The following is a 72,089-nucleotide window of genomic DNA, read 5'->3' on the forward strand; positions in this document are numbered from 1 at the left end:
AATGCCTTTGGGTTGAGCCTATGGGTTAAGTGCACTTATGTGATGGTGTTCTATGCTTGAAAGCCTTGCGAAGGCTCAGTGAATTGGGACTGCGTGCTTAGTTGCAGGGAGGGTCTCCCAGATGCAACTTGTAATCATTTCACTGTGAAAAAAAAAGAAATACTCAAAGGGGCACCACGGTGTTTGGGGCCAATCGGGTGCACTTGTCTATGTTTGTTGAGCAGGGGCATTCCAGCCTCCATCCCGTTTTCAGTGGTTTTGTTTGTGAACAAACGGGTAAGTACCAAATGGTGATCATGCAATGGTTAATGGTTGTGATATAAGCTTTGTGAGCTGTAAATAAGTGCTGAAGTGATTAAAGGTTTAGTTCCACTACCCTCTGAGTGATTAGAGGCCGGTTTCAGTAACTAAGGAGGGTGGCACTCCCCGTGTTGATGATTGTGATATGCAGAGATTGCTCTCAGAGTTTACAGATGTGTTTGCTGATTTGCCATCACAGTTGCCTCCGAGAAGAGATGTAGATCATGCCATAGTCTTGGAACCTGGCAGTAAGCCAATCAATAAGGCCCCATACCGACTCTCTAAGGTAGAACGAGAGGAAGTGGCAACTCAAGTGAGGGACTTACTTTAGAAGAGTTTCATCACTCATAGCACTTCTCCTTTTGCATCCCCTATGCTCCTAGTGAAGGACGGTTTTTACCGTATGTGCATTGACTATGTGCATTGACTGTAGAGACTTGAATAAGGTCACCGTCAAGAACAGGTTTCCAATTCCCAGGATAGATGACCTGTTGGATGAACTCAAGGGTGCTCAGTTTTTCACTAAGATTGATTTGAGGTCCGGCTATCATCAGATTAGAACGAAAGCTGAGGATGAGCACAAGACAACCTTTCGCACAGAGAGGGGACTGTATGAGTTCAAGGTGATGCCTTTTGGATTGACCAATGCACCAACTACCTTCCAGGCACTCATGAACAAGATTTTGCAGCCTCTCCTTTTTAAATATGTGCTGGTATTTTTTTATGACATCCTCATTTACAACAAGGATAAGCAGGAGCACATCAGACATGTCAAGCAAGTTCTTGAAATTTCGAGGTTGAATCAGCTTTATGCTAAAGCCAGCAAATGCATTTTTATGGCAAAAGAGGTTGAGTATCTTGGTCACATTGTGAGCAAGGATGGCATTCGAGTGGATCCTGCAAAGGTGAAATGCATTGAGGATTGGCCGCAGCCACGCAACCCTACTCAGTTGAGGGGATTTCTACGTCTTGCTTCCTTCTACCGGTGCTTTATTCGCAAGTTTGACAAGGAGGCAGCCCCTCTGATAGACTTTTTAAAGAAGGATGCTTTTATGTGGTCTACAGATGCACAACGCAGCTTTGAAGACCTAAAATTCACCCTCACTCATGCTCCTGTGTTGGTATGCCCTGATTTTTCATGTACTTTAATTGTGGAGGTAGATGCCAGTGGCAAAGGATTAGGGGCTGTGCTAAGGCAGGAACACGGGGTAATTGCTTTTGAAAGCAGGAAATTGGATGCCAAGGAACTGGATTATCATGTGTATGATAAGGAGATGTTGGCTATCCTCCGTGCTTTCGAAAAATGGCACCACTACCTGTACGGTAGCAAAATCAAGGTTAAGACAGATCATAGGACACTCAGGTATTTCCTTACACAGCCCAACTTGTCAATGAAGTAGAAGAGGTGGCTGGCTAAGGTTCATTCTTATGATTTCGACATTGAGTACAAGAAAGGGAAAGAAAACGTGGTTGCAGATGCCTTATCCCGTATGTGAGCTTGCAGTTTGTCTGCGATTTCTACCATCTACCAGGAGTGGATTCATGGTATTCAAGAAGAATACATGCAGGATTCTAAGGCAGCTCCCATATTTGTGGAGTTACAGAGGCCATCGAGCCAGGGGCATGCTGAATTTAAGCTGCATAATGGGCTGTTGTGGTGCAAGGACAGAAATTATTTGGTACCAGATTCAAAGTATCGACTGCTGGTCTTATAGGAAATGCACTCATCTCCTATGGTAGGACATGCGGGCATTACTAAAACATATGAAAAGGTCAAACAGAGCTTTATCTGGGATGGCTTGTGGCAGGATGTCGTTAAATATGTCACTGAATGTTTGCCCTGCTAGTAGAATAAAGTGGACAGCTGGTTACCAGTAGGTCTCTTGGAGCCATTACCTATTCCAGAAGGCAAATGGACTCACATTGCTATGGATTTCATCACAGGATTGCCTTCCACAGAGCGGGGATGGGATAGCATTTTTGTGGTGGTTGACAGAATGACAAAGCAGGCCCATTTTGTTAGAAATGACCCAACAGAGGGTACACACAGCGGAAGACTTATAGTAATGCCCACGAGCTCACACAGTGTGGTGTGGGTGTGGAATCACAAACTTCTTTACTTAATGTGCATAAAATAGGTGTGTAGACTCATCAATAGACAATGAACCAGCCAGATAGAGAAACCACCAAAATATATATTTCCGTCCAAAACTATGGACACAATACAAAAGAGAGAGATCCAGAGTCCCACCAATGGTGTGGTCCTCTGATCTTACCACAAGGTCCTTCTCCTATCTGCTGGCTATCTCTAGACTCGAGCCCGCGTGCTCCACCTCAAACGTAAGTAGACTTTCTGTCCAAAGATCTCAGCACCTTGCTGTCCTAGTAGGCAGCCTAGGCTTCAGCCCCAAGTGAGCGCAGTCTACAGCAACTCTGGCCCTGCTTTGCCTCCTGGATGTAGGCCCAAAGATCAGCCTTCTGCTGCTCCTATGTTTGCTGCCTTGCTGGATGTGAAATGAGGCCTGTGGCCTCAGCTTTTATAGGCCCCAAGGGCCCCTTGAAGTAACCAACCAGCCAGCCCTAAATGGGGCTACTAGCTGGTCTGTTTGGGCCGACCAGTCTGCCCCAAAACCAGCCCTTAAAGGGCTCCAAAAACTAGGGCCCTTTGGCCACACACTTCTAGGGCTTTTGGCCCTTCAATCTAGGCAAGGGCCCAGCCTATATAAGGCATGCCTCTGCCCACTGGCAGTCCCATTTGCTGCTCCCCCAGGCCCCAGCCATGTCAGCGCCTATTCACCCTGCTGCTGCTGGTTCTGCCCTCTGCCAGGCTCTTCTCCAGCCACGTGTGCAGCGCTGTACTGAATCGTACTGCTGCTGATGTCATCGCGCCGTGCCAGGTCAGATCTAGGGCTTGCTGTCCCCGCCTTCTGCTCCTTCCACAGGTTCCGTCCTTTGCAGCCTTCTTCTCTTGTGAGGTGCTGCCCATGTGGCAGCCCCCTCTCTCTTCTCTGGGCATCTTCTGCCCTAGGTCTCCCTCCCCCACGCTCTCCTCATTTGGGGGCTTGCAGATGGGGAGGTGACCTTTCCAACACCCCCTCTCACCGACACATCTCGGCCCAATGCCAACACGTCGATGACGATGCTCCAGTAACTCCCTGGTCGTAGCCCTTTGGAACTCTTCGATGTTGAAATCTTTTCCTGGCTTCATCTAGTGGCTCCTGCTCCACCAGGTCTGGTTCCGCTTCCGCACACCATCCTAGTACACAGGTCCATCTCTGGTAGCACCTCCAGACACCACCTCCTTCAGTCATGTTCCCGCCTCTGAACTCGAGCAATCCAGCCGTCACAATCTTCCAGTTGTCCCCCTCATAATGAGTGAACAACTTGGAGTCTTCCAGGCACCATGCTCTAAGGGTCTGTTTCAACCCATCCTTCCTTTGGCAAGGTCTGCAACCAATGAATATTTCCAAATAACCTGGACCATGAACTCTCACTGAGTTCTCAAGCAGGTACTCTTCTGGCTTCAATACTCTTTGTCCATCACCTTCTAGCAATCTGCGTCCGAGACTTGAAGAAGCACCAATACTTTCCCTTCTGCCTTCGAAGAAGGCCAATTCCTTCCAATCTCGTATCTCCTGAGACAAATGAAGAGCAGATTCTCTCCACAGCATGCTATAAAGGCTCAAATGCAAAATATCAAATACATACCAGACTATTGTACTGCCTGTGTGTTTGCCCGGAAAGCAAACCCTATACCTCAATGAGGCACCCACCAAGAGCCTGTGTAATCCTGTATTGTCCCCTTCTGAACTCCAGCATCCATGTGACTATGAGACCCCAGGGCCCTCCAGGGAATCCGCCCTCGTGTAAGTGTCGACAGCCACACACCTGGAAGGTACCAAGCGCTCCATGCTATCCTTCACCTTCACAAAGGCATCTGACTCCTCGTCGACCCACATCTCTATGTCAGACATCCTTGTCAGACATCCTTACTGTAATTTCTGGATCAACATATCTGACCTCGGTAACACTCTGTGATGTCAGACTCCTGTGATGCTTTGGCCTCTCCCTCTGAATCCGAGTCAGACTCCTGGTGATGCTTTGGCCTCTCCCTCTGAATCTGAGTCAGAGACTCCTTTTTGTTTTTCTGATCCGCCTTTTTCTTTCTACAGTCCTTTGCAAAATGTCCTGGCATATCACAGTAGAAGCACTTCTTCGTCTGCTTCCTCTTAGAAGTCTCCTCGTCATCAGAGTCGTCTTTCTTGGACTTGCCACCGATAGGCTTGCCTTTTCCTTTGCCAGCGGAATCCTTCGCCAGCATCGCCTTGTCGTCTTTGTCCTCATTGTATAGCTTCTCCCGAGCTTCCTCCTGTAGCAGTAATGGACCCAACTCCTCAAATGTTAGAGGTTTGGTCCTCTGTCCTATTGTCACAGTCGTAACAAAGCTCTCGAAACTCCGAGGTAGTCTCCTCAGTACCATCAAGGCCAAATGGCATGAGTCTGTCTTCTGACCAACTGCAGCCAGCTGATCCCTCACAACCTTAACCTTCGTCAAGTGGCTATGTACCGTATCTCCTTCTTCCATATCAAGATTGTAGAGTTGATGCTGAAGAAGCAAAATCCGGGAGGTGTTGTCCGTCTCGTACAAATCCTTCAGAGTGACCCACGCGTCTACTGACAGTTATTCAGCATCACAGGTTGCTTGACAGTTCATCGAGCATGTTTTTAAGCATCATGGCCTCTGTCGGGAGATTGTCAGCGACAGAGATGCAAAATTTATGGGTCACTTTTAGCAAGAGTTATTTACAACAGTGGGTACTTCTCTTACACCTAGCATTGCTTACCACCCTGAGACAGATGGATAGTCAAAAAGGGTGAACAAATGGTTGGAGGAGTATTTGAGGCATTTCTGTCATGACACACAGAAGTCTTGGGATAAGTGGTTAGCACTTGCTGAATTTTGTTACAACAGGACCAAGCACATCTCTATTGGCATGAGCCCGTTCGAGGCTATGTATGGATGCACAGTGGGTATGCCATCTTTAGTTGCAGACACTGTGAAAAATCAGCAAGCAAGAAATGACTTGGAGAGTATGGATGCCCTTCTACAATTGGCTAAAAAGAATATGCAGGATGCCCAAGCCAAGCAGAAGAAGTATGCGGATGAACACAGGAGGTATCTGTCTTGTGAAGAAGGGGATTATGTGCACTTACGCCTCCATAAGAACCGTTAAGCCTCATTGAAAGGTAACACCAACACGAAGCTTGCTCACAGGTATTACGGTCCCTACAAGATCATCCGCAAAGTTGGCGAGGTGGCATATGAGTTGGAGCTACCCAGGACCTCCAAAATTCATAATGTTTTTCATGTTTCCTTGCTGAAGCCACATGTCGGACAGCATGTCCAAGTCCTTCTTGAGCTACCACTCATGGATGAGGAGGGCCACATACTCTATGTTCCGGAGCGCATCATGGGTTTCAGGGATCACGTACTCCGAAACAAAGTCTACACCGAGTATCTTATCAAGTGGTAGGGACTTCTTCAGGATGAGAACTCATGGCAACCACAGAGCATTGTCCAGGACAACCCCTATCTCCTACCGGGCTGATTATTATTTGCTGTTTGCTGCACCTATTTAACAGCCCGCATATAAAAAATTGAGGTCAAAATTCCTTGGGGAGGGATGGCTGTAATGAAGGTGGGAAATAGCAGGGAATTAGGTGTGAAATAGGTGTGGAAAAAGAAGGGAAATTGGTGGTAAGATAGGAGAAAGAAGGGGGGACTATATAAGTCATCCCCTAATGATTTGTATGGTACTTTTTGATGTGACATCTAATCCTATCTACTCTCCTTCCTGCTACCTGCTGCCTACGCTCACTCTCTCTCTCTCTCTCTCCTCCCTCTCTCTCTATATCCCCTTATCCTTCTCTCTCTTCCTCTCTCTTTCCCCTTCTCCCCTCTTCTCCTCCCTTCCCTCTGCTAATCTCTCCCCATCTCCAAATCTGCCCCTTCCCCTTCTCTACAGGGCATATAAAGACAAATTGGTTCTTACTATTTTTGCAAAAAGCTTGCTGGTCAAAGCATTCCTTTGAGCACACACTAATAAATTTATGTTAAACTCGATGACCAGAAATTCTTATGGCCATAATGAAGTCCTCCTCTCAATGTGTTTAAGGCCTGACGTAGAATTTGTCCCCTCAATGGTACTCTATAAAATGGATCAGTTGGAAGATCCGAACCTATCACACTTAGATTCATACAACCATTTTGATTGGGCTGAGGCATCAGCTTTACAAGAAGCATGCTAATGTTGGATATTGAAGCCTTGGTGTGAGAAATCCTAAAGTGAGTGTCCCTCTCACTCGATATGGGTCAAAGGTTTAGAACCACATGTCACGTGATAGTGGTTGTGATTGAGTAGGGGTTTAAGGCAAAGGTCCATATGACCTCACCTATGATGTCGAAGAGAAGGCTACTCATGCCTATAAAATGAGGACCTGTACTTGCATCTATTACCATCAACAAATATTGCGCTTGCATGTACGGGTGTGCCCAACTGACTCTTCACTCTTGCTTCTCTCTCTCTCTCTCTCTCTCTCTCTCTCTCTCTCTCTCTCTCCGTCTGGTCGCCCGCTGCTGTCTGCCCGCCTGTCACCCGTCGCTCCTGTCCGTCACTCCCGTAGCCTGCTCGCCTGCTATTTAGCCTTAGCTGCAGCTAGCAACATAGCTAGCTAACTAGCTAGCTGCACCGCTAGCAGCCAGCCAACAGCGCCGCCAGCAGCAAAACTGCCAACAACAGTTCCTTCACTTCACATCTCCGAAAGTCCCTCGTTGATCACTTTTTCTCCGCTCCCCACTCACCTCGCAGCAAGCTCCTAGGTTCTCTAACCCCGAGTTGGGCTGAACCCCCAGCCCAACCCGAGGGTTAGGTTCAGCTAGGGGGTTTTACAGAAATAGCCAATATGGAATGGCCTACCCTCTCCTCCAAATCCCCCTCAAATCCATCAGCTTCAAATATCAGGACTTGGTACTCTACAGTTGCAGCCATGACACCCTCTCCGTATGCATGCAATTACCAACAATAAGGGTCCAAACGACCCATCATTGGGCAACATGAACATATTTATTATTTGCAGCAAGCACTCAGAGAGTTAAGGCTTGAGCTGGCATAAGTAAAAGCCCGACTTCAAGTTCTAGAGGGACCTAGCAAGAAGGTAGTAATTGCTGAGGTTGTGAATTCATGTAAGAATTCTCCTCCTACTCCTCAACTAGTCTCTACAGTCAAAGATATGGTTCCTACTGAAGTACAATCAATCAAGAAAGAAGTGATTGAGGAGTTCGACACGAAGGCAAATAAGACTGATATCCAAGAAGAGATCAAAGAACACGAAGCCAGACGCGATAATGCATTGAAGATTAAAGTTGGGGAGCTCCCTAGAGGATGATTCAAAGATGATGACTCTTTCAGTGAGACTTTAGCACATGTCAAAGCAGCCATGCCTAATATTGAATGGAAGGTTGATGATGATGATGATGATAACGGAGTAACTAATATCCGGCACTCCAGAGGACATGCTATCCTTACACTTAAGTCGCGAGATATACAGACCAAGCTTCTTCGACAATCTTACAAGTTGAAAGGGACCAAAATATGGATCGCTGAGGAACTTACACGAGCTCCATTGAAGAATAAGGCAACGGAATTAGCTAAAGTCAGGGCTGTTAGGAAGGATGGAAAATGGGCTGTTTAGCGTTAAGGCATAGCACTAATCAAAGAGTTTGAATCCAAACCAAAAGACTCTCAATCTTAAACTGATGTATGGCTGATTACTCTTTCAGACTATTATGTGGGTACTCTAAATAATTGGGGTTGCTTTTGCACTCCCTGGGGAGCTGCCATGTGCCCTTCCTAAAGCAGATGTACTAGATGGTTTTTTGCTATCCCATAGACATGTTGGTCTCTCGTGGACATTGATAGACTTTCTTTCTTCCTTTCTTTCTTTCTCTTCTTCCACCATGTTTAACAACATGGTATGAGAGCTTCACCACGGCTAAACCACCTTCCTGCTATCCATGCTCTTTCCTCATTGTCGCTATCTTCAGCCAGCTCTCATCCCCATTCATTCTACCTCTTCCCGTCTCTTGTCATGGAATAGACGACCTATTCTAGTGGCCGTTTTTGTAACGAGCGATTGAATTAGTCGACTTTTTCCCGATCTCAATTCTCTGCGCAAGACAGAGCAAACTGAATTTTCTCAGTTCCCCAGCAACAATGAAATCTGCCAAGTTTTTGATATTTTATCTTGGCCTTGAAGCCTAGCATGAGACTCATAGCCTCAGTGACTCGCAAGCTCTTCAACATCTGATGTTGTGGCAAAGCTTCCTACAGCTGGTTGGATGAAATCATTGGGGGAGTTCTATGCTCAAACATTGGCAAATTTTCTTTTGGGATCCGAGTGTCCTAGATACGTCTCTGCATACGACTTCTATCACAGTGCCCTAACTAATCCATTCCTTGCCTGGTCATTCGACATATGACATCTATTGTTGTTGCCCCTTCATCAGTCCGTCCTCATGCTCTCTGTCATAACTTCACGTCGCACAGGCCTGTCAAGCTTCCATAACAATCTGTCACATGTTCATTCGCCTCTTGGAAGTTTCTAGTTCTCGGAAAAAAGGTTTGTCTCCTATTCATGACACTCCGGCTGATCATGTTTGATATGCATCGCGCAATGCAATTCATGGTTCTTTGATTTCTATGGCTAAGGTTCAGACGTTGGTTGAGACCTTGCAAATATTTGTGACCACCAACTTTTGGCTAAGTCCCAAGGTCTCTTATGACAGGTCAACCACAGCGTTGACTGGTCATTTTTAAAGGTCTAAGGCCTTTTTTGACAAGTCAACCACAGCGTTGACTGATCATTTTAAAGGTCTTATCTATTGGTAGGCACCTCCTTGGAGCTGTTCTATTTCACACATTAGCAGCATCTTATGTACTATTGCGCGGGGAAAAATTCAAGCACATTTGTTGATCTTCTATGAGCAAAATTTCATCTATTGAAGGTAATGACCAACTGTATCTACTATAAGAGACTTGGCCATACAACCAATCGATACGTCAGACGACTTAAAAAGCTTGAAGAAGAAGCAGCAAATCTCGTGGAGGTAGAGTCCGACCCAGAAGCCCACAACCCACAGGCAATGCTCTCATTGTCACGCTGGAGAAGATAGCCTTGACTTTTGGGCTTTCTAGTTTTACTTTGTTGTGTCAATAAAGGGTCCTCTGCCCTTGCATTAGCATAAAATGAATGTTGTGTGTCACTCATGGTACTCTGCCATGGGTAGCCCCCAAAAATGATTGTAAAGCAGGGTTTGTCCACAGGGGGGTGTTATGGACTAGAGTAGAGGTGTGAAGACTAAGCCTCTTATCAGGTGTTGGCTCATTAAGAAGCAGTAATAGGCTGATATCTTCAGCTTGGTTGAGGTCTGTCTGTAAGAAAATACCCAACAGAGGGTACACGCAGCGGAAGACTTATAGTAATGCCCAGGAGCTCACACAGTGTGCAGTGGGTGTGAAATCACAAACTTCTTCACTTATGTGCATTCAATAGGTGTGCAGACTCATCAATAGACAATGAACCAAACCAGATAGAGAAACCACCAAAATATATATTTCCGTCCACAAATATGGACACAATACAAAAGAGACAAATCCAGAGTCCCACCAATGATGTGGTCCTCTGATCTTACCACAAGGTCCTTCTCCTATCTGCTGGCTATCTCTAGACTCAAGCCCACGTGCTCCACCTGGAGCTTCTATAGACTTTCCGCCCTTTGACCTCAGCTCCTTGCTGCCCTAGAACACAGCCAAGGTCTCAACCTCATACTTGAGCTAAGTCTGCAGCAAAATTGGTACTCCTTCAGCTTCTGGATGTAGGCCCTAAGGGTTGTGCTCTGCTGCTCCTTTCTGCTCTGCTGGAAGCTGCACTGCTGGATGTTGAAATGAGGCCTGAGGCCTCTCCTTTTATAGGGCTCAAGGCCCCCTTGAACCAACCGACCAGCCAGCCCTAAATGGGCCGACTGGCTGGTCTGTAGCAGCCCTAACCAACCGACCAGTTGGTTGGCTGGTTGGCTGCCTATCCAGCCCTATTTAGGGCCCTTTGCTGGCCCTTTGTTCCATGCAGGGTCCAGCCCCTTTGCTGCTGCTGTCCTGCCACCTGCCAGCCCTGCTTGCAGGCCATAGACCTGCCCATATACTTTGCCAAGGACCCCGTTATCCAAGCGCCTCTGCCAGGCCCTTCCAGCCACGTCTCCTACGCCGTACTGCCCCGTACATCCTGTTGTCCTGACCCACCTGTACCGCACCATCATCAGGGTCTGTTGCAGGCCCTTCACCTGCCCACTACCCTCGCCATGCTGACCTCATCTGCAGGTCGCAATCCTGTGAGGTGCTGCCCATGTGGCAGCCCCTCTCTGTCTTCTCTCTTGGGCATATCCTGCCCTAGGTCTCCCTCCCCCACGCACTCCTCATTTGGGGGCTTACAGATGGGGAGGTGACCTTTCCAACACCCCCTCTCACCGACACATCTCGGCCCAATGCCAACACGTCAATGACGATGCTCCAGTAACTCCCTGCTCGTTGTCCTCTGGAACCTTTCGGTGTCGAAATCTTTTCCTGGCTTTTCTTCCAGTGGCTCCTCCTCCACCAGGTCCGCTTCCGCTTCCGCACACCATCCTGGTACACAGGTCCATCTTTGGTAGCACCTCCTGGCACCACCTCCTTTAGTCACATTCCCGCCTTCGAACTCGAGCAATCCAGCCATCACGATCTTCCAGTTGTCCCCCTCATAATGAGCGAACAACCTGGAGTCTTCCAGGCACCATGCTCTGAGGGTCTATTTCAACCCGTCCTTCCTTTGGCAAGGTCTGTAACAAAAGTACATCTCCTGATAACCTGGACCGCGAACTTTAAACGCACCTGATTGAACCTGAGTCCACCTCCTTCTCGCAAGGGCACAATCCTCCAGTCGTGGAAGTCAATTCCCAAGAGTTTCTGAATCAGGGTCGTCCTTCAGCAAGGTCCCTGCCTTCAGGCTCCCACACCTGTGAGCCTTCTATTTGGGCTCTGATACCATGTTAGAAAAAACCCAACAGAGGGTACACGCAGCGGAAGACTTATAGTAATGCCCAGGAGCTCACACAGTGTGCAGTGTGGGTGTGGAATCACAAACTTCTTTACTTATGTGCATTCAATAGGTGTGCATACTCATCAATAGACAATGAACCAAACCAGATAGAGAAACCACCAAAATATATATTTCCGTCCACAACTATGGACACAATACAAAAGAGACAGATCCAGAGTCCCACCACCAGTTGGTTGGCTGGTTGGCTGCCTATCCAGCCCTATTTAGGGCCCTTTGCTGGCCTTTGTTCCATGCAGGGTCCAGCCCCTTTGCTGCTGCTGTCCTGCCACCTGCCAGCCCTGCTTGCAGGCCATAGACCTGCCCATATACTTTGCCAAGGACCCCGTTATGCAAGCACCTCTGCCAGGCCCTTCCAGCAACGTGTCCTGCGCCGTACTGCCCCGTACATCCTGCTGTCCTGACCCACCTGTACCGCGCCATCATCAGGGTCTGTTGCAGGCCCTTCACCTGCCCACTACCCTCGCCATGCTGACGTCATCTGCAGGTCGCAATCATGTGAGGTGCTGCTCATGTGGCAGCCCCCTCTCTTTCTTCTCTCTTGGGCATATCCTGCCCTAGGTCTCCCTCCCCCACGCACTCCTCATTTGGGGGCTTACAGATGGGGAGGTGACCTTTCCAACACCCCCTCTCACCGACACATCTCGGCCCCCAATGCCAACACGTCGATGACGATGCTCCAGTAACTCCCTGGTCGTAGTCCTCTGGAACCTTTCAGTGTCGAAATCTTTTCCTGGCTTTTCTTCCAGTGGCTCCTGCTCCACCAGGTCCGCTTCCGCTTCTGCACACCATCCTGGTACACAGGTCCATCTTTGGTAGCACCTCCTGGCACCACCTCCTTCAGTCACGTTCCAGTTGTCCCCCTCATAATGAGCGAACAACCTGGAGTCTTCCAGGCACTATGCTCTGAGGGTCTATTTCAACCCGTCCTTCCTTTGGCAAGGTCTGTAACAAAAGTACATCTCCAGATAACCTGGACCGCGAACTTTAAACGCACCTGACTGAACCTGAGTCCACCTCCTTCTCGCAAGGGCACAATCCTCCAGTCGTGGAAGTCAATTCCCAAGAGTTTCTGAATCAGGGTCGTCCTTCAGCAAGGTCCCTACCTTCAGGGTCCCACACCTGTGAGCCTCCTACTTGGGCTCTGATACCATGTTAGAAAAAACCCAACAGAGGGTACACGCAGCGGAAGACTTATAGTAATGCCCATGAGCTCACACACTGTGCAGTGTGGGTGTGGAATCACAAACTTCTTTACTTATGTGCATTCAATAGGTGTGCATACTCATCAATAAACAATGAACCAAACCAGATAGAGACACCACCAAAATATATATTTCCGTCCACAACTATGGACACAATACAAAAGAGACAGATCCAGAGTCCCACCAATGATGTGGTCCTCTGATCTTACCACAAGGTCCTTCTCCTATCTGCTAGCTATCTCTAGACTCGAGCCCGCGTGCTCCACCTGGAGCTTCTGTAGACTTTCCGTCCTTTGACCTCAGCTCCTTGCTGCCCTAGAAGACAGCCAAGGTCTCAGCCTCACACTTGAGCTAAGTCTGCAGCAACACTGGTACTCCTTCAGCTTCTGGATGTAGGCCCCAAGGGTTGTGCTCTGCTGCTCCTTTCTGCTCTGCTGGAAGCTGCACTGCTGGATGTTGAAATGAGGCCTGAGGCCTCTCCTTTTATAGGGCTCAAGGCCCCCTTGAACCAACCGACCAGCCAGCCCTAAATGGGCCGACTGGCTGGTCTGTAGCAGCCCTAACCAACCGACCAGTTGGTTGGCTGGTTGGCTGCCTATCCAGCCCTATTTAGGGCCCTTTGCTGGCCCTTTGTTCCATGCAGGGTCCAGCCCCTTTGCTGCTGCTGTCCTGCCACCTGCCAGCCCTGCTTGCAGGCCATAGACCTGCCCATATACTTTGCCAAGGACCCCGTTATGCAAGCGCCTCTGCCAAGCCCTTCCAGCCACGTGTCCTGCGCCGTACTGCCCCGTACATCCTGCTGTCCTGACCCACCTGTACCGCACCATCATCAGGGTCTGTTGCAGGCCCTTCACCTACCTGCCCACTACCCTCGCCATGCTGACGCCATCTGCAGGTCGCAATCCTGTGAGGTGCTGCCCATGTGGCAGCCCCCTCTCTTTCTTCTCTCTTGGGCATATCCTGCCCTAGGTCTCCCTCCCCCATGCACTTCTCATTTGGGGGCTTACAGATGGGGAGGTGACCTTTCCAACACTGTCTCTCTGATATCTTCTCACCATTGCTTCGAAGAGGGGTATTGGATACCAAAGCCTTAGTGTGAGAAATCCTAGAGTGAGTGTCCCTCACTAGAGTCTCAGAGGGAATGAGTTGAAGGTTTAAAGCCACATGTCATGTGTGGTTGTGGTTGTGATTGTGATTGAGTAGGAGTTTGATGCGAAAGGTCCATATGACCTCACCTATGATGTCGAAGAGAAGGCTACTCATGCCTATAAAATGAGGACCTGTACTTGCATCTATTACTATCAACAGATCTTGTGCTTGCCTCTACCGGTGTGCCCAACTGACTCATCACTCTTGCTTCTCACTTTTTCTCTTCGTCCACCATGTTTAACAATAGTTAAAAGTATTATGGCTATTTTTTAAAATTGTTCCCTTCAGACGTCTGTTTCGTCCTCCAGAGTTTTTCATTCAGGCTTGGTTACTCTGCAAGTATGTATTTTGTTATGTACAGAAATGAAGCACTAAGCAATTATAGCATACCTTTTCCATTAACCTCACAGAAAAAGAGGGTGTTTTCATTTGCAAGACCCCTTCATGAAAGATATTCCTGGACAAGTGGTTGTAAAAACCTACACACAAGCACATGCAATTCTCGAGTTAAGAGATACTAATATACTAATATATCCTAGCAACTCAGATGTCGCATATGCGTATAGAATAGACAGACACCAATTGCAGTTTTCCAAGGGCAAGTCACAAAAAAAATAAGGAATGTTTACATAATGCCCAGCCAGTTATGCGAATACTTAGTGTGATGGTGGTTGAAGTCAATCCTTCCACACACATACCTTGTTTACAATGATGTAACACTTCTTGATCGATGAAGACGACTGACTTATTCACATCAATGCAAGAGCCTTCTGGTGGCTGCTTGACTTTCTATGTATCAGCTACTTGCAGTGTACATGTTTGATAGTAGTGCATATGGTGCACTACTGTCTGGGTCCAACTTGAAAACCTGAGCTGCAGCACGTACTCCCCGTTCCAAATCACCATGGATTTTACACCCACCAAGCAAGCAGCACCATACTGAAGCACTTTCAAACGGCACAGTGTTGATCAAGGTCTCTGCATCATCCAAGCATCCTGCACGACAAAGAAGGTCAACCATGCACTCATAATGCTCCACCATGTGTGCTACTCCATGTTCTTGATTCATAGAAATGAAATAGTGCCTCCCCTTATCAGTTTGCCCTGTATGACTACATGTAGTAAGAATGGTGTGGAAGGTAATTTGGTCTGGCTTGACACCATCAAGCTGCATTTGATCAAAAAGGCCAAAGACTGCCTCTTCATGACCACTCTGGGCACAAGCTGCAATGATGGCATTCCAACAGACAATATTCCGATATGGCATTCGGTCAAACATGTTTATCGCTTCAGGCAGACCACCACATTTCCCATACATATTAATTAGGGTAGTCCCCACAAAAACATCTCTCTCACATCCACTGTCAATAATGGCAGCATGGATCTTCTGTCCCTCTTCCAGAACCATGATGCTGCAACATGCGTCAAGAGCACAGACAAATGTAACGCAGTTTGGCTTGAGATCCTCACGCTTCATTTGATAAAAAAGTTCCAGAGCCTGCTCCCCTTGCCCATTCTGGGCACATGCTGACATCACTGCAGTCCAGGAGATCACATCTCGCAAGGGCATTTGATCAAATATACTTCTTGCATCACACAGACTCTCACATTTGCCATACATATTGATGAGGGCAGTTCCCACTGCTACCTCTACCTCATACCCTCTGCTCACAAGAGCAGCATGAATGTTACGCCCTTCTGCAAGAACTGAAATGGTGGCACATGCATGTAGAGCACTGACAAATGTGACATCATCGGGCTGAAAACCATTAAAATGCATCTGATAAATACAAGCTAGAGCCTCACTAGCATGCCCATTCTGAGCACAAGCTGTGATTATGGCATTCCATGAGGCCACAGTCCGCTGGGACATTTTGCAAAATACAGTTTTTGCATCAGGTAGACTCCCACATTTGCTATACAGATTTATTAGAGCATTTCCCACAAGAGTCTCTCCCTCAAAACCACTGTCAACAATGGCAGCATGGACTTCTTGCCCCTCTTCCAAGGTTTCCAGGCTACCACAAGCATCAATAGCACATAAAAAAGTGATTTTGTCTGGCTTGAAGTTGGCAAGGTGCATCTCACGATACAAGTCCAAAGCTTCTTTGCCATGCCTATTGTGGACCAACGCTGTCATCATGGCGTTCCATGAGACCTCGTCTTGCTGGGACATCTGGCCAAACACACTCCATGCAGCATGCAGATTCCCACATTTTCCATACATACTCACAAGGGCATTCCCAACAACCAGCTCTCCCATGAATCCACCTTCAAGAATGGCAATATGCACCTTCTTTCCCTCTTCAAGGGCAGAAAGGCTGGCACATGCATCCAGAATGCAAACAAAGGTGATGTGGTTTGGCTTAATGCCAGCAAGCTGCATTTGGTTGAAGAAACTGAGGGCCTCCTCGGGGAGCCCATTTTGGGCACAAACTGCAACCATAGTACTCCAAGAGACCATGTTTCGCTGGGGCATTCGAGCAAAACCAATTCTTGCAGCTTGCAGACTCCGACACTTGCCATACATATTGACCAGGGCATTCCCTACAATGATTTCTCTTTCATAATTGAGGTTGATAATGGCAACATGGATCTCTTGCCCATTATCTAGTGCTGCAAGACTGGCACATGCATCAAGAGCACACAGAAATGTGACAACATCTGGTTTAAAGCCATCACACTGCATTTGATTAAAAAAATTCAGGGCTTCTTCCTCATGCCCATTCTCAGTACATGCCATAATCATCGCATTCCAAGAAACCACATCATGCTCAGGCATATGGCAAAAAACACTTTTCACATCATACAAACTCCCACATCTACCATACATACTGATCAATGCATTCCCGACAAATATTTGTCCTGAGTAGCTGCTATCAGCAATGGTAGAATGGATCTCATGTCCCTCTGTAAGGGCTGCTGGGATAGCACAAGCATCAAGAGCGCACACAAACGTAATTGCATCTGGTTTGACGTTGTCATGCTGCATCTGTTGGAAAAAATCCAGAGCTTCCGTGCAATGCCCATTTTGGGTGCAGGCAACTATCATGGCATTCCAAGATACTGGCGTTCGCTGGGGCATTTGTTCAAACAAATAAATTGCATCATTCAGACTTCCACACTTGCTGTACATGCCGAGGAGAGCATTTCCAATGACAACCTCTCCTGCGTAGCCACCTTCAAGAATGGCAGCATGAATCAATTGCCCCTTTTCAAGCTCTTTCAGGTTTGCACATGCAGTTACAGCACAAACAAAGGTGTAAGGATCTGGCTTAAAACCACCAAGCTGCATTTGACAAAAAAGTTCCAGGGCCTTCCTGCCACACCCATTCTTAATGTATGTGTTAATTAATATATTCCACGAATATAAATTAACATCCGGCAGACTATCAAATACAAAGTGTGCATCCGCCAAGCTGCCACAATCACCATACATTTCAACAAGACAGTTTCCTAGAAACGTGTTGCCTTCGTATTTGCACTTGCTTATGTGAGCATGCACAAGCCTACCATCAGACAAGGCCTTGGCTTCACCACAATGTTTTAACAGAGAAGCCAACGTGCGAAAGTCGGTCGTTTTGCTCACAAGCTGATCAAAGAGACAGGCTTCGTTCCCCATCGCAGTGGGTGCTTGTAGCAAGCCCAATCCCATTTCTTGCGGCCTATTGCCGGCTCACTGTTGTAAGCCATGACTCTCCTGCAGCAGCTGGTCGCTGCGGACAGATGTCCCGGTGAAAATCCAAATTGAGCAAAGAAATGTCAACAATCCCAAGCTTCTCGCCGTTGTGCTTGCTAGAAGTAATTCCTGTATCCTTTAAATGGCGGCATTCATATGTTAATTGGTTTCTTTGCTTTCTAGACATGTACACAAGCCCAGGCGGCGCTCGTTGCGTCCACGACAAGGGAGTCGAGGAAATCTCAAATGACGAAAAGGAAGGCAGATAACAAAGGCAATCGGAGGAGCATGGGGAAAACGCCATCGCCAATTGTAATTGAATTGAATTGCTTGTGCACACGCGAGCTCGGCGAAATTGAAAGAACAAGATCAACATGGTTCAATTGGCCTGCCGTGTGGCATTTAATTGGCTGGATTTTTATTTTTTTTGCCGGAGATTAGGTTTAGTTGTTACTTGTGTGCTTAGTTCAAAGAATAGAAAACGAGAGAGTGGTCTCACTAGTACACAAAATACGTTCCGTGTGAAGTGTTGTTTGTGGTTGCGCTTTTCCATATGTGGTCAATAGTACTTCCATATATCGTAGTCGGTAGTGTTATTTGTTGTTCCATGTTGATGGCGTGCATGTATTGGAGGAGGCTTTGCTTGTTTTGACTCTTCACCTTGTAGTCAATGTCAAAATCTCCCACAATGTATGTTTCTTGGTTTGGATGGATGTTAGCTTGTATTTCCTGTAGGATTGTTTTGAGTGTTTCTGCTTTCCCTTTTGGTGCCTTGTACACGTTCAGAATGGCTATTGTCCTGTCTTTTGGCAGGTCTAATCTTTTCATCTTTAGGCCCATTTGGGTGTAGCACCATATGCCCAGTGCAGACTTGTGAAGTTGCACTTGTGGGACCTGCATCACAAACTGTGGGAACCTCCCTTTCCAAGGAATCAAACTTTGTGATTGGTGTAGTTAGCTCACATGGAGAAAAGATTTGTTTGCACAGTTACTAGTGGAAGGATGGCATGAGATTTAACTTCTTTGCCAACATGTTGACGTTGAGATCCTTCAATGCATCCCAAATATCTTTGCCAACATCAGATGGTGATACCTTCTCTGCACTGGGGTTTACCACAATAGGCTGCGGCACACCGTGCACACTAAGATTTACCATCACCCACTATAATGGTACCTTTTGCACACCGGAATTCCTTAGTAACTCCTCCTTTCACTCGGGGTCCTCTTCATCCTGGTATTGTTGCTCTATACAACTTTGTGCCGCCATCATGTCCTGCTAAAAGAAACCTACATCATGAGCTTGACAAGTACCTTAAAGGACCATGAAAAATGATAGCCAGGAAAATTAATATTCATTGTCTTTGCCAACTCCAAGTCATATAGCCAATTGCAAAGCATGTCCTTTGTGTAGCTATTTTCCTCCCTCTTCTCCGGGTCTATTTCTGCGAGGAGGTCATCCAACATTGTTCTCAAATAATATATGAGCATTCCAAATTCTTTTGGGTATGCCATAGATTTGTAGTAGGTGGATTAATATATAGAGTCTTGGGGCTAGATTTCATAATGGGCTCCTAGTTGTGTCTGCACTGCACTTAAATAGGGAGAGAGTTCATAATGGGCTCTTAGTTGTGTCTGCACTACACTTAAATAGGGAGAAAGTTCATTGAGCCCGACTTTCTCATTCTTCTTTCATACAACCTAACATGTCCACCTCTCATCATTCGGCTGTTTAATCAAAATCACATTAGTTGTCTAATCAAAATCTTTCATCTCACATTAGTTGTCTAATCAAAATCTTTCGTCTCACATTAGTTATTTAATCTAAATATTTCGTCTCACATTATGGTCTTTGGCCAAGTTGTGAGTATTGGCAGGGATAGACAGAGGTTTGGAACACCAATTTGGTTTTTGGTTTTGTAGGTAGGAAGAGGAGGGCACCTGGTGCGGGAGCAAGATAATAGAAGAATGGTAACTTTCTAGGGTCTGAACCCTTGTATATTCTACATGCACCAAGATTAGCTGATCAAGCCAATAGAAGCAATCAACTAGTTTTAGTAACTATGTCCCATAACCACTCTGCTCATGCAAAACAATTAGTTAAAACTACACCAAGGATCTAGTATATTTTGAGAACTTCTAAGGCTTACATCTCAATCTACGGCTATTATTATGGACCCCAATTTTAACTTGATGTTCCTGGATATGTGCTTGTGCTCTTAAGGCACGAGTGGCTTAAGGGGGATAATGTCAGATAAATAGGGTCAATGTACTTGTTAGCCCCCAATTAGGAGTGCATGGGGGCTTGACATCTATAGAAATCTGGGTGAACATGGTGCCATAGGGGCACATGTAGAGGGAATGGGAGATAGTAGCATGTGGGAAGTAAGAGACCATCCTTGATGGGTTAGGTTTAGAGCAGCACATGGGGCCACCTTTGTTAGCAGTGTTGGCTGATTGCAGTGCTTCAAGTAGTCTAGCCATGAGACCATATCCACGAACAATGGGCTGGAGACTTGTGTAGCACATACCATGGGTAGAGGCCCACATTTATATGGGCCTGTAGGTAGTAGGAGAGTAGCCCTCTTCTTGTGCATTAATAGGTGCTGGATCCGCAAGTGTAGATCTGGTTGTTAGTTGGGATTTCCCATAGCTTCCATTTATCAGTGGCCACCTTCCATCGTCTCAAAGATGTCAAGAGACTCTTGACCTTAACCTTCCTAAAAGGGTGATAGGTCCATCAACTTTACCTTCCCTAAAGTTAGGGGTGGGAAGCTACTTGGTGGTCATCTGAGGTTCTCTTTCTTGCTAAAATAGGAGAGCTGAATTGAGAAGTAAAAATGCTAATCTCTGACTTGTGGTAAATCTCTAGAAATGCCAAGTTGGTTTCAGTAGAGCATGGGTAGATTCTGGCAAGAACTAGCATGGAGCTTGGAGCTTCTCGGGGAGCTTGCCTCCCCACCTGTGGCAGCCTGCTACCTGTTGCCCGCTGCTCACCGCCCCTGGCTACCCCGATGCCCTATGCTCCTCCTCACTTCCCTTCTGCCTCACCCTTCCCTCAGCCTCTGCCTTGCCCTGCCTCCTCTGTCTTCTCACTCTCCTTTGCCCCGCTCCTCCCCTCCCGCCATCTCATCTCCTACCCCACCCGCTTCGCACCTCTCGCTACTCCCTGCCTCCCCCACCTGAGCACCTCCCCTCGCCCTTCTGCCTCCCCCCTGCATCTTTCTCCTCCACTCCCCCCCTCGCTCTTCCGCCTCTTCCTCCCCTCACAGGTGCTCCCCCTTCCACTCCTCTACTGCATCCTGCTCTTCCTCCTCTGTCCTTCCCCTTATCCCTTCTACCTCGTGCATGTTCCTCACATAGCAGAGGTTCAAAGTCCACATCCACCCTCGCACCATCACCGAACACCAGGAGTTCCTGATGTGGTGTTGGCAGCCTGCGGTTGAGGAGGAGCGGATTCAGAGCCCCGGCGAGCTTGAGCAACAGAGGAAGCTTGGGATTGCCCCCTTCCCCTCCCCTCCCCCTCCCTTTCCAGATCCCTTCCCCCTTTCCCCTCCACTCCCCCCCCCCCCCCCCCCGGGCTCCCTCCTCCTCGCCCCCCGCTATGATCACTCTCACCACTCGCCCCCTTTCCTCCACCCCCCCACCTCCTCCTATCCCCGCGTAGCCCTCCTCTCCACCTCTACAATAGCAAGTTCCTCAACCTCCCCCTCCTTCCAAGCTTCAACACCCCTGCCAGTAGGCAAGGGTAAGACGTCCCCTTCTGCTCCCTCTCGCATCATCAAGCCCATCTAAGGAGGGAGGCAGAGGGATAGGCCTTGTCCATCCTATAGGTCAGTCACCCCCCACATCCAGCCTAGGTGCCCATTACCGTGGGACTTTTGGAGACTGGGACCTTGGAACTACTTGGAGATCCTAGACTCCTATCCTCTACCGCTAGAGGTAACACTTATGATCCTACAGCCAAGACAAGGGGGCTTGATCAGTGCAGTGGGATCTTAGACACACCCCATTTGGAGCTTCCAGTTTGCCTCCACAGGGTTGGAGAAGTGGACCCTAGAGGTGTTTGATGCTATTATGGGAAACTAGATAGAACACATGATGGATGAGTGGATGGGAGAACAGGGACTGGACCTTCATGCGAGAGGAGCCGTTATGTGGTTTGGCGGCAAGAGTTATCAGATTGCCGATTGAGACCATGGTGAACCATGCATACTAATGGCCCCTCTAGAAGCAGTTTGGGGTGGAAGTCTCCTTCATGATGAAGTGGGCATGGAAGATCGGCATTGACCTGGTATCCACCCTAGTAAGTCGGACAGACACAGACTATTTGCCCTCAAAACATCCAGCAAAGTCACTTAAGGCAGTCTTTCTGGAATAGGCACTCACGCAAAGGAGCACCTTGTTCACTGCACCCCCGTCCTTATGAGCTGGACCATAGTGAGTTGGAATGTGCACGGGCTCCACAATCATGCTCGTAGTCAGCCGTAGTACCTGATACTCTGACAGGAGTTGTAGAGAGCCATTGTAGGATGATCGGTGGATATCCTTTTGATTCAGGAGCATATGTTTTTAGCAGTAGAATCAGATGATATCACCACCTCCTCCTAGGGAGAGGTCCGGAGGAGTGGTCCCTATAGTAGGACAAAGCAGAGGGGTATGCATCTATGTTTCACAGACTTTGGCTCGAGAGGTCTACGACTAGGGCAAGCTTGTCCCGTGACGGGCAGTTTAGATGGGAGTCAGGTTGAGAGAGTCTAGGATTGGGATCCTGAACGTGTACGCCCCAGCATGCAGACAGTGCTGCTCGGCCTTTTGGAGGAGGCTAACAGAGAGTCTTCCGGATGTAGACTCTTGGATTGTTGGAGGAGAGTTCAACAACCTAGAGTTTGGGGAAGACAAGAAGGGCGGTGTCTCATTCGCTGAGATGCCTGCAGTAGAGCATAGCACCTGGGAGTAGTTCATTTTCATGATCAATGTGGCAGAGACCGTGGCGAGAGCCAGATTTCAGCAGGATACCTGGTAGCCTTTTATTCTCTTTTGGACAGAGGAGACATGATGGACTGCTTGAGAGACTAGACCATTTCTACGTTGGGGATTGGGCACTGCATAAAGGTGGCTCTACCAAGATTTTGGTAGGTACCACGATGTTAGACCACTCTCCCGTAGTAATTCACTTAGAGCAACCCCATCGAGGTCTCTCCTAGAAGGGGGTCCCCATCTTAGAGGACCTCCTGTATGATGAGGAGATCCAACAGGCCATGGCAAAGATTTGGGAGCACTCAGAGATGATACCGTGCGAGGGCTGGGCTTTGTGGGCAGCTGATGCGATCCAGAGCAGCAGTGAGGAGGTACAGGCTCACGTCCTTAGGCAGAGGAAGATGCTCCAAGATCGTGAGCAGGCTTTGAGGAGGGACCTCACCTCCATAGAGCAGCTCAAGGAGTAGGACCTAGGTTCCCAGTGGCTTAGAGATAGGCTCAAGAGTGCTCGCCTTGAGCTTTCTCTTATCACTCTTCCCGGGCCCGATGGGTATAGTAGGGGGATAGGATGATGAAGCAATTCTTTCAGACCATGGTCGGCAAGCACACAGCTATAGCGTCTCCGAGATCTATAGGGCATCATGCACACTGACCCGCAGGAGATACTAGACTTGACCACAGATTTCTATAGCCAGCTTTTTCAGACGAAGAGGATGACTCCAGCTAGTTTAGTGGCCCGAGAGGTAGTTTGGGATCACGTTCTGGCAGTGGTCTCGCAGGATTTATGCAGTAGGCTAGAGGTGCCTTTCACTGATGAGGAGCTCTAGAAAGCCGCCTCAAGGCTCTCTCAACCCAGAAGTGTCCTGGGTGAAGATGGCTTGACTCCGGCCTTCTTCCAAAACTTCTGGGATTTCATCTCCACCTCTTTCCAACTAGCATGCCATGAGATTTTTGTCACGGGCTCCCTCTCGCACTCCTTGAGTAGGGGTTGGATTCGTTTGATCCCGAAAGGGGGAGATAGGTTTGACATCCAATAGTGGAGACCGATCACTTTGCTTGATACCACTTACAAGATCCTCGCCAAGGTCTTGAGCTTGTGTGGTTAAGGCCCCATCTTATGGACATCATCCATGACACACAGACATAGCTGAGAAAACATCACTTTAGTCACTTTAGAAAGATTATAATATTGCATATATATACATATACATATATTATTATATGTATATATATATATATATATAAACAACTACACTTACATTGAGAAATATGAAATCCCATAACTAATCCACAATTACTAAATGAATGAATTGTATGCCATTCATTTTGTCTTGTAGTAGTAATAATAAAAGCAAACCACTACATTGGTGGCATTTATATTCCTAGTGTGCAACTAATCACCGTGCTGGTGTTATCCTAAAATTGGTTGTACCCAAGCAAACATTGACCCATGTAATAATAGAAGCAAACCACCGTGCTGGTGTTATCCTAAAACATATACATTGCCCAAGTAAACTCTGGAGAAAATTAATAATTCAATAGATTACACACATATTACATAGTTTGCATCTCAAAGACTCCTTTCTTTCAGATTACATCTCAAGGACTTCTTTCCTTTAGGGGGATGGCTCCACATTGCTTTGATCAAGTTGCCTTTTTGAGCTCTCTGATTGTAGGCTCAGCCCTCCTTGCTCCTTTCCCGAAGGGAGTTGGTTCCTTCCTTCAGGGGCCTGTTGGCCCCTCCCTTTATGTTGCTTCCTCTTTCCTTGATTTGAGCTTCTTGTTTGTAGGCTCGGCCCTTCTTGCTCCTTTCCTGAAGGGGGTTGGTTCCTCCCTTTAGTCTCCTTTTCCTTGCATTCTTGGCCTTCTTCAATTTGAGCTCCTTGTCTTTTGCATTTTTTTCCCAAATGGCAAATTGAGTTGCAACATCTACTTTCTCGTCATAGATAGCTGTAGCAAGTAGGCACATTTGATTTGTCCATGACCTGGGTAATGGCAAATGGCATTCTCTACATATCGATCTTGCATGCATAAACACCCCAAAGGAAAAAACATGCATAGGGTGGTAGCATGCAGGCCATCGGGTCATGCAGTCATCTATGATGGGGTTATGGCAAACCATGCATTTCAAACACTCCCGCATAGCAGGATAGGCATCCGATTTAACTATTATAGCCATCAATATCACAATCTTGCTTTGTACATGATGAAGTTGCTTCTTGATTCATTCCTCCCTCATCCTAAGGCTGCGGATGTTCTCCTTTATCTCGTCCACTCTTTGCTCACTCTATGTAACAACTTCATCTGATTTCCTCAGCATCTCTTGAAGTTGCTTAAATTGCTCAAAAACATCAACATGGGCTGTTTACTTCCACTCTAGTTTGGAAATCTCTCACAATGATGGAATGCTTTTGAAAACTTTCAAAAGCCATTGCGAGCTCATGGACAACCCTATCCTAATCTTGTTGTAGACTCTTTGAACTTCCAATAGTGTTTCGAAAAAACAACCCCCACAGTGGCTGCTGCAACTTGCTCCACCATGGTTACTCTCTGCATCCTTCCTAGCCTGGAGAGCTACCTCATTGTCTTCTCCACTCTGGTTGCTCTCTCTGCCCCATCCTTCCTAGCCTTGAGGCTCTCTTATAGATCCTACATCACCGCTCTGGTTTTTGCATTCTCCATTTTCAGTGCCTCCATCATCTGGTATTTTTTAATGTTCAATGTGTTCTACATGTTGCAGAGCCATTTGTAAAGACCCTCCTTTTTAGCTCTTAGATCTTTAAGCTCCTTTCCCATCATTTCTAGCTCCTTTTTGCGATGTCCCCATCACTTCTAACTTCTTCGAGCCTATCTCAGAGAGGTCTCCTTGATGCGCTTCTCTACTTCTTCTCTTCTATGACATTCCATGTCGACCATTTTGCAGTGGCCTTAGCTTGTTGCTCTCGTTCCAAAAAGGTCCTCGCTTCTACCTCCACTACCTTGGCCTCTTCACCCTCCCTGAGAATTTTCCCAAGTTGTGTTGCCATTACTGTATCGATGGCTTTCTCTTCTAGAAAAGTCACCTTCTAAGACATCTTCTTATCGTATGTCTCCAAAATCCCTTTGAGGGTAGGTGTCATCAGGTGCATTACAACTCCAGTGGATTGAGATGACAATTGGGATTTGCTATCCTCACAATTCTTTAGGTTGGTGATCACGCTCTTGCAGATCCCCTTGGGAAAGATACATCACCTTTTAGTTGCTCTATTGCTGCTTTTCACGATTCCTCTCATATCAAGAAAGAAGTGCATTGTCTTCTTCAGCAAATCTTGGAGGTATGTTGGCAAGCTAGAAAGCTTGACTCCAACATCTTTACTAATCTGAGCATTGGGGTATACATCTAGAATATCCTATCTCTTCCACTACTTGAATGCTTGCAAATTGCCTCTAAGAATGCCTAATGCATTTTCAATCATGCTTTTGGTGATGGTAATCTTCTAACCTGGATAGACTATTTGTCCCTACTTCATGTTCACCTCCTGTATCAACTTGGTGAAGTTGTTGAGAGCATCCAAATTGGGATTTTGAAGAGGAGCTCCCAACAGATGTCATGGTTTCAAGACTAGGGAAGGAGAGGTGCTTGCACTGTGCTACAGAGGGGGAGGAAATATTGTGCGAGGACTGTGCAAGGTCCATTATGAGAGGGGATAGAAGTTGCATGAAGAGCTCAAGGGAGATAGAAATGGTCGAGAGGGATAGACGGTGAAACAATGAAGGAAATGGAATAGTGGAGGCTTAAATTATAGTCCGAGTGCAAGGGAGAAAGAAACAATCGAAAGGGATAGAAGACAAAACAGTGAAGAGAATGGAATAGCAGAGGCTTAAGTTTGTAGCCCGACTAGTGGCGTCTAAGATTACCAGCCACGTTTGTGGTGGTGGCTAAGATCCCATTGGGCTAACAGTTAATTACTAGCCACTGTAGTGGCCCACAATTACTCACTTGCTAGTTACCACCACTAGGCTTACATGCTGATTACTACTACGAGTGCAATAAATTACTAGTCATCGGGTTTGCATGCCCAATAGAGTACTCGAGTGCATGGTAATGAGTGATTAGAGGTGATTAGGCTTCATGATTTACTTTTGTGGTAATTATTACCCGGTGGTGGTGGCTCTCATCAACTGTCTGTGGTGGCTAAGATGCCAGTGGATTGGAAGTTAATTACCAGCCACTGCAGTGGCCCGCAATTACTCACTTGCCAATTACCACCACCGGCTTGCATGCATGATTACTACGAGTGTAGTAAATTACCAGTCACTGGGCTTCCATGGCGGTGGTGGTGGCTCTCAGCAGCCATGTCTGTGGTGGCTTAGTAGAGTACTAGAGTGCATGGTAATGAGTGATTAAAGGTGATTAGGCTTCATGGTTTACTTTTGTGGTAACTACTGCCTGGTGGTGGTGGCTCTCATCAGCCATGTCTGTGGTTGCAAAGATGCCACTGAGCTAGCAATTAATTTACCAGCCACCACTTTAGTGACCTGCAATTACTCACGTGCAAGTTACCACCACTGGGCTTGCATGCATGATTACTATGATTGCAGTAAATTACCAATCACCGGGCTTGCATGCACACTAGAGTACTAGAGTGCATGTTAATGAGTGATTCGAGGTGATTCATGTTTACTTTCGTGGTAATTACTGCCCGGTGGTGGTGGCTCTCATTAGCCACCAATCTCGTGGCTAAGATGCCATCGAGCTGGCATGTAATTACTAGCCACTACAATGGCTTGCTAACCTGCCAGCTACCACCACCGGGCGTCTCTTTCATGATTACCAACCCATCTAGGGTGATGCCTAAGATTCCATCATGGTGGCTTGCAATTAATATGGATGGAACCCCGGGCCTCCAGCCACCACATCAAACTTTATAATATATAAGGTCCGTGGCATTTGGCATTTTACTACATTGCTCTCATCCGCCCCTACTCTACTACTTTGCTCCACACACTCTGCTACTTTGCTCCACACACCCGGCCTCTAGCTCTTTTCTACCCCTGATCTACTTTGCTCCACGCTCCCTCCTCTAACTCTTGTCGCTCATCTCCTCCCCTGCTCATCTGTTCCTCACCCACTCACCTTCACCATGCCATTAGGAAAGAAGAAAAATCATTTTGGGGCCCTGCAAGAAATTCACTATTTACCTATTTGTGTTACACCCAAAATATGGAAAATGCCATAAGATACATATACTTACTGTAAAAAAGCTAGTCTAGTACCCAGGCTTCAAATTGAATGCGAATATAAGATTCTCTATTTTTTGTGTAGAATTTGATGATTTTGACATCGTCGGCGTGTTAGGAGCAGGACAAAACCCACAAATTGACCCCGGAGACACCAAAAACTGATGACTGGCCAACTGACCAAATCACATTTTACTGCAAATCTTTCTTTCCAAGCATTTTTGACCATTCTTTGGGCCTCTGTGCATCGGTTTGCAGTGTCTCTGGGGTTGATTTGGGGTTTTGACCCACTTCGAATGCGCCAACGATGTCAAAGTCATCAAATTATGCACAAAAAGACATATTTGAAGATCATGTATGTTAGACCTAATAAAAGAGAGATTTCGAATATGACTTCTTTTATCTTTTTACATGGTTTTTGGTATTTTTCCAATGTTACATTGGCCCTCTACTGATTGGTCATGAGCCTATTTTTCTAAACCCTAAAAGGTCCCAAAATGAGCTCCCTTTTTTCCTAATGCTACTACCACCCCTCGATGCACTGTGATCCCAATGTTATCTGCCGTCTCATATAAGGTGACTTCATTGCACTCACCTAGCGTAGAAATGCTGGCACTAGTGGACACCCTTCATTCCTACGGTCGATTTCCCCCATATCTGCATGTCACCACCTTAGATGACATGCTCACCTTGGGCCTCTTTATGGCCGTGCTGCATGGATTCCTCCTAAATGTCGATGAAGGCCTCAGGATTTTCATAGGAGAGTACTCTCAACTTGTTGGGGGGGGCATAATCTGAGTCCTGGCAATGTGCATGATCTTTGGCCTCTCCATCTTCTCCTCAATTGGCTCCCTAAAAATGCAACAAGCTGGGCTGGTGGCAATACTGAGTTGTACAAATTTCCTCTTGCTCAACGAGGCTCATAACCACTCAACAATGGTTGGATGCAATCTTTTGGCCTCTAACCTGCTCTTAGCGATCTTGTAGCTCGCTAGATGTAATGTTTTCAAAAATTGCTGAGTTTTTATTACATTTATGCAATCTCTTTTGGTTAAATTTTAGGCTCTTAGTTTGCAATGTTGTTAACTTTTATATTTGAATGGCTATGGTCGCTAGATGTAATCTTTTGGCCTTTAAGGCTCTCATCATTAGATGTACATTGTAATATCTTTTTCTCAAATTTCACTTGATAAATTCTAGTTGATTATCTGGATGGCTCCAGTCATTGCAGTGGCTCTTATAATATTTTTGCCCTCATTTAGGATTTACTGCAACAAGGACTAAAATACCAGTAAAGCAGGACTATAATTTCCTTGGTTTAGGACCAAAATAGCACTAAAATAGCTCTAATGACCCACCATTGTGGTTGCATGGAGATACATCTAGAAAAATACAATTAAATTAGATGGCTATGTATTGAGGCCCCTCTTTGTGATTGCATTAATCTTTTTCCACTTACAAAAAATTAAAAGAACTCAAATGACCAAGAAGCTCCCGATTATATTTTCTTAGCATTATCACATGAACATGACTTTCTATGTGGATGAAGGGTGTAGGGACCTAGAGTTTTATGCAAGGCATGTTTGATTACTTTGAAGTACTAAAAGGTTGCTTATTTGGAACTCCTTTTATAATGGCTTGCATTAGATGTATTTGTATTGAGGTCCATATAGGTGCTTGCATTCTTGTGTTAACTTTTTCCACTTATAGTAGGTTATAAGAACCATATGATGTAGGAAACTATAATGGGAGTTTCTTGAAAACAACAAAATATTTACATTCACGCACACACGTGTTTGACAACAATATGTGATAATGAGTCCAATGACAATGCTTTGCTTAAATAATGGCATATCATTATCATAAGTAGTTTGAGCATTGTGTGGCCTTATGAAGTAGGAGGGGAGAATTGGAGCCAATCCCTTGGCACCATCTATCCTAGAGTCATGTTTCTTGGTAAGAAGTCAACAATTTTGGTTGTTGAACTCTTAATAGTAGCTATAATTGCAATCTTTATTATTTAAAACTATCAATTGGTTTGTATAATGTTAAAGTTTTAAATACATGTACGATGTAATATGTGTAGTAGTCTAGAACTTACCGATCACATCAAAGTTCTCCATCCCTTATGCATTGGATATACTAGCCCATAATGCATCTTTTTGGGAAACAAAATAAGTTCTCTTAAAAAACCACTCAAACCCATTGTGCATTTTTTCCAAAAACACTTTGGCACATTGGGGAGAAAGTAGATGTTTTATTGTAGTATCTTAGACTCTTGTGGTATTGGTTTACAATAAAACATTTTTAGACACAAGATAAAACTAAATGCAAGAGCAACCATCTCATCATACACAAATGACAATGATTTTACTAAGCTCAATAAATCCAACAAGTAAGGGCTAGTCTAAAACTTGTTCTAGATGTTCAAGATAATACCACCCTTTTCTAATATTGCTAGGAGCAAAAGACAAATATCATTTTAAGAGTCCATTTATGCATATAAAATGCATGGTGGAAAGATAAGAGAGAAATTCCATGTGTACTAAATCCTAGATTATTTTCTTTCTTGTTGTGCTATTTCTTCGTTCACCCACTCACCCATGTGACTTATTTGCTTCTTATACAACCAAACTATATGTGTGTAGCTCCCCCAAGAGGTGGTGACGCCACTTAAAAAAACATCTCAATCATTTGCATTCAAAAAACCCTTATGTATACATTTGCATTAAAAAAAATTCTCTCAATCATTTGCATTCAAAAAAAACCTTATGTATACATCTTGGATGGTAAGTGTCCCAAATTTCTTCTTAATTCCTTGTATAAAGCTTGTATGAAGGCAGATATTCTTTCCTGTCCCTACCTCATTATAACATATTTTAAGAGATGAACGTATTCATATATCCGTGGATGAGCCCACACTCGGGTTCCAACATTCATAAGCTCTTATCAAAATCATTGGAGGCATCTTCTACACAGTACTATATAGCACAATTGAAGACCAAGTGTTGCATTCTAGTTGGAGGTTATAAGGCTTGCGGATTTAAAGGGAAACCACTGCTAGCTCGAGTACTTTTCTGTTTGTGGGCTCATGTATGATGCAACTTGTAGAATGAAAAGGCAACTGGGGATTGTTCTATTTGTGGGTTCATGTGAGGTTGGGCGTAAGCGATGGCGTCGAAAGGTGTGGGGATTGGTGTAGTGCAGGGGGGAGGAGGAATGGTGCACCAGGAGCAAAGAGGTGAGGAGAGGAGGAGATGGAGGAGGAGGAGGAGAAGGAATATAGGAGAGCACTTTATTTTTGTGGGGGGAGGCGAGTTTAAGGAAGTGGCGGTGGTCAACAAACCTGTAGACAATTATTCCTTGTGTTGTGGTGTCTATATGCGTGTGCGTGACGTCTTCTTGACCACCGGCCAAAATGGAGGCGTGCAATTCAACAGTTGAAAATGATAAGGCAGCCGTCCAAAGAGGCAATCGACTGTAGATTGATATACTTTGATTGCCAGCCGCCCAGCTTATATGCTGATCTTGACTTTTGATGGATTAGTTTACGTCGTGAAGCATGCTCTGCAAGATCAGCCCAGAATTAGGAGAACGAGTCACGGACAGTTAAGACGATAACTGCGAAACTTTTGTAAAGGCCACCTGCAACGTTGAATAAAAATCAAAATTGAACCATATTTGCACCCTTCGAGCTGAAAGGGTCGGCTATGGCGTCGTCTCCATGCACCGTTGAAATGGTCTTTCCTGCTGTTTTTACGTCGTCGTTCATCTTGTTGAAAACAAATCATCCACATACAGTAAGCTTCCACATTGAATGCAGTTTTTTCTTCGTGTGATCGCTGCGGCCTTTCCAATCGGTTCCATTATCGTTGAAATCGTCCTCCTCGCCTAGTTTATCCTGCTTGCCCTTCGCTTCTCTCGCCATACCGCTTTATAATAATCTATTCTCTCCTCTCCCTTGCAACGACCAATACAAAACCTGCACGCTAACGTATCGCAACTTCCACCTCCACAAGCCTCGGCCCACCCTTCGCATCGACCTCTTCTTTCCTGTAAAACCAGCAAGCCGCTCCCTCACCTTGAATCACAACTCTTCGTCCGCAGCCTAGCTTAGTGCCTGCTAACCCTTGAACCTTAACGTCGATCCATTCCCTCATCTGCCTTCTCAACGTGTTCCGTTGCTGGGAAGATCTATTCCCTCTTTCTCCTGAACAGGTTTTTTGAGCATGGGTAACTTGATTTCTTGCGGATTGGGCCATGTTCCATTTAAGCACGTTGTTAAAGTTGTTCATTCCAATGGTCTCGTTGATGAATTTCACAGACCTATAACCGTGGGGGAACTCACTGTTGACTATCCGGATCATTGCATTTGCCATTCGAACCATCTGCACATTTTGCAAAATATAACCCCCTTGTCAGACGACGAGGAGATGGAGCTCGGGCAGATTTATTTCCTTCTCCCGCGAAAAACATTTGAGCGTCCTCTCACAGAAGAGGATGTAGCTGCGCTGATTTCAAAAGCGTCCGTTGCCAGGAAAGCGAGTTACAAAGGTTTGTATGCAAAACAGTCCATGCCTCCGCTTCCGCTTCCGCTAGAGCCAACTCTTGAATTGAAACAGAACGGGGACACCACTCAAGTGACGGTCTCCAGAGAGTTCCTTCAGAGGCTTCTTGAAGAATCTCGAAGGAAGCTGGAGGAGACTTCCTCGCCTTCAAATGTCTGTGATTCTTCAGCCCTTCAGACAGCATACATGAAGTACACGCTAGAGAAGAGCATGCGGTCATGGAGACCGAGGTTAGAGACGATCGAGGAGGGAAATTTTGCGGTGGGTTAAGCATGGATGGCCAGAACCTGAAGCGATTAAATCTTGACACTTGATGCGCCCAAGGATTGGCAATAACAAAATGGCAGGAATTATGGGCGGACATGGCACCACTTTCGGCGACTCTCAATTGGAAGCAAGGGATGAAAGCAGAAGCGAAGAGATAATGCAGGGATGCAGTTGAAAAACGGTTTCGAGGCCAAGAAAGATGCAGGTAGCAGCAGGACATTCGGCGGCTCCAACAGGATCAAAGTCGAAAGAAGAGCATGCAGGTAGCCGCAACAGATTACTACTAAGGAATGTTCAGCCACACAGCTTGAATTTGGGGTCATGCTACTAAGGAATGCTCAGTCACACAGCAAAATCCAGTGAGCATTAACTCTCCTTCGCGTACTGCATAGATTAGATTTATGCAATGTCTACAAGCCGGTATGCTAGCTAAATGCTATAAGCAAGCAATTTTTCTTCGTTTGAATTGGTGCTCTGTTCCAACCCGAATCCCTAGGTCATGCATGATTGCTAATTGACCCTACGCCTCCCTCTTTACCTTTCCAAATGGGCTTCGAACGATGTAATTGTGGCCGAAGATTAAGCCTTACCAGCTTGAGAATGGAAAGGGTTTCTTAGAGTTTGATTACAAGCAATGAAGAGAAGGGCTAGTTGGAGGGTGGAAGTTTGTATTCCCCTTGCTCCACAAAACTCGGATATTAAAAGTTATATTATTCTAATTACGTACATTTTCAAGCTTTTATTTTTAGTAGGTATGCCATCCCACATACATCATTACTCTAGTTTGGGATCAAAGCAACACTTGTTAGCGACACAAGTAAGAAAAATTAGCAATATCATTGTTTTGCAATGAATCATTAAAAAACACGGTGAAAATTTTCACAGGACTTGCCAAGAGGTTTAGTGACGAGGCTTGGGAATGAGAATGTGAGTGGTGGAGTGGTTTGACTAGTAGCACTAATTTGTCCTGGGGATGGTGTTTTGGAGGTGGACATTTGCCCAAATCTGGTATAGCATGAGTTCGTGAATTGTAGAGGGTGAATTGATAGCTGAACGCATGATATTTGATGAAGAGCGCTGGCAAGAGTGGTGAAAGCATAGTTCACATCACAACAATTAGCATTGAAGTTATCGATGATGATGGTTGGGTTCGCCATGCCCAAGCTTTGTAGGAGATCGTCTAGGGTTCTAACGTAATCTGTGATGTTTGTTTTAAGGGATTTGTATGTTCCTATGACATGTAATTTAGGAAATGTTTCATTTGTGAAGGTGGTGCTTATTAACTCAATGCCTTGTGTTGTTAGACTAGTGCTTGTGATTATGCATTACTAATTAGGGATCCTTGTGATTAGACTGGTGCTTGTGATTAGAGATTGAGCATCCTTCTATAGAAGTGGAAGGCCAAAGTTGTCCAAGTAGGATAGGCCATTGAAGGCCACTAGTAGGGATTGAACTATTTTGGTAGACTTTGTTTCTTGGAGGCATAAGATGTCATTGATGAGTACAATGCTATCTGCTAGGATGTCTTGTTGGTGTGCACTGAAAGACACCGTATTCAAGGATTTGATTATTTTCTATATTTGGGTATGTTCTTTTGGAGGCATTCCCATCTTAATATTGTTTGCAGCCTTGATATTTCATCCCGCATAGGCGAGGCACAACCATGTCAACCCTAATTTGTTTTTTTTCTATTTGTTGCAGAGAAGGAATAGAATTTTTGTGAATGCAATTCATGCAAGTGTACTATGTTAACCCATGAGTTTGGATTTTTTGTGGGTCGAATGCGATGCTTGCCATTATTAGTCCTTTGGATCTGTGTATTGTTCTTGAATTTGCTCATTGTATTGGGAATTGCTTGCGTGTGGGGATGTTTGGCAAATTTTTCTCTACTTGAAATTCTTTCATGATTTGTTGTATTGGTGTCCATTGGCAATATTCTTTCATCATATAAGGGTTGATTGTCATATCGCGTTCTTGAACAGATGGTGTTTTAAAAGGAGATCCAAGCTATTATTTGGTGTTCTTTATTGCTTGCATGCCAAAATGTGCCATCTGCATCATTAACAAGAGTGGAGGGAATATCTATGTATATTATCATTCCTTTATTTAGTGCTAATGTTTTATGCGGTCTGCCTATTGCTTGTGTGTCTTTTGGAGGCTTGATATTTCTATTGCATGTCTTGTGTTTTGTACCAGTTTCTTTTAGAATGTAATCCATCCCTAGGAGCTTGTTGAGGATGATTTGGTTGTGATTTTGATTATAATTATGTTTTCTTGGTATCCATTGGACCGCGTGCTTCTAGTCGCTAGCATGGTGTTTTTGTATTCTTTGAATGGAAGATAGAGTGAGTAGTTCTCACATGGTAGAAGTGTGCTAGGTCCTTCTATTGGTTGAAGCATATCAATCATCTAATTTGTGCCTTCTCTAGCTTTCTTTCCTTGCCACTTCTTCTTTGTAGCATGCACAAAGGTAGTGTGGTTCACTTTTGCACTTGCAAATATTTTGTACAATGTCTTCAAAAAATATGTTGATGTCATCATCTTGGAGACATTGCAAGGCTTCTTTTCTTTTTAGTAGGAGTATTCTTTCTTCTTAGAAGTTGGTATTGAAGAAGAGAAATTCTCCTGAGGAGCTCGTTATTGCAACGATAGCGCAATGTAAACATCTTGTTGGGAGCTTAATTCCTACATGTTTATACTTGTGTTGCTAAGCTGTCATAGGTGTTCAAATGTGGCAAGATTATTTTCGATGCACTAATCGAGCTTTTCTTGTAGTTGTGCCAGTCTCTATCATGTAAGGAGTGCAATAGCCTACTACATCATGTGCATTTAGGATATTGTATGTCTATGCTGGCATCCCATAACCAAGATAGCTCAAAATAGTTAGTGGAAACTGTAAGTTTTCCAAGAGGGTAGCTTTGGGATGCCATATCTGGATGGTCGGTTTGCTCTCCTACAACCTTTGTGATGGTGATGTATTTATGCACTTTGAAGTATTCCAAGTAGTTGATTGCGATCAACACTAAGGAATTTCACGTGATTTACATTTTCTGATTCTAACAAATCATTTAAATCAATTACCATGTGATAAATATTAAATATTTATTATATATAATATACCAAAAAGTGAAATATCAAGTGGTATATTATTGGTCAACTATGAACACATTTTGTGAATAAAAGTAGGTGTCTTAATGATTTAAATCATTTAAAACATTTTAACTTTATTTAAAATATATTTTTTGGATACAAAAATTTGAGAAAATCCTTGATACAATACATGTGTACTTGCTTATGAAAGAAATTATGTTTTTGTTTGAGCATGGATGCACCTTGAATCCCTAATATGCCATGACCATGCTAATTGCCTCTAAGTTGGAATTCTATGATGAACAGGAAGTCAAGCACATTCCCCAGGATTATGCTATTTACTTCAACAATTCTTGCTTGACTACTTGGAAATGGTGGACTAGTACCTTAATGTTGTGATGGAAAAAATGTCCAATGTATGCTACATAAGGTTCATCTTGGAGGCCTTCAATATTTAGATTTACTTTTTGCAAAAAATCTAGAAGACTTGGCCTTATGCAATTACAAAGAATGTAGGGGTCCAAGTTGTTAACAGTCAACACACTATTCAAAATTTTTGGACTTGTATAAAGTCCAATTTGAGAAATGGACTAAAAAACAATCCAAAAATTTTGAATATACTAGTAATGTTGTATTTTGAACTAGATTTGACAACTCCAAACAAAAGATTTGGTGATTACGTACTAAGAATATGAATGCATAACCAAATCTGTTACAGAGGTGGTCTACATAAACATCTTCATAACTTCTTATGAATTGAGCTACTATCAACTAAGAACATCAATAGATGACCAATTCTCTTAGAAAGGTGGTGTAAATAAACACCTTTATGTATAAGTGGTGTGCACACACCTTTATGACCATTTCTTTTAGAAAGGTGGTGTACTTAAACCCCTTAGAAAGGTAGTGTACACAAATCCTTTTATGTATAAGTGGTGTACATATACACCTCACTTGGTATTAAAAAACACCCTTAATTATTAAAATACATTGACATAAAGTTTAAAATACACCATTAAGTATAAAATGGACCTCATAAAAAATCTTTATACACAATAATGAGAGTAAAGAAATAAAAAAAGTAGTTAACTTTTTATTAGATAGTCGCTTTACATAGAAGTTCAAAACTTGTGATTACAAAGCCGCCAACCATCATGTTCCTCAGTACCAATGTCCTCAATGCCAGGCCCTTAACTACTAGGGTCCTGACTAATAGGCTACTCTAAGACAGTACCAATGTCCTCAATGTGCCCTTGACTACCAGGGTCTTAACTAATAGGCTGCTCTAAGACTGGAGTCTCAATAGCAAGGTCCATAGTAGTTTGCTCTTTAGTTCCAAGCACCTGACTAGTAGGCTACTCTAAAGTCTCATGTCCAAGTTCTTGGTGAGTAGGGTCCTGGCTACTAGGTTCCTGACTAGTAGGTTGCCTTGGAGTTTGTAAGGTCATGGTTGAAAAACCATCTATGCCTCCTGGTAACTCCTCCTGGTCATGCTTTGCCTCATCCATACCTTCTTTGGGTAAGGCTTCCTTGCTTGATCCACTTGCATGTCCTTCACCCAAGATCAAAGGTGCCTTCCTCACTTTTAATTTCAAGGAAAGTGCTTCCACCTCTTTAGCCTTACCTTTTCCTATGACATGTTGTACTACTACTTCTTGCTGCCTTGAGCCTTCCCGTATGATGAGTGGAACCTCCTTGACTCTAGTTGACAATTGATCACCCTTATTCTTTGTGCGGATTTCTTCTTGGTGTAAGTCATCGGATGCAGAGCTTTCATCCTCATCATCATCTGAGCTAGAATCATCACCCTCAGACTCACTATCCTTGTCTTCGACATTTTTCTCACTACCCTCTTCTTTGACTTTTCCTCTTCAAAGAAGGTAGTGCAACTATAATATGTGTCAAAGAACTCAATCTGATGGGGGGTATCAATGACATTTACATTTCTACCTTGGTGTAGCAATTTCTTAGCAGCAAAACCCATTCGATACAATGCTACTTCCCACCCATCATTCAGTAAATTCTTTGTCATCTCTAATATCACATCAGGATCCATCGGCTTTTTGTAATCCACCATTGCTGCATCAAGTTTAACCTTATTGTCCTCAAAGTAATGAAGCTCGAGAGTCCTTAAAGGAATTTTGATTAGATTGCCACCACCCCTGGATAAGAAGCACATCAAGAAAAGCTACAAGACTTAAATGGCAATGCCTTCCAAGACAGTCATATGATTGCGTAGGACTATACCATGGTATACTTTTGAAAGTAAATACCCAAATGCAGATGTCAAACTCGCATACAAGGCATCCCTTTGTGATTCTGTCATGAATAGGACTAATGTTGATCTTTTCTTATCTGCCATATGACCTTCTATGATAAACCGCACAAGTTCAACTATCTGTGACACTGCAAGGTCTTGTAATTCATCTATGAAAAATACACATGGCTTCTCCCAAGCATGACCGTTCATTGTTATGAAATGCTTTGTATCAATGCCATTGATGTGTGCAAAATTTGTATAATTCTCTGATAGCAAGATATCATAGGAGAAGCTAAATTGAGAACCATCATCTAAACCACCAATTGCTCTACCTTGGGTAGTGGACTGCAAGGCCTTTTTCTTGATGTCCATATATTCTATCTCAACAATCTTTGGCATTTTAGCTCTTAGATCCTTTGTTGGTGTGGCATCTGCATCCATTGAAGCCAATCACTTTCTAGCCCGTGTCTTATCAAGGAGTTGACCTAGGCTAAGTGCTTTCTTCTTATCCACATTAATTGACTTGCCAGCTAACTCATCATTAGATGTCAATAAAAACAATAGTGCTGAGAGAGCAACCTCACTTTGAATCATTCGGGTGACCACTTCATCCAAGTTGCTGTGCTTGCTCTTCTTTCCAAAGAAGCAGTCACCGTTTAGGATCTTCTTGCATACTTCTTCTATTATTGCATCTCGAACAAACCTTAATGCTCTCCACCAAACAATAGACATCGGTTTTATTATTTCTTTCCTCTGAGTTGCAGCGTGCTTTGGTGCCTCAAAGGATATCTTTCCTATTTCATATGCTTGGCAAACATCCACCATGCTTTGAAACACTGAGTCCTCAGGAAGACAATGCAAGTAACATCCATGTATTGGTATGCCTTGCGTATTGCTTACAACACCTTTCAAGCGTCTATAGAACCAAGTCCTCTTTGCCAAGTACTCAGATGTAGGTCTCCTGCCCTTCACTGTTTGTGGCTTTCCATAGCCCACCCATAACTCCCTTGCCTTTATCAGGATCTCCAAAAGAGAAGAGCTTTTTTTCAATCCAAACACAGTAGAATTCAGCCTTTCTGATTCTAGAATGTACTTTGAGTCATCGTTAAATATGCACACATGACAAATGACCTGTTGAAACTTTTCCATCCACTTAATATGTGGCAAGTTTCCTTTTCTTCCCTCATCAAGGGCGATCCTGCAAGCTTCACAAAAGTGTTGCCCATCAATGGGCTCAGACCTGCATCTTTCTAAGAATCTATTCTTTACCAGCATGTATCTCTTCTCGATGTCAGTCCCATATCGGCTTTGGTACAAAGACTCTCCACGAACAAAGTCACTCCTTCTAAAGTTCTTAAAAGCATCAAGAAAGTCCACGTACTTTTGAAATGTGACATCACGCAATGTAGGATCATCTTCTTAAAGTTTCTTAAATGCCATAGGATGAAGAGTGATATTAGTGGCAATTGGAGTTCTTGTTTTCCTCGTATCTTCATACAATTTACGTGCAAATGTCTTATCTAGCTTTCTTTGATTTGTCAATAATGAAGCTCGATCAATAAGCATTGTGGCCATGCTGAATTGTGAAAATCCCCAAATGTACTCCTCATCCTCTAAAGGATGTAAGTCTGCCACACTTATAGAAAAGTCTGCGAGACTTATATCTTCTTCTTGCGGATCCTCCTAATCATCACTATCCAATTTTTCGCCTGGTTTTAAATAACCTGCACTTGAACAATCTGCACCTGTAGTAGGAGTTATTTTTGCTCTCTTTCTGGGAATAGCTATGGAACTTGAATCTGCTCCACGATCACTCCTTGTTCCTGTAGTTGCAGCAGTTGGTGTAGGTACAGTTGGAGATACTGTAGTTACTGCTGCAGATATTGTAGTTACTCTTGTTGGAGATACCATAGTTATCACCATAGATATTGGTGGTACAACTTGAGGGTTACATGTTATAGATGGCGTCCTTACTGCTGCTGAAGGTATAACACCACCACTTGGAAATGCATTCCCCATTTTCTTGAATGCTTCTAAGGCACTAAGTAATTCTTGGGACCCCTCAATTGAATCTAGTAAGGGCTTCAAGAAGTGCTTGTGCATAACTCGTAACTTGTAGACCACATCGTCATTCTTCCCTTTGCACACAACTTCTATCAAATTGTTTTCCTTAATGTTGATGGTTGAGACCATGCCACCATTTCTTACTACCTCTGTGGAATATTTCACGCTTTACACATTCTCGACAGTGATCACCAAAAAATATTTTGATTTGCGCTCCATAAAATACCAAGCATGTTCAAGATATTTGAAAGACATCTTGGAACCAAAACTCGAAGCCATAGTTTTCTGTAAAGCAATCAAAAACAAAAAATGAGAATAACAATGATTTTCAAACTCAAAATATTAAAAAAATTGCTAATTAAATATTTAAATATTAAAAATTAAAAACTAATTGAAATTTTACAAGTTTAAATATATTTTTAAAAATATTTTCTTATATTTCTAGATACTATTTAAAATTTAATTTAATTTTTTAAATTTTATTTATTCTTTCTTTTTCATTTTTTTCTTTTTTTTAAAATTAAATTATTTTATTTTATTTTTTGAGCCCCGAAGGACCCCCACTTAAGGAGAGGAGGGGATTACCCCCCAACCTATTGCATGCGCAATAGGTTGGGGGGGTTAATGCCCCCGCCCTCCCCTCCCCTCCCCTCCTCTCCCATCTGCCTGCCCCTCCCCTCCCCGCCCCTCCCCGCCCCTCCCTTCTCCTCTCGCCTCCCCGCCTCTCCCCTTGCCTCTCGTCTCCCCTCCCCGCCCCTCCCCTCTCCTCCATGCTTGTCTCCCCTCCCCACCCCTCCCGTCGTCCTTGCTCCCCTACCCTCTCGCCTCTCCTCCCCCCCTCCCCTCTTGCCTCCCCTCCGGTCTCCTCCCCGCCCGAATCCCCTCCTCGCCCCTCCCGTCCTCCTTCCCGCCCTCCCCCCCTCTTGCCTCCCCTCCCCGCCCCTCCCCCCGCCCCTCGCACCTACTCGCTGTGCAGGAGGAGGGGAGGGATGCCTCCCGTGACAAGGAGGGGGCGGGGAGATGGGAGGGGGAGAGGGGAGGGGCGGGGGGATGGTCAGGGAGGGGAGGCAAGAGGGGGTGAGAGGGGAGGGGCGAGGGGAGGGCCAGGGAGGGGAGGTGAGAGGGGAGGGGGGGATTAACCCCCCCCAACCTATTGCATGCACAATAGGTTGGCCCACGTGGGCCAACCTATTGCACGCCTATTGCGCCCGCGCCCCCTAACCTATTGAGTGCGCAACAGGTTGGCCCGTGTGGACGCAACAGGCACGCAATAGGTTGGGGGGGGATAATCCTCCCCCTCCCCGCCCCTCCTCTTTCGCCCCTCCTCTCGCCCCTCCCCGCCCTATCCCTCCCCTCTCGCCCCTCCCCACCCCACCCCTCCCCTCTTGCCCCTCCTCGCCCCGCCCCTCCCTGCCCCACCCCGCCCCTCCCCTCTTGCCCCTCCCCTCACTGCCCCATCCCTCCCCTCTCACCCCTCCCCCCGCCCCCTGTCCCCTCTCGCCTCCCCTCCCCGCTCCTCCCCCTCCCCGCCCCGCCCCTCCCCTCACCTCCCCCTCACCGCTCGGAGGGGGAAGTGGGAGAAGAGGGGAGGGGAAGCAGAGGAGAGGGAGGAAAGGAGGGGAGGGGAAGTGAGAGAAGAGGGGAGGGGAAGTGGGAGGAGAGTGGAAGGGAGGGGAGGGGAGGGAGGAAAGGAGGGGAGGGGAGGGGAGGAGGAAGCGGGAGGAAAGGGGAAGGGAGGAAGGGAGGGGAGGGGAGGGGGAAGTGGGAAGAGAGGGGAAGGGAGGGGAAGGGAGGGGAAAGGGCAGGTGGGAGGAGGGAGAGGACATGGGAAAAGAGGAGAAGGGGAGGGGAAGGGAGGAGAGGGGAAGGGGGAAGCGCAAGGAGTCAGGGGGGAGGGGAGAGAGGAAGCGGGAGGAGAGAGGATGTGAAGCGGGAGGAGGTGGGAAGGGAGGAGAGGGGATGAGAAGCAGGAGGAGAGGGGAAGGGAGGGGAGGGAGGAGAGGGGAAGGGAAGGGAGGAAGGGAGTACCTGGGTGGGGAGGTGGTGGAGGAGCTCCAGGAAAGTTGTGAGAGAGAATGAGAAGAAGTAGAGTTTTATAGGAAATGGGTAGCGTTTAGGTAAAGTCAGCTTTTTTTAGTTTTTTAGGTTTTTTTAGTTCGTTTAGGTTCACTATAAGTAGAACATTCTTCATTCTCTTTTTCATTCAAAGTTCATTATTTCACACTCCACACTTCTCTCCTCTCATCAACCTGTTGCAGGATTCCCAAAATTTTTAAAATATTGCAAGAGGTGAGCTGATTTCCAACCTATTGCGTATGCAAGAACTAAGAATCAAGTTTTTGTAAATTTGATTTTTTTATCCGATTCTTTTCTCAAAAACTTATTGCATATACACAACAACTTTAAAAAACCATCTTTTGCATTAAATCTTTTTTCCCACAAATTTTCCTCTTAACCTTAAACTCTCACAATCTATTGTCACAAATTTCTCTCAACCTCAAACTCTCTCAGCCTATTGGGCACGATAAAAAACATAAATTAGAAAACAATCTGTTACAAAATTCTCTCTCAACCTCAAAACCACTCAAACCTCTCTACCTATTGCATATGCAAGAACTTCAAAACAAAATTTAACCATAAATCTCTCCAAAAACTCTTCTCACGATACTTTATTAATATAAGAAATCCATTTATAATATTTTTGCTCCATAATATAATAAATTTTTATTAACTAATATTAAAATATAATTTTGCTAAAAATATATATTGTTAATCTATAAATTAATATAAATATTATATAAATACATTAATTAAAAAAATATAACAATGAAAATATTTTTGAATGGGAAGTCTTCTAGCATATGTGCTTTATATAATACTTATGCTTAAAACAATGAAGAATTAGTGAGTGTATTTGTAAGGTAGTCCTTAATATGAAAAATCTCTATAATATTATGTATTTGTAAGGTAGTTCTTAATATAAAAAATCTCTACAATATTCTTCCTACTATTAACTAGATATTAAATTTTAGTTTTAATAAAAATATACATTATTAACTTAAAGACTAATATAAATATAATGTAATTATTGTATAAATTTAAATAAATATATAAATGATTAATATTATACATTAATAAAATTTAAAATTATGTATATTATATACTAATAACCTTTAAATTTTAAAAAGGTATTTAATCAAAGAATTGAATTAATTTAAAAAATAAGAAAATATTAAATTTTACACAAGTACTTTTAGCATGTATGCTTTTCTTCCATGTGTATAATACTTATTAGTCGAAGAATGAAGAATTAGATAATGTATTTGTAAGGTAGGTATTTAAAACCATAGAATTTGGAGAGGTTTAGCATACTTGCTTATCTTTGTTACAATATGTAATACTTTGCAAAAGACTTTGTACAAAACTATAGTATCATTGAATCCATATCATTTTTCTACTTTAGCAACCACTAGATATCCATGGTATGAATCCATGATATGGAATACATATTTCTTATGAATATTTCTTATCACATACTTCTTCATTTCTTCTGATACACCATGCAGCATGAATGTAAGAAAATATGAATAGGTATGCTTTTAGCCTATGTGCTTGTCCCTAATAAGTAGGATACTTTCACTAAGTAGACTTATAATTACTTAAAGTAAAGCCTTTGCAAAGGATCGTACCTAGTATTGGATGCACAAATCAAGAAAATTGCACAAATCAAGAATTTTCTTGATTTGTGCAACAAATTGGATATACAGTTGGTTGGATAAACTTTAAACAATTAATACCAAAACATCTTAATCACCGTAAATCCTAAACTTTAAACATTTAATTCCTAAACCCTAAATCGTAAACTCGTAAACAATAAATCTTAAACCCTAAATCCTAAACTCTAAATCCTAAACACTAAATCCTAAATCCTAAACCCTAAACCCTAACCCTAAACCCTAAATTCTAAACGCTAAACCCTAACCCTAAAATACAACCAAAATTTAATGCATTTTTTTGATTTGTGCAACAGGTTGGGTATATCCCCCAACCTATTGCTTAAAGGTTCGATATATCCCCCAACTTGTTGCTCAAGTAATAGGTTGGGGGATATATCCAACCTGTTGCACAAATCAAAAAAATTGCACAAATCAAGAATTTTCTTGATTTATGCAACAGATTGGATATACGGTTGGGGGTGGGGGATACATCCAACCTATTCCATAAGTCAAGAATTTTCTTAATTTGTGCAACAGGCTGGATTGAGCAATAGGTTGGGGGATATATCCAACTTGTTGCACAAATCAAGAAAACTCCTTGATTTGTGCAACAAATTGGATAATTTTCTTAATTTGTGCAACAGGCTGGATTGAGCAACAGGTTGGGGGATATATCCAACTTGTTGCGCAAATCAAGAAAACTCCTTGATTTGTGCAACAAATTGGATATACCTCCCAACCTGTTGTAAGAGGTTGGGGGTACACCCCTAACCTGTTGCTTGAGCAACAGGTTAAGGGATATCCAACTTGTTACACAAATCAATAATTTTCTTGATTTGTGCAGCAAATTGGATATATCTCCCAACCTGTTGCTCAAGCAATAGGTTGGGGGGTGTATACAACTTGTTCTACAAGTCAAGAATTTTTTTAATTTGTGCAACAGGTTGGTATACCCCCCAAGCTGTTACTCAATATATCCAACATGTTCCACAAGTTAAGAATTTTCTTGATTTGGCAACAGGTTCAACCTGTTGCTTAATTTTTTTGATTTGTGCACCAACCTATTGCACAATCAAGCAACAGGTTGGGGGATATATCCAACCTGTTGCACAAATCAAAAAAATTACAAAAATCAAGAATTTTCTTAATTTGTGCAACAGATTGGATACACGGTTGGGGGATATATCCAACCTATTCCACGAGTCAAGAAATTTATTGATTTGTGTAACAGGTTGGATTGAGCAACAAGTTGGGGGATATATCCAACATGTTCCACAAGTGAAGTTTTTCTTCACTTGTGGAACATGTTGGATATATCCCCCAACTTGTTGCTCAATCCAACCTGTTACACAAATCAATAAATTTCTTGACTCGTGGAATAGGTTGGATATATCCCCCAACCGTGTATCCAATCTGTTGCACAAATTAAGAAAATTCTTGATTTTTGTAATTTTTTTGATTTGTGCAACAGGTTGGATATATCCCCCAACCTGTTGCTTGATTGTGCAACAGGTTGGATATATCCTCCAACCTGTTGCTCAAGCAACAGGTTGGGGGATATATCCCCCAACCTGTTGCTTGATTGTGCAATAGGTTGGATATATCCTCCAACCTGTTGCTCAAGCAACAGGTTGGGGGATATATCCAACCTGTTGCACAAATCAAAAAAATTAAGCAACAGGTTGAACCTATTGCTCAAGCAATAGGTTGGGGGATATATTCAACTTGTTGCACAAATAAAAAAAATTACAGAAATCTAGAACTTTCTTGATTTGTGCAACAGATTGGATATATGGTTAGGAGTGCACCCCAACCTGTTGCTTGAGCAATAGGTTGGGGGATATCCAACCTGTTGCACAAATCAATAATTTTCTTGATTTGTGCAACACGGTTGGGGGTGCAGCATCCCCAACCTATTGCTTGATATCCCCAACCTGTTGCACAAATCAATAATTTTCTTGATTTGTGCAATAGATTGGATATATCCCCCAACTTGTTGCTCAAGCAATAGGTTGGGGGATATATATAACTTGTTCTACAAGTCAAGAATTTTCTTGATTTGTGCAACAGGTTGATATACCCCCCAACATGTTACTCAATATATCCAACCTGTTCCACAAGTCAAGAATTTTTTTGATTTGTGCAACAGGTTGGATATATCCCCCAACCTATTGCTCAATCCAACCTGTTGCACAAATCAAGAAAATTCTTAACTTGTGGAACAGGTTGGATATATCCCCCAACCTATTGCTCAAGCAACAGGTTGGGGGTGCACCCAAGGCTAGGATTTAGGGTTTAGGGTTTAGGATTTAGAGTTTAGGGTTTAGGATTTATTGTTTAGGAGTTTAGGATTTAGGGTTTAGGAATTAAATGTTTAAAGTTTAGGATTACGGCGGTTAAGATGTTTTGGTATTAATTGTTTAAAGTTTAGGTTGGATTGAGCAACAGGTTGGGGGATATATCCAACATGTTGCACAAATCAATAAAATTCTTGACTGATGGAATAGGTCGGATATATCCCCCAACTTGTTGCTCAAGGAACAGGTTAGGAGTGCACCCCCAATCATATATCCAATCTGTTACACAAATCAAGAAAATTCTTGATTTTTGCAAATTTTTTGATTTGTGCATTAGGTTGGATATATCCCCCAACCTGTTGCACAAATCAAGAAAATTCATTAAATTTTGGTTGTATTTTAGGGTTTAGGGTTTAGGGTTTAGGATTTAGGATTTAGGATTTAAGATTTAGTGTTTAGGATTTAATGTTTAGGGTTTAGAGTTTAGGGTTTAGGATTTATTGTTTAGGAGTTTAGGATTTAGGGTTTAGGAATTAAATGTTTAAAGTTTAGGATTTACGGTGGTTAAGATGTTTTGGTATTAATTGTTTAAAGTTTAGGATGTAGGGTTTAGGTTTAATGCCTTCTCTGCTAGTTTTGATATAAAAGTTATTAAGTAATAATAAGCTCAATGATTATTTATTGTGTCTTTGTTTGAGTTGCTAATCTATTTTTGTACATAAAATAGGTATTCACCCTAACAGAGGGTATGGATGTGGTGTTATATAAGAAGAATGAACTGGTGGCTTTTGGACGAATTCATAGTTTTGATCCTATGAATGTGTGTCATTTTCAACATTGTGGTAAGAGAAGATGTGTAGTGATAATCACCAATGTTGTAAATCATGAAGTACATTTAAAATATCCACATGGAGACCTTGAAACATTGGGAGATATCTTACAATGTGACATATTTGATATACAAGCACAGAACGCTCTGGGACCAAGACGAAATTGTTCCAAAGACATACTTTCAAGATATCAAGAAAACTTATTTTATGGGGGAAAAAGTAGAGATGTTATCTTGCTCTGGAGAAGTTTTAGCAATTGGCAACTTTAAGGGCTATGCTCAGAGTTTTCTCTGTATAGTGGAGATAATTAAGTTGACTAGTGCAGGTGTCATTCAAAATGCAATGTATAGTACTTCACGTCTAGACGTCCATAATACTATGTCTCATCTACAAGTTCATAGTACTTGTAAATGGGGGTTAGTTTTCTTGAAATCAAGTTTGCCCAAGACAGTTTTCTTCAATATCATGGAAGACACAACAGAATATTATCAGAAGAAAAGGACTATAAACAAATGGGATCCAAATCGATAAGAAGCTATAGTAGTGATCAAGAGTATCATAGTGGCATGCTCACAGGTATTGAGGACATTATAGTAACATATGTTGATGTAGAAAAGGTTTCTTGTGTTGCAAGTGACTCAAAATATACTCATTGGTATAGAAGACTTATCTTGTATTGCAAGTGACTCGAATAGGCTCAGTGGTATAGAAGACTTGTCCTGTGTTGCAAGTGACTCGAATAGGCTCACTGGTATTGAAGACCTCCTGTGTTGCAAGTGACTCGAACAAGCTCACTAGTATAGAAGACTTGTCTTGTGTTGCAAGTGACTTAAACATGCTTAATGATATAGAAGACTTGTCTTGTGTTGAGAATAATAAGATGGGACCACAAAGAAAAATACACGCAAAGATTGTGGATAAGTGATGCAATAACATGAATTGATGATATTAGTGACAATGATAATGATGTTACAACTTGAACACAGGGCAAAAGGAGCAGAGAATCTGAGACTTGTCATGTTGTTCGTAATATTGTTGCTAGCATGCCAGAGAATATAGACGGGAGAATCTTGAGTTACGAAGGCGAAAGAGTTTAACCACAAAATTCAAGAGGCATTGGCAACAAATTGAGATCAATGAACATGTCTACCAAATTGCCATTTCCAAGATATTATAAGGTATCAAATAATTCTCAAGCCCACACAACATTTAATTATAGAGATGAAGATTCAAGGGAAATGGATTCGAGGTTTGATCGGCTTACAATTGGAAAACGCAAGACACTATTTACAAAAAGAAAGTATGTGAGTGTGAAGAGGCAAAGAATCATGGCATCAATTCCAGAATCAAAGAGACATGTAATGTTATGCGAGGAGAATATGGAAAGGATGCTTATGCGAGCTTGTTGCAAGAGACTTTGCATTAGAAAAGTTGGGAAAGATGATTGTGTAGCCATATGCCTTGGTATTTGTAGCGCCTAATAGACATAACTATATTCTTCAAGAGTTTTCATGCTTTCTTCATCAAGGAACTAATCAAGATTTGAGCACGACACTACAAACTGAGATTGAAACCCATGGTTAATGGGAGACCCATTTGCAATCGAGGATATCAATGGTTAACTGGACTATCACATGGCACATACTGGACCATCTGAACAGAGGTGAAAGAAAAAGTGGTTCATACAATTCATGGAAATACCTACAAGCTTAAATGCCATGGAAGCACTATAAATGCAACCGCAACATTAAAGCAACTTCTCAAAGACCATGCATTACCACAGCCTCATCTCCAACAAATAATGCTAGATGGACGTGTCGAATGTCAACAACATCTTCCTTTGGGAATGACAAAGAAGGTCATGCTAGAAAGTGTCAATTAAACTTTACAAGACAGAGACAAGAGCATGATTTCAGATCAACCTTGTGCAAAATTTGGTGTAGAGATTTTTGCCATGTCAAGACACCATCAAAGCAAAGGATGTCAAAATGTAAGACATGTGATGAATTAAAAAATGCCATTGAACATAGTAAATGTGAGTAGCAGTGAGGAAGATATATTAAATGGTGATCAATCCATTTACGTCATGTGCAAGATGCTCAAAAGTTGTATGCTTCTTGGAGAGAGGAAGCTATTTCACATGTTGATAAGTCCATGTGCATCACCATTGATGGCATGGACCAGAATACAACTTTGCCATGATATAGATGTATCCCACCGGCATTGGAGGGCAAACGTGGACTAAAAACACACTTGTGTGGAGTATTAGTACATGGATACCAAATCTTTTGTGATGTATGGATTGATAGTTTGCATGACCATGATAGTAACCAAGTTGTTACATCAATCATGAAAGCAATAATAAAGGTTAGAGATGCTCGTGGATCTTTACCTAACACATTGCGAATACAAGCTGATAATTGTTGGAGAGAGAACAAGAATAAATATATATTTGCTTTATGCTCTATGTTGGTTGGTTTGAAAAGGTTGAGTACATTCTACTGCATACATAATTTCTTTGTACACCAAGATTCCTATGCATGGAACCACTTGTACCATCAAGAGCATGAGTGCCACCTTCATTTATCTTTTCTGGTTGTTTCTTAAAAACTAAAATTTTGCAATAGGATTATGGATTTATCGGCGGAGTCACTCATAAAATAGTGTAGCGCGTGAGTTCAACAGAAGGAAATTTTCAAATCTCCTTTTAACACACACACACACACACACACACACACACACACACACAGAGGTCATGATAACAACTTGTAGCATTCATGGTAAAAATGATCATGTCCCTACCAGCTTAATTATTTGTTTTGTATTGGCCACAAATATGTTCAACCCTGACATTTTTCAACTTTAGAGCTTGTGATGTTCCAAAGACTTGCAATTCAGTAATGCATTTATAAGACCAACTTTCTATCATGTGTCAACCATCATATACTCTACAAACTAATATATAGAGTAGAGATATTAAAAAACAAATATCACTCAAGCAACTTTCCCAACCATATTACATTCTTCTCATATCTTGAATTTTGAAAATTTCCTTTTATAAAGGCATCCATCAATTCAATTTACATGCGAACTATGCAAATTGGATTGAGAATGGTGCCACCTAGTATTGATAGTGTGCTCGGGGAGTGCACTAGGGTCAATGTTTGCTTGGGTGTAGCCAATCGCAAAACTATTTTCGGAGCCATTTTGGGGCCGCGATGCGATGTGCTTTTGGGTGAATATTTGAATTTTGCATAGACCCACGCTACAATCTGCCATATGAAACTTCTTTAGGAGACTATCAACATACTTGAGCTGACTCATGAATGTGCTATCTAAATCTCTCTAGAACTCAATTCCAAGACAATAGTGCATAAGTCCAAGATCTTTCATGTCGAACTCTGTAGATAAGTCTTGTTTTAGTTTTCTGACGAAGCTATCCTTGCTTCCTGTCACAATAAGATCATCTACATACAAAAGTGCAATAGTAATGTCTTCCCCTTGAACTTTTTAGTAGAGAGTATGATCTGCATTGGACTTCATGTATCCCAAATCAGCAAAATACTTGTCAATTTTGTTGTACCAACTTCTGGCTAATTGCCTTAAGCCGTAGAGTCTTTTCTTGAGATGGCAAACCTTATTCTCTTTTCCTGGTTCAACATAACCTACTGGTTGTTGCATGTAGACTTCCTCATCTAGATAACCATTGAGAAATGCATTCTTGACATCGAGCTGGTACATGTTCCATTTGCTAAGTGTCGCTAGTGATATCAAGAGCCATATGGAACCCATCATTGCTACTGGAGCATAAGTCTAATCATAGTCTTGACCATATTGCTGTGCAAATCCTTTTGCAACTAGTCTGGCTTTGTATCTCTGAATACTGCCATCTGGATTATACTTCACTTTGTATACCCATTTGTTTGCTATGGCCTTCTTTCCTGGTGGAAGGGCGCATAATTCCCAAGTATTATTCTTATACAAAGAATCCATTTCTTCATCATAGCAGTTTGCCATTCTGGCTTGTCTACTGCATCTTCAAAGTACACTGGCTCTTCTATAGCCATGATGGTAGTCATAAGAGCATAGTTCATGGTTTCCACCTGAATTGCTTTGCCTTTCTAGGCATATGTCAATTTGGCTAGAGGTCTACTTTCCTTATAGAATGTTTGAGCTGCTGTGGCTCTGCTTGGGGTGTTTCTAGCAATTCTTGCTCTTCTTTATCAACCTGTTCTATAGATGACTGTGAAGTTGATGCTTCTATCTCCTGTGTATCATTCCGATACATGTACATCATTAAGACTGAATTATTCATCCAATTGTTCAAAATGCATCCAATTGTTCATCCAAAAATAGAGTTCATCCAATTGTTCTAAACGCACACATGTCATTCCGATACATGTACATCATCAAGACTCAAAATGTGGTCTTCATGCTTCTTTACAATAACTTTTTTTTCTAAAACTAGCCAATCCACTATAGCTTTCCTCATTGCAGGCAAGCTATGCTCAGTTTTGTGTCCATGGAAAGTAGGATCTCTTTTGATATTGTTGTAGTTAGTCTTTAGAGACGCATACATTTCATTAATAGTATGTATCTCTAAAAACTTCAAGAGAATTGTCTCTTGATCCTCTTCACAAAATTCATTAACCTGAAAGAAACAATAAAAATATATTATAATCGTTGTTTACTAATTTATAAAAAGAAGAATGCATCATATTTAAAAAGAGAGCTTACTTGAGAAGACATATCAACACAAAAATCGAGGTCCTTCTCGACATGGATGGCATTAAGCTCCTATGAAAGGAAAACAAGTAGTAAAGAATAATCTTTTATATAACGTAAAATGGAAACCGACTACCAAATATGTATGCATGATTTTACATGTAAGATATATGATTTAAAGTAGAAAAACTAAAATAATAAATACCTTCAGTCTTTGTTGCTGTTTAGCAGCTTTACTTGCCTTCATTTTTTGCAAAGTTCTGAGACTTTGATCTAGAGTACCGATTTTGATGTGCGGAATCATCTTCCAACATGAAGGCTAAATCTCCCCCCAAAAAAATAAAAAATAAATTGAGGTACTGGAATTATTCTCCGAAACAAGTGTTCATTTCAATTTGAAATTTGCTTTCTAATCTAAAGTAAGGAAGTAGCATGCAAAGTAGAAGCTCAAGTGGCTATGGGGCTTGTGGTAGCTACGGTACCCATGCCAACTTGTAATGAGTGCAAGCACCAACTGAGACATCCAAGGCTAACATGTTGTGGTGAATTTGTGAAGGTATATGGGAGTGCAAATCATGAGGTAAAATGCCAGCAGCCCCAGGCGGGGTGTTCCACCATGCCGGTTCCCTCCCACTCTCTATCTCTCTGTCTTTCCGTCTTACGTCAGTGGCTTCCTTTCTATTCTGCTGTGTCTCCTACATATTCCCTGCCTACGAGCTTGAAATGTTTATGTTTTCAAAGTGCAAGCAATCTAAATAGTTTGAGTTCTCAAATGTTTTCGAACCTGCTCTCCCTGATTTGCAATTTTGAATTCTTTTTACTTTTCTACGGTGGCTCCAAGAATATAACAAATATGTTATGTGATATCTACTATGCACTCAGCACCACACATCAAGGGCAAAGATTCTTAATTCGAACTTTGAAAGCATAGATTGGGTTTGCGGATCTTTAAGCATGGAAAAGCAACATTTCAACAAATTTAACTGGATCAATGATTTGTATACTAGGATGGTCGGCCTCAAGTAGTTTTTGCAAATCTTTGTGGACTGCTCTTAAGATGCATGTATGTGGATTGTGTTGTTGTTTGGCAAGCTTTTCTTGAGTCTCCTTTTTTCACACAAAATACTTGTCATAAAGTCATTAATGCTTGTCTTTCCGTTGGAGCTAAAACTCTATCAAACAATCAGAATTCTTGAACCAATAATGGCTATGCAATGAAGTAGAATTCCAAATATATAAGCAAGAGACATGGTCTGAATGAGAATTCCCATTGCTGCAACAATTGCTCTCACATCTAGAAGGAGACTAGAGAAGATAATCATTAGCTCATGCCACCACTACTCCACGCAAACAAACTAACAGCTTGGTTTCGGCAAGATACAACAGTGCTTTCCAATCTCTTAAACACTCTGTCCATCCCTAATTCAACGATTCTTACGATGCCTTCTTGTGCATGTAGCCAACAATCCAAAGGCACACAAGGAGAAACAAGACCAATGTGCTCAATTGGATGCATTGTTGAAGTAGACATGGCTGTTCCACAAGATCTGGGTTCTTGCATTTGCAAGCCCAAACGAAGACATGTTCCGGCAGATCCTGGCGGGCTACAACGATTCCCGCATCAGTTTTGTCAGTTTTGGACATGATTTTAAGTATTACGGGAGATTTCAGATAGCTTTACAAGCGGATGGTGCAGACTATGTGTATCTCCTGGATGATGATATGATCCCGGGGAGAAAGATGCTGCACATTCTCGCCTATATTGCTGGCACAGAGAAGTATGGGAACGCTGTATTGGGCAGCATTGGACGAATTCTACCATTCAGGCAAAGGGATTACAGCTTTCCGAGCTATAGAAAGTTTGGTTCAAAAGAAGCAGGCCTGTATTTGCCAGATCCAGCGTATGGAAGTGTGGTGGAGAAGATAGTGCAAGTGGACTTTCTATCGAGTTCCTGGTTTCTATCAACGTAATTTCGAGCATCGTCTCTCTCTCAAATCACACCTACGCTATCGCTCGCAATTCAGACTACCTTGCAGAGTTCCTCAAACTACCCATCAATCTAAGCATTACCTTTTCAGTCTGTTCCAAATGGAAAAGCGAGCTCCTGCCTGAATCGAGCCAATTGTGGGTTTGCCGAAAGTGGGAACCGTGAGCAAGTGGAGAAAGAAACAACCCACAAGCTTTTATCGAGTCTCTGAAGTTTATAACGGATGATGAATTTGAGAGCCTTACCCGAGATTAGGAGCAGACGTTTTGAAGCGTGAAGGTTGAGAATCGGCTCAGGAACTGGATAAATGTTGTTCTTCACTGTGACGACTGAAAAACACAAAAGTGAGGCCGCAGACCAAGACATGAGGGTTGCAGGAGAGTGCAGGGGAGAGCAAGGCCAAAGACTAGAGGATGAGAGAGACGTTGGGCGGGAGTTTTGCCGTCACCCAATTTTGTTACTATTGTTAGTAGACACCAATTAATATTGCTACTATGATCACCAACCCCTGACATGGAGGTGAAAGAGAGCACTCGTGTGAAGACAACTTGTCACCTATCATTTTCTTCTTTTAACAATAAAGAAATACTCCTTTACAAGTAAAGATGCTTCAAGGATACAAAATAAAATAGGATTATTTGTATTACAAGGATCTCCTATGCATTTTAATTGTGAGTTGTTGAAAATCAAAATCATAGTAGAACATATGATAGTTTGATTGTAGGGCATCCATGCTATATGAAAGCCTACACATTCATACAAAGTGTTTGTTTTAGCTTAAACTCAAAACAGGTGTATTAGGCCATGTATACCAATGCCTAGTATGCTACGGATACAAGTTTAAAAGAGTGAAAAGGTATGGAAAAGGTTGGGGATATTCTAAACCATGTGTCTAAAAGAGCCCAAATGTGTGTTTTAGATCCCAAAAGAACGATGTAATCAATTGGGCACCGACCTCTATCAGATCATTCAAGGCATTGTTTGCATGCTACATTCTAATATTTGAAATAATGTGTTGAAGCAAGTGGATAATTATGGTGTGAGCATCCGATCACAAATCATCTTGACTAGGAAGTTGGTATCATGAGGGTTTTAATTTTCGAGAATCTCTCTCTCTCAAGAAGATGTAAATGTTCGAGAACCTCTATCATAAGAAAATGGATTTCCCCTTGCATCTTCATGTGCCATTTAGTAATATGGATGGCGTCAAAACATATGTGATGGTATTTCCTGTGGGACATCTATATTTTAGATGGTGTGTGCATTACCATCAAAACATATGGATGGCAGAGGGGATTGACTAATTGCAAGAGGGGCATTTCTTTGTCACTCTGTCACTTTGATTGTAAAAGAAATCTCTATTTGAAGTAAGAACTAGAAACACGTTTCATTCTAGAACTAAGCCCTACACCACACTGAGCTTCCTTCAATGAGAGAGGAAGAGTCCTATATAATTAACAACTGAGCATCCGATCATAGATCATCTTGAATAGGGAGTTGGTCTCATGAAGGTGTAGATGTTTGAGAACCTCTATCATAAGAAAATGGATTGCCCCTTACATCTTCATGTTCCCTATAGTAATATGGATGGCATCAAAGCATATAAAAAAGAATAAACATAAGAAGATGGATAACCCCTTGCATCTTCAAGTGCCCTATAGTAATATGGATGGCATCAAAACATATAACTAATTGCACACCATGCTACATGGCAACGCAATGGTATTTCCAATAAATCATCTATATTTCAGATGGTTTGGACACTACCTTCGAGATAACCATTTCCTTTCATGACTAACCGACAACCCAAGACCATTTGCATCCTTTCTAGTTGCTTGCATGGATTATCCATCAACCTTATCTCCACCCCTCTTGACCCCCGCCCCTCCTCTCGCTCTCTCCCTCTCATAAAGGTGTAAATGTTTGAGATCTTCTATCTTTGTAAGGTATAGTCTAGAATGATTGTTTTATTATACTCAAACTATGTTTTTCCTTTAAAAATGGATACTCCTTTATTTGCTCCAACCCTTTTCTTAAAACCTTCGGTGGTAGCTAGCTAAAATATTCATGCTTACATGCAAAATGGTTTCTACTATGGCCCAAATGGACAAATAACATGCTAGCTATGGCATGGGTGGCTTCCAAATCTCTCTTACATCCAAAATGATGATGGATTTACCCCTTGCATCTTCATGTGGCCAATAGTACTAGCTCAGGGGGGTCACTATGTATAAACCCTCTATACCACGTGCGTTCAAGGCATATTTCTAAAATCCCTTATCTGTGTAAATTTTTCATTAATAAAATGTACCCCTTTTCTATACAAATCTGTAAATTTTTTCCAAAACTATTTTAAATAGTCCCTTATGTATATTTATTTCTGTAAATTTTAGAAATAAAAAATATCCTTTTGTTGAACTCACGTGATAGGGTTACATATGATGAGTGACCCCCCCGAGAGTACTAGGAATGGTATCAAGACATATAACTAATTGCACAACATGCTACATGTCAATGCAATTAGTTATATGAACTTCCCGACTAGACATACAATGTCTGATGAACTTCATACTTGTCAAGATCATCGAAAACACTTGCCTTAAGACCCTTGTCAAGTTTGGTACAAATCGGATGTGACCTTCCTGACCAGACATACAATGTCTGATGAACTTCATACTTGTCAAGATCATCGAAAACACTTGCCTTAAGACCCTTGTCAAGTTTGGTACAAATCGGATAAAGTCACATATGAATGTCCTTGACTTACGTATATTTTTCCTTCATGTGCATACCATGCACATGGAGTCAAGTTTTGTACCCATCGGACAAGTTCACATATCAATGTCATAGGCCAATCCGTATTTTTTCTCCACGTATGTACTATGTGCATGAAATTTGGGACATTTGACCTTACTGACTAGACATACGATTTTGGATGAACTTCATACTTGAAAATATCAAGGAAACCGATTGCCTTAAGACCCCTATCATTTTTGGTACCCATCGGACAAGTTCACATACCAATATCCTTGGCCGATCCATATTTTTCCTACACGTACGTACCATGCACATAGAAATTTGGGCATTTGACCTTACTGATCGGACATACACTATCAGATGAACTTCATACTTTGCAAGATCATCGAAACCACTTGCCTTAAGACCCCTGTCAATTTTGGTACCCATTGGAAAAGTTCACATACCAATGTCCTTGGCCCATCCGTAATTTTCCTTCACATACGTACCATGCAAATGGAATTTGGACATTTGACCTTCGCCACCAGACATACAGTGTCGGATGCACTTCATACTTGGAAGGATCATGCAAACTACTTGCCTAAAGTCCCTTGTTAATTTTTGTACCAATCGGATAAGGTCACATATGAATGTCCTTGCTCAACGCATACTTTTCCTTCACGTGCGTACCATGCACATGGAAATTTGGGCATTTGACCTTACCGACAAAACATACGGTGTCGGATGCACTTCATACTTGACCATATTATGGAAACCACTTGCCTTAAGATGCCCGTCAAGTTTGGCACCCATCGGACAAGTTCACATATCAATGTTGTAGGCCAATCCGTATTTTTCCTTCACGTACATACTATGCACATGGAATTTGGGGCATTTGACATTCCCGATGGATGGACAAAAATAGTAGAGCCTAACCCGCCTTCACAGCCACACTCATCCACGTTCAAAACACCCGAACAACACAATCACAAGGCAAAAGGCATTCAATCAACATTTTCCTCTCTATAGATCTCCTGAGACAACTCACTCTTGGATACATTCTTCGGGAACCAGTCGACCTCAGAAAGAAACCCAGTGGAATACACAGCCCATCACAAGCTCCTACTGACGGAGCTCAAGCTCAGGAACATAGATGGCCCATGAACCATAAAACTCCAGAAAATGGCAACTTCAGGATTGCATAACAACCATGCTCACATTTTCTTGACAAAGTCCATGACGAACAACTCCGGATCTCTTTGTCCTCAAGTAACTAACAGCCGTGTATGCTCAAACTTCCACCCTGTAAGAGAACCCACACCAATAGACACACAAGCACTGCACCTTTGGACTGTAACTACAAGCCTTTTATTACCCATAGTACCATCGGTATCCTTAAAACTGAGGTGAGCTAAGTTCAAGCATCACAGTTCACCATCATCGAGCTCTTAACAGCCAAGGTCTCCACAAGACTCCAATAAGCGCTCACTGTACCACAGAGCTTGTCATCACGAAGCACCTGGAATCCATCTATGCCAAGCATGCAGTCGAAATTCCTCATCCCGTCACGTACGTAGACCTTCACGTACCGGTTTTAGCTTCCTACTCACACGACCTTCCACTCACTGGGAACTTCTCTTGCTCACCAGAAATTCGCGGAGATAGTTGTAGCGACGACCATCCTCCTCCAACCAAGCTTCCAATCCATGCACTTCAAAGGAAACCCCCCTACGAAGTTCGCTGCCTTTTCCAAGGTCCTCCAACTCTGCACAACAGAGTCGCCATCTCTTGCAAGAAACTCCTAGAACGCACAGTCCTCCAAGCTTGCAGCTCAAACACCTCACCTACGCCACCCACGAACCTCCGAAGACCAAGAGCCCTCCACACCGGTCATCGTCGACCTCCTCGGCCTCTTGTCCTCTCCCTTCATCACCCATCTTCTACACTAGCAGCTGCTCCTCAACTCCTTTTTCGTCCCATCCCTTCCCCCAAGCTCTCCTTTCGCTGCCCGTCTGCGTACGCGACCTCGTTCCTTCTCCAAAACTCTCCTTTTGCCACCTTTTCAATGCTCTTGATGCTCCCACAAGCAACCATCTGTTCCTTCAGCCTTTCTTCTCAGAGATCCGCGGTCTCCTATCACCCACTATCTTCCCTGCACTCCATCGCATCTATCCCCCAGCTACAGTCTCGCGATGCACGCTCCACTCTCCCGGATCCTTCCCTTCAGTCCAAAGCCTCCCTCAGTAGGATTCCAGAGCCCCCAGTCTCTCAAGATACTCCCTGACCTCACGTCTCCTTGCGCCATCCTTCCCAGGCCACATTCAAGCTCTCGAGCCTCGAACTTCAAAAGCTCTCCCCTTCAGAGCTGTCCTCCTCTCATTCACAGAGCTTACCAAGCTCACGTATCCTCCCCTACTCCCGTTCCACGAGCCTCTCCTGCTCCTCCCTTCTATCCAGAGGAGCCCCGCCTCACGTAGCTCCTAGACTCTCGCTCCTCTCCCAGGACCCCGATATCCTTCCTCTGGCATGCTTCTTGCAGTCGCCACCTCGCCATCCAGAACCTCCTCGCCTCGTCCTCACGTAGCCACCTGCATGGATACCTTTTTTGATTATAGCCACGTCATCCCATGCTTTTTACCACTCTTCCACCTTCCTTCAAACTTTACACCAAGGTCATGGATGCCCAAAATCCCCTTCTTTAACACACCAATGCATGCTAGAAGCACTTAGCACCATATTGCCCATGCTGCCACATATGGTGAGCACCATTCCGACATAATGGATTTTCAAGACAGCCACGACAAAAAAATACTCAGGTCCTCCTACAAAAAGGATTTGGGACAACCATGAAGAGTACATGTCATCCCACAACAAAACCCCGTCACACTGCTTTGGATTGCCTGCTGCAACCACACTGCACTTCATTATCTCCAGAGTCCTTGTAGAAGTGTCTTCCATCTCAAGACAATATATCATCAGTGTGGAGTCCATCATGAGGCTCTACCCAGAGCTCATTTCCACAACCAACTAGCTATATACATAGCTATGCACTCACCCATCAACATGCAACAAGTGAAAAATATTTTTTCATTTTTATCCACACATCTCTAGCAACCCCTTCTCTTCTGCTGTGACATTCATGTCCAGCAGCTAAAGAAAAAAACATCAGCAAACCACCTGGATCAAAAACAAAGCAAGCTTGTGCTCTATGCCTCTGCTTTTCTCCTCCCGGATCAAAAGGATAACTTTGAACCCTCCACTGCCAGATATGCATAATCCACCATCCTCCTGGATCAAATGGTATCATCAGCACACCAATTTGATGTAGCCACCAGCTCCCTCCATGTATCCACATCTTCATTAAGCCTCCAGGATCCCATATCTTATCCTGCCAAGATATTACACAACTCCACTGGCTATCAGCCGTCACACTTGTATCATGAGTCTTTCTCAGCTTCACATCAGCCACATCTTTTGAGGTTACAACCTCACACACAGATCTTACAGGCATTCTGTCCTCACTAACATCTGACTCATTCTCTTGGGCATGATAAGAAACACACATCTTATCATCAGCAACCACACATGCAAAATCCACAAGGGTATCATCAAGTAAAGCATCTAGCTGATCATCAACCACACTATCACTGCCATCTATCTCAACATGCATACTGGTGTTTTCATTCTCTTTTGAAGAGATCAATGCAAACATATCATTCAGTGCATCATCAAGAACACGATCCATCTCATCCTCTGAATCACCATCATCTTGTAAACACTGAATCTTAACCTCATCATACTCATCACAATTTGCATGCACACAATCAACACTTGCTGTCTGTAGGTCTTTTACTTTATCAGTAATAGCCACATCAGCTTCATCACTGTCACACATGATTGAGCTCTCATCTTCACTACTAATTTCACACCTCTCTTCCTCATTTGCTGAACCTGAAATCTCATCTTCCTCGGTATGCACAATCACAGTGTCAACCACAAACTGATTGCATTCAGCCATCATAGGCATATCATCACCACTCAACACTGGAGCATGATCATCATCTACACACATAGACTTATCCTTAGCTGCCTTTAATGGGCTCTCAACATTTCTGCCATCTATGGTAGCAACCCCTTCTCTCGGGCTCTCTTCTACCGCCTCACACAGAACTAGCTGAGCAACACCCTCCTTCATAGCAACTGACAAGCCTCCACTCATAAGTGTAATGATATCCAGCTCCTTTACATCATCAGGTTCCTTCAACAGTGAAGACAACTGACTCTCTTCCTCTGATGAGATGCTCTCTTCCTCTGTCTCACTCAAAAAATCTCTCTCTTCATCTGTGACTGTCTCCTCAAGTTCCTCTTCCAATTCCAGCCTACAGCTCATCACATAATCTGGTACTCTCCTTGCATCAGCTGAACTTCCTTCTCCTCCATCCATAGCAACTCTCTTGTTATTTTGACCTCTGCTTCTTCCTGCAATCTCTACCCAATTTAGGCTGAATGTTTTCATCAGCTCCACAGCTTCATGCAATTCCTTTTTCAGGGAATCATCCTGCATAGGAATAGACACCGGCTCTCTCTCTGCATATGCCTTAATCATTTCTGGCCTGCTGATCAGGGTTTTAGGCTCCTCTTGCATACCAAGCTGCCTCAGTCTCTTGACCTTCCATTCTTTCTCTCTAGCCACTCTGACTGCATCCTCAAAACTATCAATATTCTTCATCTCCACCTTCAGACGGAGTGAAGGCTCCAGACCAGCCACAAACCGGTCTCTCTTTATCATTTGCGGGGGTACTTCAGGAATCAAAGCCTCACACCATAGACTCCACAGTCTACCAAACTCTATCAGATACTGATCCACATCCTGGCTATCCTTTTGCTGAATTTTGCACAACTCCTTCCATACTTCATTAGGGCTCCTGCTTTGTGCAAACCGTGCAAGAAAAGCTGCTCTCACCACTGTATACTCCGGATTTTGCTGTTGAGGATGAGTAGTCCTGAAGGTAGCCATCTGAGTCTGCAACCATGCCTTTGCATCTCCCTGCAAACAATAATTCATGATCTGAAACAAAATCTGAGGGGTTGCCCTATCCTTCATAAGTGCTGTGAATTCCATCTTTTCCAAGAATCTCACTGCATTCTCATATGGCATCCCCCAAAACTCTGGAAAGTCCTCTGCCATCCTCACAATCTTTCAACTGTCACACACCCTCGCTTTCTCAACCGCAACAAAACTGGAAGGCAACAAAATAAACACACTACTGAAGAAGCTCACTTTGCATCCGAAGAGCATTCTTTTTCCTACGGGCAAGCACTTTCAAGGCTCTCTGCACTCTAGCTCGGAGTCGGATCACACGTAGCTGGACTTCAATACATCTGTCCTTCCTGTGACCACATTTTCCACACCACTCACACTGTATCACTCTCATGTGTGGATTTCTCCCCATTGCTTGCAACACATCTCAGAATACCTGCTCCTCCAATCTTGTAAACTGAAGTGAACTTCCTCCGTGGAGGCACCAAAACGTGGATGGACAAAAATAGTAGAGCCTAACCCGCCTTCACAGCCACACTCATCCACGTTCAAAACACCCGAACAACACAATCACAAGGCAAAAGGCATTCAATCAACATTTTCCTCTCTATAGATCTCCTGAGACAACTCACTCTTGGATACATTCTTTGGGAACCAGTCGACCTCAGAAAGAAACCCAGTGGAATACACAGCCCATCACAAGCTCCTACTGACTGAGCTCAAGCTCAGGAACATAGATGGCCCATGAACCATAAAACTCCAGAAAATGGCAACTTCAGGATTGCATAACAACCATGCTCACATTTTCTTGACAAAGTCCATGACGAACAACTCCGGATCTCTTTGTCCTCAAGTAACTAACAGCCGTGTATGCTCAAACTTCCACCCTGTAAGAGAACCCACACCAATAGACACACAAGCACTGCACCTTTGGACTGTAACTACAAGCCTTTTATTACCCATAGTACCATCGGTATCCTTAAAACTGAGGTGAGCTAAGTTCAAGCATCACAGTTCGCCATCATCGAGCTCTTAACAGCCAAGGTCTCCACAAGACTCCAATAAGCGCTCACTGTACCACAGAGCTTGTCATCACGAAGCACCTGGAATCCATCTATGCCAAGCATGCAGTCGAAATTCCTCATCCCGTCACGTACGTAGACCTTCACGTACCGGTTTTAGCTTCCTACTCACACGACCTTCCACTCACTGGGAACTTCTCTTGCTCACCAGAAATTCGCGGAGATAGTTGTAGCGACGACCATCCTCCTCCAACCAAGCTTCCAATCCATGCACTTCGAAGGAAACCCCCCTACGAAGTTCGCTGCCTTTTCCAAGGTCCTCCAACTCTGCACAACAGAGTCGCCATCTCTTGCAAGAAACTCCTAGAACGCACAGTCCTCCAAGCTTGCAGCTCAAACACCTCACCTACGCCACCCACGAACCTCCGAAGACCAAGAGCCCTCCACACCGGTCATCGTCGACCTCCTCGGCCTCTTGTCCTCTCCCTTCATCACCCATCTTCTACACTAGCAGCTGCTCCTCAACTCCTTTTTCGTCCCATCCCTTCCCCCAAGCTCTCCTTTCGCTGCCCGTCTGCGTACGCGACCTCGTTCCTTCTCCAAAACTCTCCTTTTGCCACCTTTTCAATGCTCTTGATGCTCCCACAAGCAACCATCTGTTCCTTCAGCCTTTCTTCTCAGAGATCCGCGGTCTCCTATCACCCACTATCTTCCCTGCACTCCATCACATCTATCCCCCAGCTACAGTCTCGCGATGCACGCTCCACTCTCCCGGATCCTTCCCTTCAGTCCAAAGCCTCCCTCAGTAGGATTCCAGAGCCCCCAGTCTCTCAAGATACTCCCTGACCTCACGTCTCCTTGCGCCATCGTAGGGCAATTTGTATTTCTCCTTCATGTGCATACCATGCACATGGAATTTGGGGCATTTGACCTTCTCGACCGGACATACGATGTCGGATGCACTTCATACTTGGTAAGATCATGGAACCCACTTGCCTTAAGACCCCTGTCAATTTTGGTAACCATCGGATATGGTCACATATCAATGTCCTTGCTTTGATTGGATTCAATTTGATTAAATTGAGTGGATGTAGAGATTTGAATAGAATGAGTGGCTCCTCTTATTTGAAGGCATTCTGTTTTAGACTAATTTTTGTAGTTCCCTTGAATTTACATCAAATTATATACTATGGAAACCAATGTTAATATGATTTGGTTCAATAATGTTTGCATCACCTAATGTGGTTACATATTCTTATGTATAATTTCACTTTTGTTTTGCCATAACAATATACCATATATCGTATCCTAATGCTATTATTTCATTTTAATTATGGTGGCAACTCGTGGCTAATGTGACACCAAGCATGCTAATGATGTGGCATCAATGGGGATGATGATGTCTCATGCTCTAGCCTCATGTGACAGCATGAGGTGGCAGTGATAAGTGAGGTGGCAAGGTGATGTGGCAGCATGAGGTGGTGGTGATGAGTTGGCAATGATGAGGTGGTGGTATGAGGTGGCACTTGAGTGATGATGTGGCACCTAGGGTGTCTCTGATGTGGCTTCATGAGGTGGCAGATGTGGTTGATGTGGCACCATGAGTGGGGGTGAGTGGGAGGTGGCACAGGGTGAGGTGGCAAGTCAAACATGGTCAAGATGGCTCACATGGCATGGTGATGAGGCAAAATTAATGAGTTGTTCAATCCACATGAGCAAGATGCCCACGCCCTAATGGCTACCACCACTAGGCTTGGTGATGCCACAAACCTACCCTTCCAAGCCTAATACCAAGCCTATCTAGCCTTGGTATTTGGCTAGGGTGCCACTTTTTTTCCAAAACATGGGGATTTCACCTAGGGAGGCCATAATTGATGCTTTCCTCCCTCAAATTTGACCAAAATTTTGTCCTCTTATTCATCACGTGGAGGACTACAAAATATGTGATTTTTGGCATGTTTACTTATGTGCACAAATTACCAAGATTAATTCTTATTTTCTTTACTACTCCTCTAACAAGTAAAAGTAAAAGTAAACCTGACAACTCACAAAATCTAACCGTTGGATTTGGGATTTGATGCTTGCGCCACATATCCTTATGTGTGTACTAACCCTCTACCAAATTGGATTTGACCAATTTTTTGACAATACTCAAAAAATACAGTGTGCACCAACATGTGCCTTTTTAAGGTCTTTAAATTTTATAAATAATTAATAATAATTATATAATGCATTCAAATAATTACCAATAAATCAATTTAAGTTTACACTATGTGAGGAGAATACATATTAAGTTTCACTATCATCTGATGCATAATGAGTGAGATATTAAGAAATTAATATGATGGTGTTTGTTTGTGACAAAGTGTGACGGCCCCTATGAATTACCTGCACTGCGCCACAATAAAATTATCATTGTGAATCTCCAATTTTCGATCAGACCATACCATTGTGTGCAAAAAACCATGTGTGATGTATTGACTAAATCCCTAGGTTAGATTTCCAAATTTGTGTGCAAAAAGGCCTGTTCCCCCCCCCCCCCCCCCAAGTTTGGGCACTGAACCAAAAGTGGACACCCTTGGCTTGCAACCACCCTATTAAACACATTGCTTTACAAAAATGATAGTTTTGACAAATGAAGCAACCATTTTAAAATATTATAGGATGTTCCATTAGCATTGAGGTAATTTCCATGATGCCAATAGCATGTTAAAAACCTCCAAGAATAAACCCAAAATTCCTAGATAGAGAGCTCTTGAATGCTTTTTGAAATTTCTTACATTGAATCCAAAATTTTTAGATTGAGAACAAAGACCATATAGATAATGTGATTCACAATATATTACAAGATTGATATAAAGCAAAAACATGAATTTAGTAGATATGAGTGGAACATTGGCTAATATACATGCGATTTCCAAGATTAAAAATTTTGGACTACATAGCAAAAGGATGTATTTGCTAAAGTCATAAAATTACTATATAGAAAAAAAATAATCTCCTAGATGCAAAAGATTGCAAAAGGACAGTCGACATGGCCCATAGTCTTGGTGAACTACCTGGGGGATTTAGAAGGGGAAAATTTTCTTAGACCCTCTTCCAAAAGAAAAATTACTATATAGCGAAAAACATAATTTTCTAGGTGCAAAAGTTTGAAACTTGACCACTATATAGCAAAAAGAAGAATTTCCTAGATCTAAAAACTTGGAAGGGGATTGCTATATAGGAAAACTTAGAATTTCCTAGATTCGCAATAATTACTATGTAGAAAAACCATGGATTTTGCTAGTTAGACAAACAAGTTTCTATATAGAAGCCTTATGGTACGTAGGAAAATGAATTAGCTAGTTAGAGAGCCAAATTTTGCTATTTCTAAGTAGCAAATCACACAAACTTTACTAGTTATAGTGTGCTTTCCTATATAGTAATAGGTTTAGAGTTCCTTGTGCATTTCGCAGTGTGCGAGTGGCGTATGTAGCGGTACAGCTTCCCTCGAAAACTGTCAATGAATACAACACGTGGTGTCTCCTTCCCCACAAGCTGCAACCTCCTCGACTATGCACCACCATCTAATGTCAAGGTACTGTACTCATACTGCTGCCAACGGACCATTTGCACATCACAAGTATCTAGTGCAACTCGTGGCACTCTAGCAAAGTCACCACACAAAGTACACTTGCCTTCCACACAATCAAGGGAGTGGAATAAAGCATCACCATCTCATGTACACAATATGGAATGAATGAAGTCACGAGGGCTAGTAGGAACCACCCCCCTATGACCATCAAGGGAACGGAATACGTCATACATCAATCCAAAATCCACATGGTAGCGATAATAGCATGTGTCACGCTCCTGAGAGCATCGCACAAACCATGGCCTACATCGCTCAAATGACCTCTGCCCAATCCTGAACTCCAGGTGGGCCTCTACAAACTGAGTGTACAACTCAATCTGGATACACTCCAAAAAACATGCACCATGCTCAATGTACACACCGCGTGACACCCTCTTCCGCAATGCCTTCTTGAATACCGGGGATGCTCTGCAATGCTCCTCCCAAAACTGTTGTATGAAGGACCTAGTGGAATCATCCAACAATCGATCGCTGTGAGGTGCACGACCACTCGAAGCCCAAAGAGCATCAGTCTCACTATCCTCTAGACTCTGCCTCCTAATCATGCCCGCTCGCAATGTGCGCAGTGCAATCTGAAGAAGACATGAAGCGGTACGCACATGGCCTATCATATGAGGTCTACTAATGGCAGCGAAGAATTGGGTTTCCCTGTACAAATTCTCAGGAAAATGAGCTTGAGGTGTGCCACGGCCGACTTCTCAATTCAAATAGGCTCTTTGGCATGTGAGTTTTCAAAGGAGAAAATCATGAAAATATTGTTGGTCTTATCATTTGCAGTAAGGTGTGATTTTTTTAGACGAGTAACCCATTATACCAAAAGGGTCTTGCATAGTGTAAAAGTAAGTTCTAACAACGTGTGTATTTACAATTAGAGCCGGAAGTCGAACGTCAGAGTTCGACTATAGGAGGGTTTTCACATGTAGGCAATTCTCTCATCCCGGTCGAATGAATGATGCTTGTCGTAATCTTCGAAAGAGTAGTCGTAGCCAACCCTCGGGCTCATTTGTAAGTAACAACCTCCCATTTCGAAAGCATTCTTGCCCCAGCCTTGGTGCATTTCAATTTTCATTAGCAAGCCACCGCCATGGACACTTCGTTGATGGTCTCCAGCTTTGGCATCCACGATTTGTATCTACAAATCATCACCTGGCTTGTGCAGCTAGCCATCGGTAGCAGCCCACAAAGCGGAGGTCGAGGCTCACCAACCTGTCCGCATTTGGGCTGCTGGTGTTGTCCTTTACCTTGAACCTCTACTGGCCCCGTGACCAACTGCGGCAAGGGCGCGACCTTACTGTTCCCAGACTTGCAGGGCTTCACGCTCACCTTGGCGTTCAGAGAAGTGAAGAACGCTAGCTCGTCAGGCGAAAGGCGCCCATTCAATTTCCTCATGGGTAGAAGCACATACAGTTGTCCCATTCTCAGGTCGTCATCCGCAGCAAGAGCAGAAATTCGCTGCCCGTTATGGAGAACGCTAGAGTGACATACAAACTGACTTGGGTATTCCAGCATAAGTTCTGCAGCCTTGAGCGGCTCTTGGAACTCGGAAATCTGAGCGTCGTGAGAATGCAAGACCTTAATTTGGAAAGAGGCATCGAAACCGGAAGCATACAGCCCAGATGGTTGCCCATATGGTGTGCACGATGACAGAAGATCAAGGAACAAGAGTAGGCTGCGAAACTTGAGGTCCCAGACCTGGGAAGAGGGAGGCGGTCAGATGGGTAAGTGTGCTGCTCGATCCAGAGATGATGGTGAAGGATTTGCGGCAGGCGAGGGCTTCGATCAAGCAAAGCTAGCTAGAGAATCTTGTGAGGATGGGTGGTTACTGCGAGAAGGGTGAGAGCTTTAAAAGGCAGAAGGGAAAGGTGGCTCTAAAAGGAATGCGAAGGGGCAGGAGGCGCGTTGAAAGTTGGACGGAGGATGACTGGAGGCTGAGGGAGCAGAGGTTTCCAGGTAGGGAGAGCGTGTGAACGAGAGGAGAGTGTGCGTGGTCCGAGGCTTGACTCGGCTAAAGTGCAAAGGGAAAACGTCCACACCTTCCCGTACACACTCCATAGCTATTTTGCAAGCATATATGGCTCGTGAATCGTGATTCGATTACGCAAGCTTTCATTTGTAATGCTGACTTCATTTCCCTCTACAGCTCACCTTGGTTGGAACTTGGCATCCCCAACCTCGTAGGGATCTTACACGTGTGCTTACATGATCTAACATATGATGTCTTAGCTCGATCTCCGAGATCTTACACCGGTGCTTACATGATCCAACATATGATGTCTTGCCTATGGATAGCGGTTACCATAAATCTTCGAGGGTGTTTACACACACTATGATGTCTTGGCTATGGATAGAGGTTACCATAAAGCTCTAAATTGTCACTACGTAGTTCACAATCTTAGGCCCAACCATCTTGATAGCAAGTAAAGATCGGGAAAGGTCTCCACCATCTTGACTTCTCAAACACCATATTGCTCCATGATTCCTCACATTTTTCGTTTCTTCCTTGTCCTCCCATCTTCAAAGACACATACTTGCTTTGTACAACTTGAATCACATAGCACACTTTCTGTGAATGTGACGCAGTTGAAAAATAACTTAAGAAAACTTATGTTGTTAGGTGCACCAGCAATTGTGAAATTTTTGGTCCAAACTATCTAATAAATATAGTACAATAATATATGTACTTGTTCATGGTTGCTTGACCCCCTCTTTTCACATGGTTAAAGAGACTAGATTCTCTTTCGTTGTTTCTATTAGTTGGGAGGGAGAAAACCTCTTTATTGCCACATTGAAAAGCTCCATGTAGAGACCTCTCCTCCCTCACTTTTCATGCATGCATTGTAAGGAAATCGAGATCCTTATCCTTTTTTTACCGAGTTTTTACCTTGCACTCTTTATGTGGTACTCATGAAACCACATTGTGCATTTAAATTATTGATTTTGTGGAAGACTCAATGGAGTAGATATGCTCATTTTCTATCTTGCTTTCTAACTTTTGACTCTGCAATATGTTTCTATTAAGTACTTCGTAGGTTAATGGCTTTACTTGTGCTATATTATGACTCTTGGCACGGAGGACACATTGCTAAAGTATGCTCTTTGGATAATAGGCTTAGTAAATAAAATGAAGCATTTTTTAGTTTTATTAAGATGACAAAAAGATTTCTCAACTCATTGTAAGGCACTAACTGCAATATTTAGGACTAAAGAAGAAAAAGAGAAGATGTGGAATGTTTCTCTCTATCATTTATTTGGTGGACAATCATGATTATGACTAACCAAATACATCTTTTTGCATCACAAAATCATGTAAGTTACCTATAAGTGTACTTCATGGTTGTGATGTGAATATTCACATTGTAGTCCCTCTTCATGTGTGAATCTCTTTTCTTTCTTCTTTTCTTTTGAACAAGAAGGTAGCAATCCTATTTAAGCCTTATTTATAGGGGTAGTTAGTCGAAAAAGGCTAAAATTCAAGGGAAGCCTAGAATACAACTTTGATAAAGCTTCCCCTTGAATCCTCAATCAACTGTCAATGAAGTGCATGTAGCCAGTTTCAAATGCCCTTGCAAATATTAACAAATTAGGCATTGTTGACATATGGTGCCATGAGCACATATTAGAGGCTAATGTATGGTATAGGAATGTATTAAAGTAGCCATCCTAGGATGTGGACTACATGATGTGGAGATGTGGATCAAGGATATCCACAAGGAGAGATGTGGATTAGAGGATCCCACAAGTGTTGACTATTCTAATGGCTCTCTCTATATAAGAAGCCTATTGAATGTATTGTTGAATACACATTTGCAATAGATTGAGTATTGCCTACCGTATGTCTCTCTCATGAAGTTTCTTCTATGGTTTGATCCCCCTTGATCTTTTGCTAATTCCACATTGCATTAGGAGAGCATGATCCACACTTTCACATGGTATCAGGGCTTAGGTAGCTCTCCTTGATTAGTTGTAGGCACACCTTGTTTTCTCTTGACTTGCCATTCATTTTTTCTTGAGAGAGTAGAGAGATTTCTGGGTTACAAACTTATGCGAGAAAGATATTTGCTCTTATGTCTATTCATAATTTTATGAGAGATCTATTGTGAGTGTGTGTGTGAGAGAGAAAAGGCTTTCTACACACCCATTGGGTAAGGGAGACTAGAGAAATCAGATTTAGGAAACAAGTCACACATTGCGGTAAGGAGGAGCCTGGGAGGGCTAGAGTCCTTCCTTAGCAGACCTTGGAACATTGAGGAAATACTTCACTAGCGTCAGAGGCATGCACGGAGTGCACTTCTCCCCTCCGAAATGATCATGCACCAGTGGAAGAAACCCACAGAAGTTACCAACTCCAACTGTGAGAATAGAGGAAAGCGTAGAAGGCATCGATTGATCAATGATACGACTGAGATCCACAGCAAGGTAGTCAAGTAGAGGAGGCAAGAAACGGCACAGAACAAACCAAAATGGAACGTGTTTGTATAGCAGCATGGAGGACAACAATTTTTCTCCTCGGCAATGGTTGGAGGGTGTCTGTTTTGCAAGCAAATGCACCATCGGCTTTGGGATTTGCTGGGATCCTTCTGTCGCGTGAACACAAAGAAGGCATCCTAGGTGGAGCGCTATGGACATTACCTTGACGCAAGCTTACACTTTGCAGTCTTCTTCCTTCATCTTAGCAGCTCACCAGCACTAGCTGCAGCCAAAACAACAGACTCGAAGGTCTCATGCCATACACTAGCTTCATACTGGATTTGATGTGGCTGCAATGGTGCCTCCCATTTCTGGAACAGTGCAGCAGCACCATTGCCACCGCTGGCATAAAAGCTTCCTTCTCTACACCAACAACAGCTCTCCAATGGCTTTTGCATCGGCTAGCTCCAAAGTGTATGCATGAGGTGCCAAAACATCAACGAGCCTCTACAACTCCAAGCTCCAACAAAACAGCAGACATCCGTGAAGCATCGTCGTGCACTGACGGTCGCCTATTGCACTGAGGCTTTGGAGAGCCTATCGTCTGAAGCAATGCCATGCCTTCTCTGCCTCCAACCATCAACTTGAATGATGCTAAGCCCAGCTTCGATGACCACCAACGAGCTCCAAGGGTCTAGCAAAGGCTCACCTCCTCAAAGGGCACCACCTCCATAGTGGCTCATGGAGCAGCTCAAACAGCCAAAGCTCCAGAGCAAGCGGCACATCAACAAACCCATCTGTGGAATACGATGCCATGAACACAACCGTGGTTAGTATGTACTTTGGTTAAGCCACACTCACCTTGGGTTAGGACTATGGTTAGACTAAGGGTTATCATGATTGAGTTTGTTGGCTTGGTCGGGTTAATAGACTGCCATGTGGCATAGTTCCAACTAAGCACACAATTTCTTCACAAGCACACTTTGTAAGCAACATATGAATCCATATGCCACAGCACCAACTGCCCCTCTTCTTTCTAAGAACTTTGACAAGTCGTAACTTCCAATCCAAAAAGAATTTGCACATGCTCCAACAAAGAAAAGTGATCGCCTTTTCGAGCTCTATGCACTATCAAGTCAGAATCATTGCTAGCAATTAGACACTACCATTGAAGCAAAATAAAGATCATGGTAAGACCTTTGCGACAAATGTTAAAGGAACGCATGAGTGCAAAAAGCATGCCAAAAGCACAAGTGCATGAGATGACCATAGCCCGAAACATGGCATCCACACATAAATCATTAAGGCACATGGAAGAACAAAGCATCATGCATCATGCTACATCAAGCAAAGAAGAGAATGCCATCAACACCAAGCATTGAGAAGCAACACCTTGCCACCTTTAGCCCACATGTTTGTAAACCAAGCCTCTGACCACCTCAGAGTAGCCATGTAAGCACCCAGGGAAGTATTTGATCTTGTAACTCACATGTGACCACCTTGTAGTAGCCAATAGATCATGGCACCAAGGGGAGGTGTTGACATATGGTGCCATGAGCACATATTAGAGGCTAATGTATGGTATAGGAATGTATTAAAGTAGCCACCCTAGGAAGTGGACTACATGATGTGGAGATGTGGATCAAGGATATCCACAAGGAGAGATGTGGATAAGAGGATCCCACAAGTGTTGACTATTCTAATGG

The 72,089-nt window shown here is 43.3% G+C and overlaps 3 protein-coding genes across 3 annotated transcripts; 1 reads left to right on the plus strand and 2 right to left on the minus strand.

The window, feature by feature from the left end:
- Positions 1 to 14,280: 14,280 nt before the first annotated feature.
- LOC147886561 (pentatricopeptide repeat-containing protein At3g09040, mitochondrial-like) lies at positions 14,281 to 17,884 on the minus strand. The gene is made up of 2 exons (XM_087395640.1): positions 14,558 to 17,884; positions 14,281 to 14,338 (listed from the first exon to the last, which is right to left on the minus strand). Exon 1 carries the CDS (start codon positions 17,512 to 17,514, stop codon positions 14,656 to 14,658), a length of 2,859 nt encoding a protein of 952 aa, XP_087251766.1. The 5' UTR covers positions 17,515 to 17,884; the 3' UTR covers positions 14,281 to 14,338; positions 14,558 to 14,655.
- A 13,878-nt stretch (positions 17,885 to 31,762) lies between these two features.
- On the plus strand, positions 31,763 to 32,596 carry LOC147886562 (uncharacterized). The gene has a single exon (XM_087395877.1). The coding sequence runs from the start codon at positions 31,965 to 31,967 to the stop codon at positions 32,571 to 32,573; it is 609 nt and encodes a 202-aa protein (XP_087252003.1). The 5' UTR covers positions 31,763 to 31,964; the 3' UTR covers positions 32,574 to 32,596.
- Positions 32,597 to 66,814: 34,218 nt separating this feature from the next.
- On the minus strand, positions 66,815 to 67,686 carry LOC147886563 (uncharacterized; the record flags this gene model as incomplete). The annotated part of the gene is made up of 1 exon (XM_087395882.1): positions 66,815 to 67,686. A coding segment is annotated over one exon (642 nt), but the record flags the coding sequence as incomplete, so codon positions are not given.
- Positions 67,687 to 72,089: the final 4,403 nt, after the last annotated feature.

Source organism: Dipteris shenzhenensis, chromosome 24 (genome assembly GCF_047967505.1).
Source record: "Dipteris shenzhenensis isolate YYH24624 ecotype China chromosome 24, Dip_SZ_1.0, whole genome shotgun sequence".
Taxonomy (NCBI): Eukaryota; Viridiplantae; Streptophyta; class Polypodiopsida; order Gleicheniales; family Dipteridaceae; genus Dipteris; species Dipteris shenzhenensis.

What these genes read in the sequence shown, in the direction of transcription:
- LOC147886561 (XM_087395640.1), bottom strand. Translation starts at nt 17,514, where the DNA reads ATGGGATTGGGCTTGCTACAAGCACCCACTGCGATGGGGAACGAAGCC.
- LOC147886562 (XM_087395877.1), top strand. Translation starts at nt 31,965, where the DNA reads ATGGGTAACTTGATTTCTTGCGGATTGGGCCATGTTCCATTTAAGCAC.